At 34.9% G+C, this 72,089-nt stretch overlaps 4 protein-coding genes across 4 annotated transcripts; 1 reads left to right on the top strand and 3 right to left on the bottom strand.

The window, feature by feature from the left end:
* Positions 1-27,238: 27,238 nt before the first annotated feature.
* LOC132623189 (uncharacterized) lies at positions 27,239-28,934 on the bottom strand. The gene is made up of 2 exons (XM_060337915.1): positions 28,724-28,934; positions 27,239-27,983 (listed from the first exon to the last, which is right to left on the bottom strand). Exons 1-2 carry the CDS (start codon positions 28,889-28,891, stop codon positions 27,450-27,452), a joined length of 702 nt encoding a protein of 233 aa, XP_060193898.1. The 5' UTR covers positions 28,892-28,934; the 3' UTR covers positions 27,239-27,449.
* Positions 28,935-29,244: 310 nt separating this feature from the next.
* LOC132624557 (uncharacterized) lies at positions 29,245-35,684 on the bottom strand. Its single transcript, XM_060339319.1, has 2 exons — positions 35,517-35,684; positions 29,245-29,935 (listed from the first exon to the last, which is right to left on the bottom strand). Exons 1-2 carry the CDS (start codon positions 35,682-35,684, stop codon positions 29,381-29,383), a joined length of 723 nt encoding a protein of 240 aa, XP_060195302.1. The 3' UTR covers positions 29,245-29,380.
* A 2,104-nt stretch (positions 35,685-37,788) lies between these two features.
* LOC132623385 (trans-resveratrol di-O-methyltransferase-like) lies at positions 37,789-39,955 on the top strand. Its single transcript, XM_060338132.1, has 2 exons — positions 37,789-38,778; positions 39,647-39,955. The coding sequence occupies exons 1-2, from the start codon at positions 38,023-38,025 to the stop codon at positions 39,953-39,955; spliced, it is 1,065 nt and encodes a 354-aa protein (XP_060194115.1). The 5' UTR covers positions 37,789-38,022.
* Positions 39,956-69,382: 29,427 nt separating this feature from the next.
* On the bottom strand, positions 69,383-71,574 carry LOC132623744 (trans-resveratrol di-O-methyltransferase-like). Its single transcript, XM_060338546.1, has 2 exons — positions 70,348-71,574; positions 69,383-69,921 (listed from the first exon to the last, which is right to left on the bottom strand). The coding sequence occupies exons 1-2, from the start codon at positions 71,110-71,112 to the stop codon at positions 69,613-69,615; spliced, it is 1,074 nt and encodes a 357-aa protein (XP_060194529.1). The 5' UTR covers positions 71,113-71,574; the 3' UTR covers positions 69,383-69,612.
* Between the last annotated feature and the right edge of the window lie 515 nt (positions 71,575-72,089).

The raw sequence follows: 72,089 nt of genomic DNA, 5'->3' as shown, positions 1-72,089 counted from the left end.
TCATGAGGCCGGATGGCTAACTGACCTGGGCTTAATAGCCTCGATGTAAAGTGAGTTGAAAATTCTTAATCCAGCCTCACCCATCCAGGAACTAGCCTCATGGGTCAAGCCTATTTTGATGGCCCCACATTCCGATGTGGGCGTTGTCTAAGATGTCTTGTGCATCATTCTTCAGAAGCTTGTCAATCTAAAAGCATGGCAATTCCTCTTTAACCCATCCTCGTCACATCACCCCCTCCCCCCTCCAACCTTTATGTACTTAGTGTCCTCATTATGTTTGCTCCACCATTACACTGAGGGGAGTGTCAACTCGGATATCATACTTGTCACGATATAAGCTCATGACATATATATATTATCTGCTTTGACCAAACATCCCTCACAAATTTCTCTCTTGAGCGTTGCCACACCATTGAAACCAAAACCATACATACTATGTGAACTTGTTTTAATACCTTATACAACTCTTTACTTTTGAAAGGGCTCATCACTTTTAGTTTTTGGACCAAGCTGACTCAGCTGGCAGGTACAATGGTTCAAGGTGAACGATCTAACAATGAATTACATTAATATTAGAATCTAAACATACGCCGACCTATGCAAAAAAAAAATATATATATATAAAGGAAGAAATCATCATGGTAGGCAAAAGCTGATCTCCTTTTACCATAGATAAATTATGAAAAAGAATGCAAGGGTAGGGCTCACGTGTGCCATTTTGGAAATCAACCAAATGAAATGGCAAATGCTGGTGCCATCATTTTGTTACACTAATCATTTTCTAGCGTAAATCTTATCTTAATCTTATCATTATGTTGCCCTTGACCAATTTTTTGATAATGCTGTTTAACTTTGTCGCTTGTGGTAATGGTCTATTTAAGTGTTTTCTCTTTTCGAATTCACTTGTTTTCTCTAACTTTAGTAGAAGTTGATGAGTTTTACTATGAAAATGCAAATCATTACTTATGCACCATCTAAATTGCTTGTTAAATAATCCAAATATACTTAGGCCCCGTTTGGACATGGTTTGAAACCAGGGTTTGAAACCATGTTTAGACATACAATTTAGATATTTTAAGTTGTATTTTCTCTTATAGACATAAAAACCTCACAAATTGTGAAAACTATCAAAACATTCTCAATTCTTATACAATCTTACCAAATGAGCAAATCATAGTTTATAACAAAATTAGTACACTACAAGAAGACTTTTCTAAAAAATGCAACATCAATTAATCAAACTTTACTTCAATAAAATCGAAAATTTAACATAAATAGTAATGTAACTACTATTTAATATAATCTTCCCACATAAATTAAAGGTTGGTAGACATAAATAAAGGTTGATGGAAGTTAATGAGATTGGTAAATGATTGATGAGGGTAATTGTTAAAAATATTTACCAAATTATGAACCTTTTTTTTTACAAAATATTAACTTATGAATTAAATTTTGTGTTTAAAAAAGTTGAAACCATACTTTTTGGATGATTTGGGTTCAAACCATGATTTCAAATCGGATTTCAAACCATAATTGAAAATTGATGATCAAACCATGGTTTGAAAATTGATGGCCAAACACCTACTTAGTACTTTAATAAAACGAGTAAAGGTGCACCCTGTTTCAAGAAAGTGTACTTTGTTAAATGAAGCCAAGGGAAATAGAAAGAAATTATGGGGTCTTATAGAAAAGAACAGTTCTTCTTTTATTGCTACTTTCAAGAGTTTCAACGTGCTCATCAGTCATCACACACAAAAATCCTCCTATTCCTCCACAAGCGTAAATCTAAGTACCTAAAGCCTAAAAGTAAATGATGTTTTACTTTTTTTTTTTCTCATTTGGTGTCGGTATCTACTTTGAAGTTGACTCTCGACTAATTTGAATTTGTACCTGTAAGGACTCGTGAAAAGGAGAGAGTTCCTATAAAATATTCATTAATCTAAGGTTTAACTTGAAATCTCTAATTAATATAAATTGATCCTTCCCACCACATTGATGCTTTACTTTAACTTTAGTTAACTGCAAATGAATTGTAATGGTTTACTACTTATCTAAGCCAAAGAAAGAAACAGAGGGGAAAAAGACTAAGCAAGAAATATACGTACTTCTATGTATTTTTTATAATAGATTTCCTCCCAGAAAAAAATAAAAAGTATGGTTTTTCTCCATTATTTAAAAATTCTGGTGACTCTGGTCGCCACAAATTAAAAGAAGCTGCGATACAATGGTGTGTCCTTATTGAAAAACAGTAAAGATGTCCGTACTGCCCATTTCTCAAAGACTCATCTAAATTAAGAAACTACATAGGAATGACTAATATATTAAATTAACTACTTTTAATTTTAAACTCTGATATGACATATTTCTATGTCAAATTACTACTTTATCTTTTAAAAATTATACTACTGGGGTGCGCAAATATTAGATTATGTCCGTTCTAACGTTCTTTCCTCTTTTTAGATGAATAAAAACATTAGCTGTAAAAGAAATTTTGAGAGATCAAATGAAACATTATAAAGATCAAAGATAAAGCCTAATATCTTTTTTGAGTCAATCAAGCTAGCTAATTTCCTTAACTTGCTTCAAAGGGTATATAGACCGGAGGAGTTTTGACTTTAATGATTAGATTTGGTCCATAGATTTGCTATCTGGGAAATAGCCATTCACAAAACCTTATCCTAAAAAGGTCGGATTATAATAATTGTAATCATTATATTGCACTAACCTTTTCAGGCATGATATTTTGAGTCCGGAGCCTAAAGGACACTAAAATACATAAAATAAATCAAAAGGAGTGCTCCATTTCACAATATACCAAAAGGGGTATAACGTGGAGGGGCCAACGTTATATCCCCAAAAAATTTCCTGTTAGACAAAAAAAATAATAATTTGAAAGTATAACGTGGACTGATCCACATTATACAATCTTCCTATATGCAAAAGGAAACATCATTCCAATAGAAGTCATATATATTGTATAATGTGGACTGATCCACGTTATATATATATTATCCCTCAACATTTTACAAAAATAGTTTGTAAGATGTTGGCCAGATTTAAATCATATCCGGCTGTTTTTTTAATTAAAAAATTTTCATAAATTTCGGGCGGAAATATTCATAAAGTCTGTGCCAAAGGGAAAAAGTGGTCGTGTGGAAAGTGGAGAAACTACCATATGTCATGTTCACATGCCATTAAATTTTGGGATATCCGCGGAATTCAACCAAAGATCTATGTTAGCAAGTACTACGGTTGTAGGTATTACAAACAAACATACAGTGGAAATTTTTCACCGTTGGGTGACGAGACATATTGGCCACCTTCTCCCTTCAGTTTAATTGTAAACACTGAATACGAGCGAACTTCAAGAACGCGGAGTACAACTAGAAGGAGGAATTAAATGGATATAGCTCCTGCTCGCATGGCTAGGAAGTGTAGTACGTGCAAGCAAACAAGTCATAACAAGAATCGCTGCCTCGACAAAAATCAGTAGTTGTTGTTGCTTATTGGTTCTTTTGTTTTTTTTTAAGTTGCACGATTGTTGTTTCCTTATGTAATCTTCCAAGAATATATAATATGTCTTGTGCCGTTTAATAACGTATGTAATTAAACATTTACTACTCAATTAATATGTGACGTTTATTATCATACCATTGATGATCACTCGGAAATTTTGGTGGCAAAAGTTGTAAGTTGTAGCTACTTTTAACTAATTTCAACTCTCCAATATAAATTAAAGAAGCAAACTCAATTGATGACATTATCTATTCAATTATCATGGATATGACTAATAACGCTTTTGTTTAATTGGTTGTACAACACTTAAGATAAACAATCGAAAAATTACTTTTGTTTTAGCCCAGTAAGGATTGTCGTCATTGATTCCCCATAAATAAGTCTCGTTGGAAAGTCTACTTTGTAATTATTTTGTCGCTCGTTGTTGTCTATTCCTTTATTTTTCTCAATTAATTAATCGAAAAATCTGAAATGTACTAACTCATCTAATTTTTGCCATTGTAACAAGAAACAGAAATAGAAAAAGACATGGTTGCAGGTTGTTTGTTAAGTTATTAATGTAAGTCCCCTCAAATATATTAACGGCAACGTCAACCATCTATGATATATGTGTCTGAATTCCTTATTAGCAAATATTATTGTTACGTTTATTTGGATGTAAAAAAACAAATAGTGGAGAAAAATCGAATTTAACATTTGACAAGAGTTTGGTACTTCATTATGTTCACTTTGAATTAATCATCTTCCTCTTCACTTGAGTCTCCTAGATTTTAGCAGACACTAAAAAGAATGCCAACACGTGTCTAGAATTGATTGACTTATTTTGTTTCATTAAACAATACAATCAATTGTTGTCAATTGTAGCAACCATGATTACCACTCCCTCCCGTTCAAAATGAGAGCCCCGTTAGGCTCTTTCACACCCCTTAACAAAGATTAACTTCTAGAAAAAATAAGTATTTTAATTAAATTATTCTTAATTAAAAAGATTTTTATTTATTTATTTCTTTGAGTAAGTATGGGTAAATCTGAAAAAATAAAATTAATTCCTTCTTAATTAGGTAAGTGGACAATTATTTTGAATCAAAATAAAAAAGCTAAGTAAACACTTATTTTGAAATGTATAGAATAATACTCCCTCCGGTTCAAAAAGAGTGTTCACTTAGTCATTTGCACACTCCTTAAGAAAAGAAGAAAATAAGTAATTTGACTAAACTATTCCTAATTAAGTATGTATTGGGATTTGATCAATTAACACTTAATAAGGACAAATATGAAAAAATAAAGTTAATTTTTTTTGAATTTATGAGTAAACACTCTTTTTGAATCAAGAAAAAAGAAGCTAAGTGGACATTTTTCTTTTTGAATATGAGGGAATATCTACTAGTAAAACAAACGAATCTAATACTACAAATATTAAATTACTAGGTAATTACCAAACATTTTGAACATTTGTAAAGGAGAAAGAAAAGAACAAAACAGCGGCTATGAAGATTGAAGATGCTCCCCAAGAAACGGGTGAGGATAAAAATAAAATAAAGTGATGACTGCCAAAAGATATATGGTCTTAAAAGCAAATTTAATAGCGCAGTGGTTATTACTTTGGTCTGCAACAACTGCGTCAGCTGGTTTCTGTCCTGTTGTGTAGGTAGAAGATAAAAGGCGTTTACTGACAGAAACCCCTCGACTTTTTCGCGGGGTTGCTTTTACTGTATGCACAGTCACTCCCTCTCTCTTTGTGTCTGTTAATTTGTCTCTCACTTCTCATAAAAAATATCAGCCTTTTGCTTAGTACTTTAGTCATATCATTGAAGGTTGTACACGTTCTTTCACGTAATGTTGTTGTAGTGGTACTGTTTTAATTACCAGTAGGCAGAGCAAAGGGTCCTAATCCAGGAGCCACACAAAGCTTAACAGGTCATCCCCCCCTTTGTCTCCTTTCTCACCCTTCACGTGTTCCCTCATCTTTTTCTAATTTAATTTTAAAGGTGAGGAAAGCTAATTATTGAATCTTTGTGAAAAAACATTTAAGTTCATACATTCAATTCATTGCTTGTTAACCTAAAGTTTGTTTATTGGGTCAATTAATCAGACTATTTAGGGTGATTCACAAACGACGTAATTAGGTCAAATTATACTATTCCTTCGACAATATATATAAATATAATGAGACTGACGTAATAAGAACACCAAGACACATAATCGGATTAAAACACTACAAGAAAGTATAGAAATGATAACAACTTTTTTGGCAACAAAAATAATATAGTTGGCAAAATTTAATATTTGGCAACAACTTAATTTTATTGTTGGCATATATGATTGATGAATCTTTTAAAAATAATTTTTTTTTTGTCAAACAATTTAATTTTATTGTCATAGTATTGATTGTTGTTGCGAAAAGTATTTTTGACAACAACAAAAAAGTTGTTGCATGTCGTTACCATAACAGCCGTTGGGAAAAGTTTATGCAACAACAAAAAAAATGTTATTGGTAAAAGTACTTTTTTTAATAATAGTCTATCTATGACAACAAAAATATTTTTGTTGGCAAATGTCTTCTTTCTTGTAGTGAAATAATTAAGAAAGCAAGAGATAAATAGATTCTTAGTAGTAATCCTGGTTCAGATAAAGTAAATCTCTAAAGATCAGTGATCAACAACAAATTCGCCAGAAAATAAGAGTAAATTCATGCGTAATCAAGTGGATAGCTAATGGTAACTACTTTCGTAATCCTCGCATGTTTCAGTCATTACACGGCTAAGATCATGGACGGTCAAGTGAGATTAAATTGTATCCTGAACCTTTGAGTGATTCTTCATTCAAGCATTCTGAACCTCTCCGGATGAATCCTCATGGGCTCCAGCTGTCCGGTGTGAGTAAGGTGAGTCTGTGTCTCTGTGAGTTGATTCTCACATGGTCTAACGAGTTCTTGGTTCACCTACATTGACTGATTCAACAATTAACTGCAGTCCTCTCAATATTTGCCATGTATCCGGCCAAATAGTCTTCGCTTCCGTTTATTTCTACCAATACACGTACAATATTTTATTTAAACGTTATTAAGTTAAATTGTTTAACTAATTGCGGGACCCTTTAATCATATATTTTTTCAACAAATTAGACTCTTCCATCGTCTATGAAATCACATCGATACTTCTTATCAAATTCAGTATCTTCAACTCAAACGTAAAACTAGTTACTTTAAAAAATAATTTCAATATAAATAAATATTCATCAGCACTTAATATTTGTGAGCTATTTTTAATCAGCTAATTCAACCACAATCCAGCCTCATTATTTGAACAAAAGGACAAGAGAAGCAGAAACAATGGATAGGAATTGGGGAAGGACTTTATATTATTTTGAAGGGCAAAGAGAAATAATAAAATTAAGAAAAAAGTGGTGAAATATTGCAACTCTTATCCTGAGGCGTTAGGATCAACGTGGCAATAGCTGATTGGTGTATAATGGGACCGTAATACGGTTTGCCAAAAGGAACTAAATCGGTTCTTGTCTGAGCCAGTAGTGTGTGTGAGCTACTCAGTTACATCGCTGCTCTAAAGTTGGGTAAAAGTCGCGGCTGTGAAAAAATTTACTCCAATCCTACTTTATATTCTATTAGTAGTAATAATTTACTCTAATTATATGATGAAATGATTTGAGAATTTATATTACTTCTTTATAAGTTAGTGATAACGATGCGGGGAGAAGGATTGCTTATATGGTAAGTATCTCTTACCTCTAATCTGATAGTTGAAGGTTCGAATCACCAAGAGAGAAAAAAGCGAACCTTATGGAAGGAAGGGTAAAAAATAGTTGATAAAGATGCATATGAAAATACGGATCCGGCTCCCCTGCTACCCTAAATAAGCCACACGTGTCCTTTTAATTGTTCAAAGGACCAGATTCATTTTGCTAACCCAGATATTAACTATGGTTACATATATCTCTAACTTCCGTGTTTCCTTGTCATCGCAAGTAAAACCTTTTCCTTAGCTATGCAATCTCTTCGAAAAGTAGAACAACAAGACGATGCAGACTGCTCACACAATATCACTCCTTTTCTTAATTACCATTTTCACAAAAAAAGAAAATACAGTTCATCTCAAATCTCTCTATAAGAAGAGGAGAACAAATCTAAAAGATGCACTTGTGTTTAAAACATTTTAAAAATCTTAGCAAGGAGAGTGTATTCAACTACTCTAAAGCTTAGTTTTGGCAGAAATGGAGATTCGACAGAGCTTTGTTGTCTTCTTCGGTACAAAAAATTCAACTTGGAGTTTCTTAGAACAATAAAAGCCAAATAGAGGACCCAGAAAAGGCATGAAAATTGAAAAGAAGAAAAAAAATGGTTGATGCACTTGGATGCAGAATTTGGGGTTTCTCATGAAATACATAATTTTTTTCTTGGGTTTTCTTTTTCTCTTATTGTATTCATAATTATATTCTTCAATTGAGACTACTCACTCTGATTCAACATTTTTCCTTTGAGATTCTCCCTATTTGTTCCAATTATTTGATTTACACAAGTAAATATTGCATCTACCTGCTCTGTTTTCTGGATAAATTTGGGAGCTTGGTATGTGTATCTTGGTAGCAGCTAAAGGTAAACGAAGAGAGGAGAGAGAATTATTGGTAACTCTAGTTAATACTCTGTATTAGCTATTGAGTTAGCAAAATGAATCTGGTCCATTAAACAATTATAAGGACACGTGTAACTTATTTAGGGTAGCACCGCAGCAATTGGACGGATCCTGAAAATACATGTCATTTGACTCATTCCCTCTCAATTTTATGATACAACTGGTGAATTAACCCGCCCTTCGACCTTAAATTTGTAAATAATTTGTTTAATTATCTGAATACTAAAATGGAGTATAATTTTCGCAACCTTAAGTTGTCATTAATTTGTCTTTCAAAAGTTTTTTTTTTTTTTTAAAAAAAGCTTTTAATTTTAGTCTGTATGTATCTTGAATTTGAAAAATTATAGCCACTAAATTACATGTCCATTCACATTTCAAGTGAAACAAAATTACAAAGACCACAGAACTTCAAGACTAATCCATTGTAACGTAAAGCCAATAGTATTGATCCCTTCACAATCTGCCTCAAAATTACCAATCAATTCCGCTAAATAGTATTCTCCAACCATAACTTGATATGATAAATAGTTAACAAACGATCACAACAAATTTTCAGTTAAACTTTAACATAAACCCATATACTAAAAGTAAGAAAATTTTACTCAAAGAAATTACTATCTCAATCTTTTCTCTTTATAATTTTTCGTTTTACTATATGCTTTTGGTCTTTATAATTGCGCATATTGAGAATTGTGTTTGGTTGACAATTATATTGTTAGGTGTAAAAATAAAGATAAATCTTTTAAAATGATCAAAAAACAGTTTAATATTTTGTGAATGATCGCCTGAATAACCTTCCACGAATGCAATATAATTTTATTGATCGCGAAAGTAATTATCAAGTAGAGCACCGACCGAAAAATATAAGAAGATGAAATACTTAAATAGAGGCGTAAGTGTGAAATTTCAATTATTGCGGAAGATTTCAATCTTCCTCAACAAAAGAAATATAAGATTTAAATTGAAATATAAAATCAAGAAATAATTACATATAGTTCTTGTTTGCTAAAAAAATAGTATTAGAGAGTCTAAATTAGTAGAGCAATTAGATAAAGCTAATGCAAGATTCTTTTTTTTTTTTGGGTTTCTCAAGTTGAAATAGCTTTGGAACAAAATACACGTCAAGCTTCCTCCACTCTAAATCAATATTTTTATCTTCAAGATTTCTCCAAGACAATATTTTTCTTCAAATCTTTACACCATAAGGTGACTCTCCTATTTTAAAAATTATAACTTAAAACACTTCTTTTCAGCAAAAGTTCATCCTTTTATCTACAACAAACAGGAAATATAAGTAAATTTATTTACATCAACGAAATTATGCGGCTTCTTTCCAATTTCTCAATAAATGCCAAGCAAATCATCATTTCTGGTTAAGAAGTTACGTTTTGACTCTATTGCAAATTATTTCAGTTTCAAAATAGTTGTCAAAATTATATTGTATCAATTTTAAATAGATCTAATCATATTCCTGAACGAATCTAATAAAAAAGTTGTGCATTGTAAAAGAAATAAAACAAATTAATAGGAATGGAGAAAAGTTTATGAATTTTAGAAAGTGCATATAATTACTTCCGAAGTAATGCAACCAAAGTTGAGAGAGATATCATCGAGTATACCAGACTCTCGATGCAGATGACATGGCACGAGTCATCAAAACTTAGTAAATACGTACGGAGTAAGAAATTGTGTGACAAAAAAGTATCTTTTCAATTCAAACATTGACAAACCTTTGCCCCTAAAGAAATTGGTACATGTAAGATCAACCAAGATAAAAATCTACTAACACATAAAACTCACTAAACAAATTGTTACAATGCAAAGTAAAAAACAAAAAAATACAGTGAACCTCATGCTGGAGAATTTCTAACTATTGGAGCTAAAATAGATGAATCATACTCCATATTGAATAGCTTGGCAGTATGAGGCATAGGTTAGTTCTTGTCTTTTTATCTCCTATATATCTTTGGCACAATCATACCCATTAATATAAAATTAATTAAAGGGAAGGGAGAAAACCTTAACGTTTTTGTCTTTTTGATAACCTACCCTCAGCACATTACTACACAATAATAAAATTAATTCGAGGGAGGAGAACAACCACAATGTTTAGGGAATCTAAAAGAGACCTCTAAGATTTTTACTATAAACGTCTTTTCTTTAATGCAAATATAGGTATCAAGATGTAAGATATTTATAATACCAAAAACTAAAAGCAAGCATATTGTGATGAAAATTAAATTTCAAACTTATAAAGAAAAAACATTATACATATAAAATTAAACAGAAAACAAATTCAAATAACCTTCAAGAGATTAGATAATCTCATGTGATTACCTTTGTGAAGCTAACGTCTAAATGATTGGCATAAAGAGAAAACACTAAATGCAGAAATGCTTACAAGAATGTTGGAAAACTGATCAGTCTTGATCTTTATTTATAGTCTGGATATTTGGATTAATAAACCACTCATTTACATGTTTTTTAAAGCACCCATAATGCTTACAAGAAAGTTGAAAAACCGATATTGCTTTGGTCTTTATTTGTAGTATGGATATTATATAGCCTATCTTCAAAACTTAATAACTTTTCATCTCCGTAACTTCTCCATAACTTCTTATTTCTTAATATATGAGTTTATTACAATTTAAAGCTTCTGCCGTTTCATTCCACCATAAGCATGTTGTAATGGATATTGAAATAGTGCTCTAAAACAGAAGCAAAAAAAATAGTGCTCTAAATGTGGCTAATTGTTGGATTATTTAATTTTATTAGACCTAATAAGCACATTTCACATAATTAATTAGATAATAAAATTACAACCTTTAATTAGTGATCCCATCAATTGGATAAAATTAGTTACTAATTAAGAAAGTTAAAGGAGTGTCTTTTGAGCTTTTTTTTGACATGGCACATAAATGGAAAAAATAGAAAAAAAAGGAAAAAAAAGGAGAAAAAAGATAAATAGCATTCTAGGCCATAGAGAGGTGTCACATCACCTTGTCTATGCCTAGCTTTATATTATATATAGATTCCATAATAGTTTGTGGCAGAAAGAATGACACATTGATATGTTTAGGAAGAATTTTAATTTAATTTTTTTTAGGAAAATACATTAAAACTCCCCACGTATAGCCAGATTAATTATGACGCATCCAACCTTTGCGGGCGACCTATTATCTCCAGTCTTAATTTTTCAGTATTTTAGTAGCATTTTTGACTGACGTGGCAAAAAAAATATATGGCGAGTGAAAATGAGATATTTTAATAACAATTAATTTTTAAAAAATATTTTATCCTCTCACCCACCCTCACCCTCCCTCTCTTTCACATTTCAATTGTTAAATGCAATTTATTTTTCTCTTTCTTCTTCTTTCTCCTCAACCGCCGCCGCCGCCACACCGCAGCAACAGCAGCAACACCGCAGCAGCAGCAGCAACCACTGCCGCCGTCGCTGCCGCCACACCGCCACCGCCGCCGCCGCCACACCGCAGCAGTAGTGGTAAATATAATTAATAATTATAATTAATAAAATAAAAATCAAATGAAAAAAAAAAGTGGCAGTGACGTGGCAGCAGCGTGGCAGTGACGTGGCGGAGAGTGTGCAACTGGGCTTCAATTTTTTTTTTGCCACGTCAGTCAAAAAAGGTCACTAAAATACTGAAAAATTAAGACTGGGGGGTAATAGGTCGCCCGCAAAGGTTGGATGCGTCATAATTAATCTGGCTATACGTTGGGGGGTTTTAATGTATTTTCCCTTTTTTTTTATTGTATAGTCAATGAGAAGCTTCTGTAATCTTACCAATGTTATATGATATATTTAGTCATAATAATAACAAGAGTCTTTTTTTTTTTCTTTATAGAATTTTATATCGGGTCAAATTAGAGCACATAAATTGGACCAGATGGAGTAATACATTTCAAATGTTATGATAAGTCATTATCACATATTGTGATGATTTATTAAGTAGCGCTTTGAACAATATTAGATTGAAGTTGTCAGGAAGAGTAAATTTGTTTGGACATAAATTCTATTTGAAAAAGATTAAGCTTTTTGAATGAAAAACTTCTCCACTTAAATATTCCTCAAACAGGTTTCTTTTTAATATTTCACTGGTATTTTAAATACTACTCCACTAAAGTTCCGTATCTGCAAATACTAATCGATAAACCATTGTATGCAAATACTGAAATTAGATATATGTGTTTCAATTTCATTTGATATATCTAAAACTTAAACAACATATTCCTCTGAATGGTCTATATCTAAGTGATGTTGCGGCCAGTAAACACATTTTCTTTGTAATCTCAAGATTATTTTCGTTTAGGTTTGAGGAAAGAAAAATTGGAAAAATCAAAATCTGCAAGCTTCGTTAGCTTCATATTATCATATAGACAGACATCGCCTAACAAAGTGACTAATGCTTATTTGCTATTAGCCTGCTACATATTAAGAGCTTGACTCAAGCAAAAAACAAAGAATCCTAAATATGATAATTTAACGCAGTTAAGAGCTTAACGTAAGGCCGATGCATTATTTCTCATTTATATGTCCAATTTTTAAAAATAAAATTTTAATGAAAAATAAAAATAACTACTCTAAAAATTACTAGTTACGCTTATGTACTTTATAGACTTTTTGCCGATAGTCCATTGGTGTACATGATAATCTTATTAAATGAATAACTATTGGAAAGTTGAATATTCAGAGTTTGTACAAAAATAATAAATACTAAAGAACATATGTTTGCACATTAACTTTTACTCCATCTCTTAACCATGATTAATTTTTACATATTTTCACTTCATTTCAAACTTTAATCAACTAAAAAGCACCTAAACAAGCACTACATATATTAATCGGCCAAAATCCTTACCATTTGCCACATTAAATTTCTATAGTTAGGCAGCACCCATGAATAAGTAATAAATACAATTTGGTGCCCCTACTAAGGTAGTAGCAGTTTCGAAACGTAGGATACTCATTTAAGTGTTTGTTTTATGAGTAACATCTACTATAATTGAACTAAGGTAGTTCTAAAAAGTAGCATACTGAATTAAGTGTTTGTTTACTTTTATGAGTATTATTATTTATGTAAACTCATAGTAGTACTTCATATTTAGGAGGGTTAAATAGCATAGGTGGTAGGACCATTTAAACTTTCCTAGATTGATCCACATACTGCATAATTGTGGCGCAATCACTAATTACTCCCTCTGTCGCATAATAAGTGTCATCTTAGTAAAAAATAAGCATATGAAGAAACTAATAATGCAATGCAAAATTTACCAAATTACCCCTATATTACTTTTTCTTCTTGATTAGAGCATGCACAAGTAGTAGACCTTTTGACATTGAGAATCCAACAATACCAAGTTACTATGTGACTTTTCCAATCATCATTTAGATGTTACTTTAACTTATCAATTTTTGTCTCAGGGTAGAAATGGAAAAAGTTAGCCAATTTATGTCTTGGTTTCCTAAGGTGACACTTATTATGGGATAATTTTTTTTGCTAAAGTGACACTTATTATGAGACGAAGGGAGTAATATCTAATTTTCCTCTATTTTGTTAAGTGTTACATTCTACCTTAAGATATACCTTCACTAGAAGAAAATTAGAAACAAAAAAAAAATCTCAAGAAAAGAAAAGAATATTATAACAGGAAAACTTCTTTTGATCTAAACTCACAATTCACAAACAAGAAAGCTATAAAATAAAATACTAAAAATCACTAGTTATACCACGTAAGCTCAACTCATGTCATCAATGTTAGCGTTTGCTTAAAAAATCATAAAACTTGTTCCTGATTTGTTTTTCACGAGTTTTACATAAAGTGTTTCCGACCAAACTCCAAGGAATATTTTATTTAAATTTTAGAAACAATTTGTTTTTAAAAAAACTATCCACTTCCGAAGAAATTGAAAAAAGTATGCAAAAGCTTTTACTACAGCTGTTGGAACAAAGGCCCGACTTTATAGGGACAATGGAACGGTAAATAGTACAAACATTATCTTTGCTTCGAATATTTTAAAGTTCTAAGGATACAGGCTTTTCAAGCATCAATCAACACAGGTGATGGAACAACCATCAGAAGTGCAGCTATAAATAGAAAACAATATATAAAAAGAAGAATATTTACGTATTCTTTAATATTTACGTATTCTTTAATAACTTCAAAATGGAAGCCTCAATATATCCAATGTGCACATATTTGTGGAGAACTGTTGGATTATCCATAGGAGTCATGTTGTAATTTACTTTTGTGAGTTGTGAATGTAACTAAGAGTGGTAAAAAGCCCAGATTTCAAAAGTAGTTTGCCTGAGTCTAAGCCTTTAGGGCCAGCTTTTAAAGAAAAATAGGCCTAGCCTGTCAAATTTGAATGTAGGTTTGGAGGGTGGGGGTTAAGGGGGGTTTTATAGTACACATTACATTTGTTGTGAACCATTTTAAGCAGGGGCCACCACAAGAAACCTAGAGATAATTAATGGATCTTCCTATGTCTATACTTAGATTGGTATTTGGTAAAAGAAGTTAATATTGATGATAATGAGACGCAATGTTTGGAAGCTCTATAGGTTGAGATAGTTAACAAAGAGTAGGAGATGTCTAAAATTGAACAATGACCGCAAGAATTTGTTCTCGTACAATTGAGTTTGAATGCAATTTGACCGGTCTCCTTGTTAATGTGAACATTGATTGAAGATTCTTCTTTGCAATAACTACACCTATGACCTATGACCAAACTCATTTTATATTGGGTTGTTTGCAGCTGCTACGAGCTATCCTAGACTTTTATAGGCCTTTTTTAGCCGTCGGAAAAAAAAAATTCATTTTGATTTTTGATTTTTGATTTTTAATTTTTATTTAGACGATACCAACGTCTTATTAATTGGTGGTGTCTGGTTCTTCTACGACAGATCACTCTTTAATTTGGTTTGCCAAGAGGTAGTTATTATGGGCCTTCCAAAATATATAATTTTCTGTTAAATAAATATAAGAAGTTAATGAAATAAGTACTCCTTTCTCGCTAGCTAGTCGTCACGAACTTAGACTGATGGGCAAAATTGCGAGTTCGGAACTTTCTTAACCCATTTTTTTTTTTAAAACTAAACTAACCTGTTAAAAAAATAAAATCAAAGTACGCTTCACGCACAGATTCTGTGCGTAAAGCCTCTTTCCCCCCCCCCCCCCCCGACCCAACCTTTATTCTTTAGAAATCAAACTCAAAATTAAGTTTTTTTCCGTACTTTGACCGAAGATTAGTCACGTTTCAAAACATCGGAATATAAATATTTTATATAGAACTTAATATTTTTTTAGTGTACAATAATATTGGCTCATTACATCAAGTATACATATACATTTGAATCGTCGTTTTAGGGGTTGTAAAGTGCTCCGAAGTACGTTTGAAAACTTGTTATATTTAGGTTTAAGTGTCATATTTTATAGGGTTTTGATTAATCTCTTTTGTTTTACTTCCAAAGCTATGAAAGTACATTTTTGGTTCAAGAAAGATAAAAAAGAAAAAATTACTCTGCCTTGTATTAGGTTTTTCTTTTTCTTTTATGTCTTTTTTATTTTGTTATTGCATTGTGTAATCCGCACCTTTTGAATGTGCAAAAATAAATATAATATTTAAAAATAATTAATCCAACACGAGAGGTTCATAATAATTGAAAAATATTTCATTCCATTAGCAACAAAATACATCATCAAATTACAATAGACTTAAAAAAAAAATCAAGTTCTAGACACTCTTCTACTTCCAGATGTGCTGCCACCACGAGAGTTTTGCCCACATGAATGCTTATCATGCCCAAATTGCTTACATGTCGAGCACTTGCGAGAGTAAGTCTTTTCTCTAACATCCATTTGATTGTGATAACGGGTTAGCTTATTTTTTCCCCAATTTACGGATATTCTTCTTGTTTGCAACCATAGAAAACGGCGCAGCTGGCCAATAAGCTTGATTATCAAGGGGATGGAAGTGGACGGAATATACTCTAAGGTATTTTACGACCTTATATTCCTCCGCCACATAATCAGTTACATTTCTGGTCATTCTCTCAAAGCACTTGACTGCATGAGAACATGGCATGTGGTACGTTTGCCACTTATTACAAGTGCATGATTTTGTACGCTCAGTAACGATATGTTTGTTTCCTCTTTTACCTTCGTAATAACCGGTTCTAACTTTATACACTCGTTGAACGACGTCATACTCGATCATTTGGTGACCCTATGCCTTTCTTCTATGGTGCTCCATCTTTTTGTAGGGCTTTGGCATCCATGTTCCGTCCTCTGCTAATATGGCTCTGGCCTGCCTTGTCCTATCCGCAAATCACTCCAAGACCTTCTTGAAAGTTAATCTTACCATTGCCGTGACAGGTAGTCCTCGAGTAGATTTGAGGAGTCCATTGAAAGACTTCGAGCTGTTCATTGTGAGCATGCCCCATCTCCTTTCTCGATCAGCATAAAGCGTCCAATTTTCAACTTTTAATTTCATCAACCAAACATATGCCTCTTCACTCACTTCCCTTAGTAGCTCCATTTTTGCAGCCCATTTTCTTTGTTGATGCTGCATCGCAGCCCCCCCACATCAATTTATTCACAGTGCCATTTCCAAACTTTGTTTGCAAATTAGCCTTTAAGTGCCCTAAACAATATCGATGGTAAGCATGTGTAGGCTGCCACCCTTCCAGAGTACGCATATTGTGCAATATGCCTTTATGACGATCCGATAGGACACATATGCCCTGACGACCCTTAATAACATGGGTTTTTAGATGAGTCAAGAATATCCCCCATGTCTCGTTGCTCTCGTTGGCGGCAATTGTGAAAGCAAGAGGGAATATTGACCCATTGGCATCCATACCAACTGCAATTAGGAGCTTAATGTCATATCTGCCATATACATGCGTCCTATCTATCGATATCACATTCCGACAATGAGCAAAACCATCAATACTTGGTTTGAATGCCCAAAAGACGAAGTCAAAAATTCTTCCCTCTAAAAGCCGCCACTGTTGTAGAGTAGCCATATACCACGGCAACGCCCAAAAAGAGGATTCCCAAGTTTCAAAGATCATCTCAAAAGCACGTCTCCGCCCGAGAAATCCCTTTCTCTTGCTTACGATTTTACCATATTTGGAGTGGACCATGCTAATACAAGTTTTGATGGGCATCCTGCATAAGTTTAAACAAACAACATTTAGCAATGATATTTTAATTGCTATAAGATATATAATGTACTAGGTCAGATAAGTTACCTTGGAGTTTCCTCAATGTCTTTAAGTAACACATGAGCAATCACGTTTATATCTAAATTAAAATGATCTGCTCGACTTTGTCCCGTATCACAAGTGTACTTTGGGTGGAATTTTGTGATTTCCCACAGACCATCAGGCTTAACAATTCCCTGAAGCAACCACCGACAGCCTTGAGTCTTTCGCTTACAAACCAGCCTCCATACTGATTTGTTTGAGTCATCAACATTAAACTCCCTCATATCCTTTATACAATACATTCAGACAGCCCGTTACAACTCCTTTTTTGATGTAAACATCATTCCCTTTGCAAGGACGCATTAATCAGTTATGAGATTTCTTGGTTCAATCCACGTTTTTTGGAGACTTTGATCATCATCTCTTGTGAAGACAAATGCATCCTCACGACCTTGTAGACTGTCAAGATATGTAATATAGTCAGAAGGCCACTGCATTGGGCTGTCAGGAATTGGGTTTTCCGCCATCAAAGGTGGTACGTGGTGGTGAGTTGGTTTTGAGGACTAAAATGCGTATCTTCTTCATCCCCTTCACTATATTTATCATCGGTTACCTCTGCATTATTAGCTGGTTCATCGCCATCACTCTCTGATGTATCCACATAACTTGGACAATCAGCGCCATCTAAGAAAGGCCTCCTCCTAGACGATAAAAAACATATGTTAAATTCCAAATACACACACACACACACACACACACACACACACACACACACATATATATATATATATATATATATATATATATATATATATATTATTTAACATCAAGGTGATGAACCTACACATATTAAGAATGAGCATGGTGTGGAGAATGATCAACTCCACCAAACTGAGAGGACTGCCTTTCATCCACAGTTGGTACCACTGGCGAGCTTTGATAATAATCAACTGCACCGAACTGAAAATTATTATAATAATCAGCTCCACTGAACTGAGAGTTTTGATAATAATGAGCTGCTCCACTAAATTGAGATGATTGCCCAATATTACTTGTATCAGGTCTATAACCCTTCCAAGGATTTAAAAATAGTTATTTACCAATACATACAATAAACACGTGCTACTACACAAACTAATAATATAAGAATGCATATTTACCAAGTTTGATTAAATTGTTAGGTAAGATTTTCCAGCGGCACCTCGCCACTCAAAATGTCCCCATAAGAACTAATATCTCCATACGTGTTAACTTGACTGGCTGTTCGTGCGGGACCTCTCGGGGTATCTTGTCAACATACATCTCAAGAACATTAAGGGCGACTAAATGTTTTAATTCTTCTGGCGCATTCAAATAATCCCTCAAAGAATCATCATCATTGATATAATGCCTATCATAAAGCACTATACCATGGGAAACTGATTGTGGATATCTGCTTGTTATAGAGATTTCATACTCAGCTGGACTAACATTCATTTTTTCATATATGTAAGTGAATAGTGATTCATAAGACATTTCAAGTGGACATTTAACATGAACGTTTGGTCTTTTATTGTAACGAATTGTACTATTGTCATCAAGGATAATACCATCCCAATGTAGTGAAACCTTAACTGGTGGAATATCTTGAGCCATTTTTTGTAGGAAGTTTGATTTTTTTTTTTGAATGACTTAAGAGAGTTTTTTTTTTTGAATGACTTAAGAAACTTAAACTTATGAAATGGATGAGTTTTTACCTCGTCCAACATTCTTCTTAAATAGATTCATATTGACCCCTCTTGCGCATTGAAATATTGCGCAATAGTCTCTAAACGGTCAAAAAATGCAGCATTATATTGTCAAATAGGTCCTTTATGTGTCATAAAAAAGATGAAATTGGCATGCATGATGTGTTGTCAAATCATGTTATATTGCGTATTGAAATGTTGCGTAATATGAATTAAATTCAAATAAATGGTAAAAAAATACAGCATTGTATTGTCAAATCGGTCCTTTATGTGTCATAAAAATTGACATGCATGATGTGTTGTCAAATCATGTTATATTGCGCATTGAAATGCTGCGTAATATGAATTAAATTCAAATAAATGGTCAAAAAATGCAGTATTGTATTGTCAAATTGAACCTTTATGTGTCATAAAAAAGCTGAAATTGGCATGCATGATGTGTTGTCAAATCATGTTATATTGCGCATTTAAATGTTGCGTAATATGAATTAAATTCAAATAAACGGTCAAAAAATGCAGCATTGTATTATCAAATCGGTCCTTTATGTGTCATAAAAAAGCTGAAATTGGCATGCATGATGTGTTGTTAAATCAAGCATGGGTGTCATAAAAAAGCTGTAATTTTCAACCATGATGTGTTGTCAAATCATGTTATATTGCTCATTGAAATGTTATGCAATATGAATTAAATTCAAATAAAACGGTATAAAAATGCAGTACTATATATAACATGATTGACAAACAGCTAATATTCACTTTAAAACGAGTTATCATGACATTCTACACCCAATTTGGTAATCTTGGTTCTATTACGTATTTTACCCCAGCAAACATATTTGAAGCAATGGGCAGGACATGAGAACTAGATGATGATGATTTTCATTACTCAAGTAACCCTAACAAAAGATTCAGTTGAGAATACAATAAAATAATGAGAGAGGAGTGGAATTAGCGTGTTAGGGAGGCTGAAGCACTGGAGCAAAAGTTAGCTTCATTAGGGCTTAAACGCCCAAAAAAATGTGCTATTTCAATGCCTCGTGGAACTCCACAAGAGTTTAATTTTGCTCTTAATCGTTTTCACGAAGAGAACAATCGGATGCAAATACGTTACCATAGGGTAGAATATGGTATACATGGTAACACAAGAATTAGATCCAAGTGGGATTCGGACTGTGAAATGTCCGATGAAGATTAATATTTTTCTTATAATAAGGTAAGTAGGTAGGGTCATAAAGACACCCCCCCCAAGGGTACTTGGGGGTTTGTAACTATATAAGTAACCCTTTTTTTGTTATTAGACTACAACGTATTCAATGTCGAGTTGTAGAAACTCAACTTGGTCTTTACTCCTTCCAAAAGAACCAGATAACAGTGATGATGAGAGTTCAAATCATAACAGTTTTTCGAGTGATACCAGTGATTTCAAACTAGACGAACGAAATCCCCACCTTCTTATAGAGCGTAATTGTTATATCCCATATTTTGCATATTCGGAAAATTTTTAAATAATTGTGACTAGTAAGAGATGGGGCAATATTTTGGTGTCATTCAATATGTATGTTGTTCATGAAAAATATTGACACGGAAATATCGAGGAAGGCTAAGGGCAAAATTGGGATATCGGAAATTAGTTTCGTGAATTACAAATGTGACCCATAAGTAATTGGGCTAAAAAAAAAATGAAAACAAAGGCCCAACATTTGGAGGGTGGCCGGCCATAAGGTGAATGGCCCAAGCCCATTTAATTAATTCATGTGACAAATTAATAAAAGATGACTTATAAGTCATCCTCAACCCATAGAAAATTCAAGTAACTTGGAAGAACAAAAGACCACCCCAACTTTCGGTCAAGGAGGGAGAAAAAAAGAAGATCGTAAATCTTGTCCAAAAAAATTGTTTCTTCTAGTATTCTTACTAAGTTGAAGGCCCTCTTCAACGTGGTATAGTTGTTGAAACAAGAAAACCGCTCTTTGTCGCAAAATCATAACCTTAGCTAAGTTGGGAAGTTGAGAAAAAAGGTAAGATTTAATTCTCTTTTATGTGTTATGGATGGTTTGTTTATGTTGTAGTATGTAGGAATGGAAAGAATTCATGAAAATATGGAGTTGTGCATGGTGGCCGTGTGTATAGGTGTGTGGCTGTGTGCATGTGTGTGTGTAGGAGTAATGAACCAATTATTTTATCTAGCAATTTGGTTTTTGTTGACATGTATTCCAGGATGGAAATGAGAGTTTAACAATTTAAATGCATGTTGGACTTGTTGCGGACTGATTTGGAAGCTAATGTAAGACTAGTGTCGTTTCTTGTTTTTGCGGAAATAACATTGTTAACGTGTGAATTGTTAGCGCAGTTCATGAATGTGGAAGATAAAAATATGTTGTGAATATTTATGTCGAAGGTTGGAAGTTTCGGGTGAATTATGGTTTCGGTGGAATTTTTGTATATTTGGTAGAATGATATGAAATGCTCTTGAATTGTATTTGAATGATGTTGAGTTAGTAAATAAATATGAAAACGTTGGTATTGGTTTGAAAATGTGAAGTTGGAGTAGAAGTTGTTGCGTTATGTAGAAAGGGATACTATTTATGTCAGAATGTGTTTTGTATTGATTGTTGATGTTGTTGGTATTGTTGTTGGTGTTGTTATTGATGTTTTGGCCGAGTTAAATTCTCGGGGATGTTGAATTTATAGGGGAAGTGCTGCCGAAATTTCTGTAGACAAATATAGATTTAAGATTGAATTTCTAAAAGCTTATAATTTATATTTGGTAATTGTGACCAAATGTAGATTTTGGAGTAAACGGGATTTGAATTTGGAGTAGCGTAAGGAGCGGAAAAGGAATGTAAAGCTTTACCTTTCCTTCTTTTGGCATGTCTTAGACATAATAGGTTTGGATACGAGCCTCGGGGACAACTCTATTTCTAAAAATCCGAGGTTGAATTTGACCCTTTTTCATTAAATAGAATTGAACTAAGTACTTCATGCTTTGTTGAAACAATTGCGTAAGCATCTACAACTTGCCCCAATGGAACCGGATTTACTAAAACTTTCATAAGTGACTCCATAAAGCTTAATGTACGTAATTTGTGTCCGCCACCTCGGTTGACCCGAGGTGGGCCCACTATTTCCGAACCCGCTCCTATTGCATTATTGACTTGTTTTCGAGCAATAATTAAAGGAAACTTTTAACTACTCCCTCAACTACTAAACGATAAGTGTTTTGACTATTCCTTTGAGTCTTATGACATATTTTGAAGTGTAAAACGATCCCAGAAAGATTATTTTGACATAACCCATTGTGACATCCGCAAGACATACACTATGATTATCGTTCGATTTCTTTATTATGATTTATCATTTGAGTTGTTCTATCGGGTCCCTTAAATGTTGTATATGATATCTTTCGCACGGTATTCAAAGGAAACTTTTGATCATTGTTCCGTTTATTAAACGATAAGTGTTGTAACTATTCCAATGAGTGTTATAACGTATTTGGGTATGTAAACGATTCTAAAGGCTTTATTCTGATACCATCCATCATGCCATCCAAAGGTATATATATACTTTATGACTATCGTCCGATTCCTTCGAACTGATCTGTCGTTTAGATTTGCTTTGAAATGTTCGTAAATGCTCTGTGGTAAAAATGTCCGTAACTTTCACATATTAACTCCGATCGACTCGGAATATGTATATGATCTTCAAATGTTGGTAAGTGTTCGTATCTCTCGAGTCTGGATATATGTGTGTACATGGTTTCTCACTGCTCTGTTCGTGCAAGCCTCAGTATGTTATTCACTGCGCCCGGGCCAGGTTCTGTTATGTTATCGTGCATCTTCCTCTGCATTGTTCACCGCGTCCCTCCCCCCTGCGGGCCGGGTTCTGTTATATATATGTTTATGATGATACGGGGCGGTGGACAGGATGGCATATGATATGTGATTCACCGCGTCCCGCAGCAGAGGGCCGAGTTCTGTTACATGCATACATGACATATGACTTACCGCGTCGCTTAGTAAAGGGTCGGGATCTGTTATCTGCATACTTCTGACATGCATTGATAGTTCTGTTCACCGCGTCCCTTACTAAAGGGCCGGGATCTGTTACATGTACATATGATATCTGTCTTTGACATCTGACGATTCTGTCCACCGCGTCCCTTACTAAGGGCCGGGATCTGCTATATGATTCTATCCACCGCTTCCCTCACGGAAGGGTCGGGATCTGTTATACACACACATACGACATACAATTCTGATATGCACGATTTGTGTTTGGAAAGTAAGCTCTCTGACATTCTGTATCCTCTGTACTTCTTCTGACCTATGATATTGATATATATGATCTGTGTCTGGAAAACAAGTAATCTGTCGTCTGGATTCGTACTTCTTCTGACATACGACTTCAGCTCAGATGATCTGTATTTGCGAAATAATTAATCTGATATTCCTAGCCTGCACTTTTTTTTGACATATGACATCTGTATACGTGATTAGTGATCGGGAAATAATGCTTTGACAATTCGGATAATGTATTTACTTTTTGTACTGTTGATCCGGTATATTCTGTTTCCTGTATTCCCTGCTTTACATACTCGGTACATATTCCGTACTGACCCCCTTTCTCCGGGGGCTGCGCTTCATGCCACGCAGGTACAGACGCTTATTGTGGTGATCCGCCAGCCTAGGTACACAGTCTGCTGTTTGGAGTGCTCCTTTGATCCGGAGCCCATCTTTTTGGTACAGACCCTTCAGTTGTATATATCTTTGTGTTTATGATTATTCTGGGGTACGGCGGGGCCCTGTCCCGTCATATGATTCTGTTGTCTGTATTAGAGGCCTGTAGACATGTATGTGGGTCATGGGTCGTGCTTGTTCGGAGATGTTTATTTGGTTTGTGTCTGGTTTTTCCTTACATTACGTTAACATGATCGACTTATGTGTTATGGTAAGTAACGGTTTAGTTGATATGTTTATGATTTTGTATGCACGAGATTCATAATATGTAAACGTAAGTGAAATCTGATTAGTAAGTATGTACGAGTGTCCATGTCGGGCACTAGTCGCGGCCTACGGAGTTGGGTCGTGACAGTAATGATGATTTTCGCAGTGTGAAATATTTAGATCCGCGAGAATATTATTGCGGTTTACGCCGAGAATGGTCACATCGGATTGCCGAATCAGAACGTCTTGTTCGTGACTTGAAAATCTCAACGCTCGAATCCCAATAAGGTACTCAATAACCATGCCTCGAGTAGGTCCAGAAACTTGCGAGCTTGCCGTACAAAGGATTAGAAAAGAAAACAACAAAATGCTGGCAAGACTTTGTAGATTTTACATGCTAAAGTTGGCCGAAGAACAAGCATTATCAACTGGTAGTAAACTAACATCTCCTGAAAAAAGATGTGTATTAAGAGACCGCCAATATCGTTCTGAGGACGATATTGAGGACTTCTATTCTGATGACGATTAGGGTCTATTTAGGCTCACTGTCTTAGATTATGGGTCATATAAGTTTCGGACTAAGGCTGTTAATTTGTATTTTTATTTTATGATGAAGTCATCAATTTGAATTAGTTTGACGTGTTTTTAATTTGCTTTTATTGCTAAAGTCTATTATTAATTGACAATTTAACAAAGAAACACAAATAAATTAGTACATAAAGGGTGCGGATTACATTATAGGGGAAAAGGTACAACTAGTAAAAAACATATTCCATAGAAATATTAAACTTAATAAACAAAATACATATAAATAATGAACAACAACAAGATAGCACAAATAATCTTCTACAATTTAAGTTTTTCTTTCAAAGCTATTTTCTCGTGTTGAGCGTCTCTAAGTTTAGCTTACAACAAAATTCATTTTTTTCCAGAACCGGTGAACAAGACCTCCAAAAGTTTAATTTTTCTTCAGCTTCCACAAGCTTAAATTGCGAGTCCAATTTAGCGGTATCTCTAGAGATACGTGAAGTCTCGGTATCTCTATCAAAAAGTAGGTTTTTAAATTTCGCTGCCACCATTTTATCCACGTGAATGCTATCTTCCCATCGAAAGTGTTTGCAACTGCCATATCCTATAAACATTACAAGAAAATCAGTTTTTTAAAGTAAAATATGTGAATAACGTGAAAAAAGAATCACTAAAAAAATGTAAAAACACTTACTTCGGGCACTTTATAACGCAAAAAACGGTGACCCGGATTATTTTGGGTCTTTGATGTTTTTAGTTTACAGTAATAACCGCATTCACAAATATCGGGTTGTATAGCAAACTTTGAGGTTTCAAAACTTTGAGACATGTTTTTGAGAGTGCAAAAGTGTGTTGAAAGGGTGAAAATGGAGAAAATGAAAGAGAAGAGTATGCTGGAAATGGGAGGGGTTTTTGTTAGGGGATTTCACGCACAGATTGGACGAATGTACACTTTGGCCCTTTCACGCACAGATTCTGTGCGTGAAGCCTTTTTTTTTTTTTTTTTTTTTAACGGGTTAGTTTGGTTTCAAATTTTTTTTTGGGTTACAAAAGTGCCGGGCTCCAAAATTGCAGCACTTTGTTGTAGGCCGTTAAATTCAAAGTTATCCCGTTCGGCATAACCTGTGAACAAGATAATATGTTCCCATTCATTAAGACTTGTTAACAATTTATACCAAAGTTATGATCCCCTACATAACTTGTTATGTGAAAGTGTAATTATCCAATATTCCACCCCGCATAACTTGTGAGAAATCATGACCCACGAGATTGTTTTAGCAAAAATCCTTTAAGCAAGGACAAAATTTAAACAACGATCTTAAACGATTGTATTTGTGCAAATCGCCAATTAAATCAGAGATTTTTTCATGGGCTAGTTGCCCAATTTATTAGCTTTTTTTTTTTGGGTGGATTACCCTTCTTTTGGGGTGATCTTTAATTTTTGGCCTTCGCTTAAAAAGGTAGCCGAAAATATCTCGAGGTTCTGGGTTCGAACCCCACTCAATAAGTTTTTTTTTTTTTTTTGCAAAACAAGACTTTTGCCAAAAGTCTACCTTATGCGACAGACTTTGCCATAAGACATAACTAGAAGTCTGCCTTAAGGCAAGCATAACTAAAAGTTTGCCTTACAAGGCAAAGTCTGCTGTCTCGGGCATAGGTTCTATGTTATTATTTTTGACTTTACTGGGTTTCGAACCCAGAACCTCGGGATATTTTCGGCCACCTTTTTAAGCGAAGGACAAAAATTAAAGACTTAATATATGCGTAAAGAGTATAGGCGTTTGGGTCCAAGAGATGATAAAGGGTCCAATTTCCATTTTTTTGTGGGAATTTCCTTCAAACGCGCTGGTCTTTAATTTTACCCCTCAAATTGCTGGTCTTTAAGTTTTTTCCTTCTCCTAAAAAGTGACTGAAAATACCCCGAGGTTCTGGGTTGAATCCCGGTTCAGTAAAAAAAAATAAAAAATCACAAGACAAGGTTTTGCGAAAGTTAGTTAAGCTGCAGTTCCAAGTTACCTTATAAGGCATAACTTCTATAATTCTAAGTTATGCCTAAGGCAAAATTTATGCCAGACAAGGGGTAACTTCTATATAGAAACTACGTCTTACAAATATTTTCTTTACTCTGCCGGAATTCTACGGAAGTTAGGCCCTAAGACCTAACTTTTGCCCGAATAGACCTAATTTGCTAACAAAATTCTGCTTGCAATTTTTTTTTAATACTCTGCTGTAGTTCGAACCCAGAATCTTAGGGGTATTTTCGACCACTTAAAGTGCCGAAGGGCAAAAATTAAAGACCAACAATCTGAGGGGAAAAAATTAAAGACCAGCCCCTAAATAAGGACATTTATCCAAATGGCCCTCCAATTTCCTGCTTTTTTAGGCCACCATTTAAATTTTATCCATATTTTAAAAGTTATGCAGATATAGCCCTTAGAAAATTAAGCTTCTAGACAATGTTAGACTCGGGTCTAATATTTGCTCATATATTACTTAATCGTACAAACAAAACATTAGACTCCTGTCTAACATTTGCAATTATGTATAAAGTTTAGAGCGTGGTCTAATTTTTTTTGGTAAGATTTTCAGTTTGCTAAAATTGGATCTCTAGACCATGATTTAGAAGATCCGTAAAGAGAAATAAAAAAAAAAGACCATTTATTAAATGATTATTCCTAAAAAGTGACAACCGACCCAAATTTCAGATCAAACGATATATCAAAATAGAAGATTATAAGACACCCTCCCTCATGATACCAATGAAGGACATAAGCTGAGGGTGAATATTCATGAGCTATTTTCCCAAACTAAATGAAACTTTTGCTCATATTGCTGATATTACTTTAAAATTCAAATTTTTTACAAGTTGACCTGACAAGTAACAGCCTTTCCTCTATGTTTGCAGGAAGAATGTTGTAGCAATGGACTCTTGTTGGTGTCAAGATAATTAAGAAGAAAAACCATCCCAATTGAAGCAACAAACATGGGAATTGGACCAAAAAACCATAACAACAAAGTGATAGCAAAATAAAGAGCTCTAAGCCCAATAGACCAAAAATCACTTCCCCTTATCACAGCCAGTTCCACATAGCTTGAAGGTACTTCACTATTTGGTATACTGATTAGGTAATTTGCATGGATGAAACATCTTGATGATTGAACAAAACATGAAAATGCCACCAAGAAAAAAACAAGAAGGCTTATGTACTTAATAGACATCGTGGCTGGGCTTGTATCACCATATATCAATTCGCTCATAAAAATAGTTGAACTATTTGCCATCCATGCTCCAATTAGAGAGCTCATAGTTAAACAGACAGTTGCCAAGAATGTTGCTCCTGAATTATTTGATGATAGAACATCTAAGGCTGTCTGAACATCCCGATTTTCGGTCTGAAAAAAAAAGAAAGAAAAAAAATCACAGATCTTAGTATGTTTGGCGTGAAAGTTATTTCGGCGTGAAAGTTATTTCATCGGGAAATGTTTTCTGGAAAATGATTTTGAAAAATATTTTTTCTGGAAAATGTATCCCGGTGAAAAATATTTTTCAGAAAAGAATATGTTGAAGATAATATTAGCAAATCGTGGTATTTTGATGAAAATTTTGAGTAACAAAGATTAACATTAATAATGTGTAAGTATTAATTGGAGCAAGTGATATGAAGCTAATTAGAAGCAAAATTTGATGTAAAAAAATGACTTGCGCCAGCAAGTGAGAAAAATAATTTTCCCTGAAAATGACTTGCGCCAGCAAGTGAGAAAAATAATTTTCCCCTGAAAATTTTAAGTGACCAAACAAGTAAATGATTTCTTCATTCCATTTGGCCAGGTTCCAAAATTTGAAATAATGTCTGGAGATTATTTGAAATAATTGTTTGTTTATCGAATAGATTCGTGATTTCAACTTCAAACTTGAAATAGATAGAAGCTTGAAAAAACAGGTTTTAGGAGTTTTCAAGTTTTTTCAAGTTTCACGCACAAAACTTACTTATGCGTTTTCATGTCCAAACACAACTTCAACTTCAAATGCTATATTTTTTAAATCTCAACCAAATCATGTCCACACGCATGCCAAACATGTACCTCCAAAATTTTTTGATAGGCTAATAGAAGGAGATTTAATTAGTACCTACCTGCATGATTTTTTGAACCCAAGCTATTTTGTCATTGTTCTCAAAGCCAAAGACTGTGGTATGTGGATTCTTGATGTATCTTTGTAGAAGAAAGAAATGGTAAGCAAACATTATGAGCAATCCACTAGGCACCAAGTAAATATCAAGTTGCTCTTTCTGGAATACCATTTTTCTGTTAAATATTTGTTCGTAGATTTGAAAGACTGGAAGAAGAAAGAATATATGGTTCTTGGTACATGAAATTGGTAAAATTGTTGTTGCTTCAAAGGAACATCACAGTTTGCTATTTGTTTAACTAAAGCAAACCTCTGACTTAACGTATTGCAAAGGAAACTTGTCAATATAAACCTCTTGCTTAAGCTATTATCTACATTAATGGACTTGTTAACTAGATAATCTTACAAGGAACATTCATATAATTATCTACACTGACCAATAATAATAATAATAAAATTTACACAATTGGAATTCTTGATGTGGTGGCTGTGATTGTAAGTAAAATTATTTACCAATTGAATTACAAGGAAATGCCAAAAGTAGTTGTTGGCATTTTCTGTTTTTGTACAAATTTATCAAATAAGTTCCTTATGTTCCAAAGTTCATTTACAATTATTAATATTACATCAAGATTGTGTACTAGCCAGGGTGAAATTTGGCCTAAAGCAGAGTTGTCCTGCTTTTACTTCCCTCAACTCTCTTGTAAAACTGCTTTCTTTCTCTAGACAATCGATGATCATGCAATTGCTTCGTGTTTTTGTCAAGGTAATGAAGGAGGAAAACCATGCCTATTGAGGTTACAAACATAGGAATTGGACCAAAAAACCATAGGAGCAAAGTGGTTGCGAAATAAAGTGCTCTAAGCCCAAGTGACCAAAACTCACCTCCTCTTATCACTGCCAATTCAACATAACTAATTGGTATATCAGTATCTGGTGTGGTTATTAAGTAATTTGCATGAATGAAGCATCTGGATGATTGCAAAAAGCATGCAAAAGCCACTAAGAAGAAGATTAACAGGCTTATGAACTTGATTGACATTGTTTCTCGCCTTGTGTCACCATAGATTAGTTGACTACTGAAAATACTGTTATTAGACATCCATGCTCCAATGAGAGAGCTCAATGTCAATGAAACTGATGCCAAGAATGTTGCTCCATTGTTATTGGATCCTAAAACATTTAGAGCTGTATCTATACTCTTGCTATCTTTAGCCTGCATGATTCAGCAGAAATTATTAGGAAGTTCCTTTTTATTATTTTCCTATGTGAAAATGAGGAAAATTGAGCATATACACTCGGGCTATACATACAATATATGCGAATATATGCATACATACAGTGGTGGAGACACCCTTTAGTAAGAGGTGTCATCTGATACCGCTTCGCAAAAAAACAATTTGTTCAATGTTTAGTGTTAATTGTCACGACCCAACCCCGTAGGCCGTGCCTATTAACTGTAATCATTTATAACTAGCAGGTCATGAACTTATTTGTATAAAAAGGTAGGGTGTTTTTTTAAAGCTGTCAAAATTTATACATTAACTGTAATCATTTATACATACTCATAACGCGATTTCAAATCCTTTTGGTTACCATGTCACCTCGAGATACTTAAGACAACCATATATATAACGATATTCCTACTAACTCGATTAACTTTCCTTGAACCTTCTTAACTCATTCTTTCTTGTTTTAGTACAAGTAGCACAGATTATTATGGAGTGTAACATTCTTCCCCCCTTAGGAACATTCGTCCTCGAATGTTACATTAGTGTTGTATAAGCATACTTGACCTTTTACCCTTCCTAGTAAATCTTATGCTTCACTACCTCACAGACTGTCTTACCAATACATTCACATCCGTCACAATTCATTTTCCTTTGTACTCTCATATTAATCATACTACTACTTCTTTTACTATAAAATCGTCATAATTTATCCCTGCTTATCAATTCAGTCGGTACCTTACTATAACACTTTATCAAGATTTGCCGGTCTTTTCTAAATCATCTCTTAGTATCATAAACCCTTTCCAAATTCTTCTGTTTACCATATCGATATCGACTTCCTAATTACTATTACCATCTATTCAGCAGTCAACTTATATCTCGAGGTCAGTCGTATTGGCAACTTAGTCAAATCCTATCCTTACTATTGACACAACCTTTCAAAACATATTACAAACCTATATCTAATTCTCTTTTTTCAATTTTTGGGAAAATTTGGGCAGAGTTTTCTCTATACTTCTTACTATCCCAAAACCTGCACGCAGAAAATACCAACAATGCCTCACAGGGCCAACATTTATACGTACATATATCATATCGTATCATAGCCACACAGGGCTCCCAAATATCAACAATAATATGAAAATGATGAACATACCTCGTATGCCCAACTCAAACTGCACCTGTTAGTTTCTCTTTCAATTTTCAACTTTACATTTCAATCGTACTTCCATACCTTACTCGACATATACCGTTCGTACCTTTGCTTACCTGCGTACTTTGGAACTTCCAATATCATCAATCACTTTCTTCCGTTGATGCTGTTCTACTGCTGAAATCAATGGTTAGTATAAGGAATTTCATTTCCTATGATTGGGCTCTATCGCACGATCTAAGATATGAAAGAAAGGTAACATCCTAAATGTCCTATAGCCTCCTGTTTATAGACGTGGTGCACAACACATCGATAAACAAGACTCTACTAGACACGGTCTGTAGACACTCCGAGGAAGGACCGCTCTGATACCATTTTTGTCACGACCCAACCCCGTAGGCCGTGACTAGTGCCCGAATTGGACACTCATATTGCCTATTAACTGTAATCATTTATAACTAGCAGGTCATGAACTTATTTGTATAAAAAGGTAGGGTGTTTTTTTAAAGCTGTCAAAATTTTGTATGTCGTAGGCACCTGTCTCCTGAGGAGTTACAATTTTTAAACAACAACATATATATTCCTACGCAAGCCGACAAGGCTGCTACGATATGCAACATACAAAACATACATATATATGCAAGCCGACAAGGCTGCCATTACGAATGGGTACACCCCAAACATAAGTCATAGTCATACAACGCATCAACAATTACATACAGACCCACACAAATGTCCACAGACCTCTAAGAGTAACGACAATATCATATGACGGGACAGGGCCCCGCCGTACCCCGAGTAAAACACTTATATATACCATAAATGGAAGTTATACCACAGGCTAGGCTCCGGAACAAAGGAGCAGTCCAAAATAGCTGAATAGATACCCTAAACTGACGGATCTCCAAAACGAGCGTCTGTACCTGCGGGCATGAACGCAGCCCCCCTGAAGAAAGGGGGTCAGTACGGAATATGTACTAAGCATGTAAAGCATGAAATGTAGTAATAGACTCATAAGGAGACAAAGTATGTAGGACCCAATGCAACAATCAGAAATTCATAAAACTTGCCTTTGGACATATTTCATCTGTATCATTCTCATATCAATATCATTATAGAGTTTTGTAATCAAAGCTGCATAATCAGTATGTATATAACATATATATAACGTGTCCCGACCCTTTAATGAGGGACTCGGTAATTAAAATCATAGCATCATAAACATAAATATAGACGTGTCCCGGCCCTTTAATAAGGGACTCGGTAATAGGGAATATGCCCTCCTGGCCACCATCTCCATATCATCATGTCATCATATCATCACATCATCATATCATCATATCATATATATATATATATATATATAACGTGTCCCGACCCTCTAATGAGGGACTCGGTGATTAATATAGTAAATATGTGCACGAGAACGTGTCCTGGCCCGGGACTCAGTGAAGGATATAGCGGTAAGCACGAGCAGAATAATAAGCAACCACATATATGCAATTCATCTTTTGAGACTCAATAGATAAGCAACTAACTAGCTCTAAAGTATTGGGATAATAATCATATTCAATTCTTTTCAATTCTCATTATAAGCCATAGCAAGGAACGTTTCAGCTTTCATGTACATGTATCAATTTCCATGATGTAGTTTTTAAAAGTCAAGTATGCTTCTGTTCATGCCATTCTTTTAAGAGTAGGAACTTCTATACATCATTCATTAGTCAATCATGTAGTAGGCTTGTGACAATAGCATTAAGGAAATATAGAATCATAAGTCATGCATGGAACTAGAGAGTAGAATTTACCCCAAGGTTCATATCGTTTCATACTTACGTCTAGGACATGCCAAAAGAAAGAAGGAATAGACTTTACATACCTTTAGCGTTTAGTCGTAGTATAACTTGTACTTGCTGCCCAAAAACACTTATCCTATATCAAGATATCAAGAGCTACAATTAGTCTACAAGGGAATTCAATACGTATTTTGACGCTCACAATCCCTTTCTAACATTTAAACGACGTTTCGTTCGCATTCAAACCAACTAGCGCTACAAGCTAACATTGCTAATCGTTCTTTCATATATTAATCCAAACTTGTTTAAACATGACTTAGGGAACTTGGGCAGTCCATAAATCATTCAAAACTGTCCCATACACACGGCTAAACAACACACATAACATTTCCATTCTCACTTAGCAATTTTCCAGTTTTAACTTACAACAACAACAACACGTTTAATGACATTACTTTCATGATTCTTGGAACTGTTTTAGCATCATTTCCATTCTTACAACAGCCCACAAATCATTCCAATTTCGACCTGAATCATTGCACTTCACTTTCACTAAACGTTCACAACAAGAATCAACACTCAACACATACAAATTCACTTCTAGCACTAAAACAGTCCACTGTTTTGGACTGCTTGTATGCTTCAACATAATTCGTTTCTTTAACACCTCAATTCACATATTCAACATGCATACAATACACCACAATGTCCATAACATCAACAATCAAAACTTGGCGTAAAACAGTCCATAATCTCCCCTAAAACAGTCCCCTTACACGGCTTCAACACCATTCCAACAACTTCATGATTTTCATCCATTTATCCATATTAAAACACATTCAATCCACTTCCAATACATGTACAAGAAGATTAAACATGATTCCATTAAAGACTACAACACACGGCTCATTTAAATTTCTAAGAAAAATAGTCCAATACCAACTTGCAACATCATAAACCAACTTCTAAAATCTTTGTTCATTTACGTATGTTGACACATATTCAATTCATCAACAATACAAGCAAAATGAAATCAACCATGACTTCACCACTACTCACGGCTCACCCCCTACTTCAACTACAACAACAGTCCAACAACCTTCATGAACTATACATTCAAATCATCATGCAACACAAGAACAATAAATATTCTTACCTTACAACTTGTTCTTCACTTTGGCCGAATCTTCAACCCTATTGAGGTGCTACATCTCCTTGTTTCTTTTCCACAACTACTACACGTTCTTGTACACTAGATGAGGAGTAAAATTGGTGAAGAAACTGATTTTTTTTTATCAACTTTCAGAACCAAGTTCTGGCCGTGAGCTTCAAGGGCATGGATGGCATGTTTATGGTTTCTCCTTCACTTGAAACTTAATGGTGAATGTGTAGAACACTTTAGGGATTTAATGGTGAGAAGGAAATGGATGAGCTGGCCGTTTTTGGTGGTGGAACAGCCATGGAAACTGTGGCTTTCTCTTTCTAGGGCTTGAGATGAGAGCTTCTCTCTCTTGCTCAATTTGTGGGATTGGGAAATGAATTGTGCATGCAACTTTGGTCAACAAAGTTGGACATTTTGCTGCCCAAGGGGGTCTTACACGTCCCCCAACTCAAGCATGGGCAAAAATCAGATTTTTGTTATGTGCTAGTGGACCCCACACGGCCACTAGTGCAAAATTTGTGAATATTTAAGTCTTAATCCCTACTTAATAATCCAACTTGCATCGTCCATATCTCCTTATCCCGATATCATTTTGACGAGCGGTTTATTGCGTTGCAAACTAGACTCGATGAACTTCATTTTAGGCTTTTGAAACATCTTAAAACTCCTCATATACTAGGAGATATGCCTCTTGCAATACAGGCTAAAATCGGGTCCGAGATTTTACTGAAATTGTTCCGATTCATTTCGTTTAACTTCTTATCCTCTTCCAACCTCATGTAACCTCTTATACATACATATACACACTTATATACATCAATAAAAATCCATATACACGTCTCGAAAGGTTCGGAGAATCACAATAACCTTAAACATAACTAGAGAACTCACAAAGCTTCGACGAAACTCCAATCGCAAAAGTATATTCATATCTTTTGTCCATCTTCTATATCATTACTAATAATCTCAAATACTTTAAAAGGTCACTCACATCACCTCATATACATACTCATAACGCGATTTCAAATCCTTTTGGTTACCATGTCACCTCGAGATACTTAAGACAACCATATATATAACGATATTCCTACTAACTCGATTAACTTTCCTTGAACCTTCTTAACTCATTCTTTCTTGTTTTAATACAAGTAGCACAGATTATTATGGAGTGTAACATTAATAATATTTTTCAATATTTTTCTTAAAGCCAATATGTTAGAATATATACAAAGTGTAGACTTTGCTTGAAAATAATAAATCGATACTGGCTACACAAATTATCAAAAAAATCATAAATAACTTGTCAGCTTATAAGTAAAAAATAGCTATTGGCACGGAGTTTAAATCCACCAGTGAAGCTCCAAGACAATTCGTTTGTGGATTTTGAAACTACAGGAAAGTAGCTGTTTTTCAAAGATAGGGCACAAAAATGAACGCTATTTCTAAGATATTACCTGCATAATTCTTTCGACCCAAGCTCTTTTATCATTGTTTTCAAAGCCCATGATAGTGGTATGAGGAATGGTGAGGTATCTATAGAGCAGATAGAGATGGTAAATGAACAAGATGGACAGTCCACTTGGGACCAACAACAAGTCAAGGTACTCTTTTTGGAAAGCCATTCTGTTTCTTCTCTTCTCTGAGAGGCCAGAGTAGTGAAGAGCAAGAGTTCTAAAATTTCAATCACAATTTGTATTATTATCTTTTAAAAGGAATTAAATGACATCATTTATTTTTTAAAATGTAAGTGGTGCCTACTTTACCTACATGTGTAGCAAAACTAACTTGTATCAATAGTCCGACTAACTTAACAGATTGTGCAGAATTTTGATTAAGAAACCTATAGCTAGTTGTTATGTTTTGGTGTCCATGTGATTATTTCTTCAAATTCATGGCTCTCGTCATCAGCTTAACATAGGAATGACTTCGAATACGATATTTGTGCAAACTAATTAATTGAACCTTTTTAAATCCTTGTGCAGAATTAATAGAATCTAACTCATATACACTTACAACATAAAGAATTCTCATTTTATCAATACATTTTAACTTCTTGTACCAGGTTACTGATCCGGCTTATTATTGTTGCTGTTATCTTTTCGTAACTTACAATATATTTTAACTTCTTGTACAAGGTTACTACCCTTATTTTCCAGGTTACTGATCCGGCTTATTATCGTTGGTGTTATCTTTCGTAACTTAATGGTGTGAAGATTCTTTTACACGGTTAGTGTATAAGAATTAAATTCAATTATATTACAGGTATTTCAAAACGGCAAAATACCAATAGATCTTGGTGCCTGTTGGATATAGAGATGGCAATACTTTATTGTTTTTTCCACTTTGGGTAGTTCAAAAGTGGATTTTTTTTAATTTTTTTTTTTGAAAAAAATTTCCTTGTGCAAGTTTAACTATAGTTTGTGCGGTAGACATTCGACTCTTGATCGTAAAGTATGGTTGTATGAGGACCAGGCTGTCAGGGATCAACTTGTTAAGTAGCTGTTTCTTCAATTTACTGCAATGCTATATATGAATGTTGCCACACGATATACACTGTATGGATAGGCACAGTTACAGTATCAGTGCAAACTAAGGAATTTGATTTGTCATTAAATTGATTCTAAAGTTGAAAAAACAATAATATTACCACTTTAATAGCCAAAAGGCACCAAGGTCTACTGGTATTTTGCCGTTCTGAAAGACCTGTATATTTAATTGAATGCATTTTTATGCACTATATTGTACTAAAAGAACTTTCACATTATTAAATCAGATCAGCAACATGGAAAATAAGGCTAGACACCTATGACGAGAAGTTAAAATATTAATGATATGAAGATTCTTTATATTGTAAGTGCATATAAGTTAGTAAATACTATTATTTAATCTGTACAAGGGTCAAACTCTAAAGGATTAGTTTGCACAACTATCGTATTGAAAGTCTATTATTACTATATATGTTCAGCTGATGACGGTAGCCATGAACTTGAAGAAATAATTACATGCAGACGAAAACATAACAACCAGCTATTATAGAATTCTTGTCAAAATCCTGCGCAATTCTGTTAAGATAGTTGAGATATCCATACGAGTTATTTTTTTTATGTATGTAAAGTAGGCACCCTACAACAACGACAACATATCCAGAGAAATTCCACAAAGTGTGGGGTCTAGGGAAGGTAGAGGGATGAAGATCTTACCCCTACCTTGGTAGGTTGAGAGGTTGTTTCTGGTAGACCCTCGGCACAAGGACAAACAATTCAACACAGTACGAAAAAAGAAATAATGGACGTAAAGTAGGCACCCCTTAAATAAAAACATAAAAGATGCCAATTAATTCCTTTTGAGCGAGCTAGAATAATACACAAATTATGATTGAAACCTTGGAACTCTTTTCTTCAACTCTGGTTTCTCAAAGAAGAGAAGAAACAGAACGGCTTTCCAAAAAGATTTGTTGTTGGTCCTAAGTGGGCTCTCCATCATATTCATCTGCCATCTCTATGTGCTCTATAGATACCTCACTATTCCTCATACCACTATCATGGCTTTGAAAACAACGACAAGAGATGGATAGATAAAAATTAGAGAAAATGGTCAAATTTGTACGCAAACTATCCAAAATGTAGCAATTTTGTCTTCTGCAAAGCTTTTGGTCTAATATTGATCTGCCGTTTGGAGTAAATCTCATTTTTGTCCTCGACCCTAAAATAACTCCACTGTGAGAGATAAATATACATCTTCTATTCTGTAGAATTTGAACACGTGGAATCTACTAATTTCAAGCTAAAATCAACGTTAATGGCAGAGGCAAATGCGAGACCAAAAGTTAATTTGGACCTTTTCCCTAAAAGAGTGAGCTGTCACAATTCTAAGCATTCCATCGCAAGCCTAATGCCATACATAAAGATAGCTCATCACAATTACCTATTATCAGCAACAGGTTGAAAACTTGGTGAGCTAATGGAAACAGATAATAATGTTGAAACAGCCAGTGAACTCTTCAAAGCACAGGCTCATATTTACAAACATGCATTCGGTTATGCAAATTCCATGGCACTGAAGTGTGCCATTCAGTTAGGTGTACCATATATTATACATAATCACAAAAAACCAATTACTCTTCCTGAGCTAGTTTCAGCACTCAAACTCCCCTCATCGAAATTAATTGCCTTTCATCGACTAATGCGCCTGCTGGTGCACTCTCAATTCTTTGCTACAAATGAATTAGGATATGTTTTGACAACTTCTTCAAGGCTGCTTCTGAAGAGTGGAATCCCAAACTTGTCACCTTGCATTCGAGTAATGGTTGATCCGCTCGTTATCACTCCTTGGCAATTATTGGGAGAATGGTTTCACAGTAACAATGAAAAAGCCACAGCATTTGAGACAGCACATGGGGTGTCTATGTGGGAGTTTTGTGCACAAAATCCAAGATTCGACAGAATTTTCAATGAAGGAATGGCTAGCGAATCCCAAATGATGAGATTAGCTGTGAAGGACTGCAGGGAAGTTTTTGAGGGATTGAAATCATTGGTTGATGTTGGAGGGGGCACTGGGATTATAGCTAAGACAATCTTGGAGGCATTTCCTCATTTGAAATGCACTGTCCTTGATCTTCCACATGTTATTGCTAACATGCCACAAAGTGAGAATTTAAGCTATGTAGGAGGGGATATGTTTCAGTCTATTCCCACTGCTGATGCCATTTTGTTTAAGGTAAGAAGATGCTAGTTTTTGCTTACAAATTGACTTGTATGATATTTGATCTCTAAGTCCGTATAGAGAAATTTTGTTCGTGGGGTCAGGGGCAGACCCACATAGAATATGTTGGTGCTCGCGCACCCATTGAACCCGTCTTGAAATGTATATATTTATATATAAAACTATGAAAAATAGATATATAGAATCGATAAGCACCCATTGCACAAATGTCTGATGGGTGCTTTGGTTTGAAAGTGGAATGTGAAATTGCATTTCACGTGAGGAGGGGTTCGACCCCTCCACTAAGATTGTTTTGGAAACTTGCTGGTTCTTATTTTTATGTCTCATTGCTTTGTTTCTTAATTTCTTTTAATGCATATTCATCTGTTTTATTTTTATCAGTTGATTTTTTCTTTCACTACTTACTTTTTTTTTTTTCCTTTCTAATTTGTCAACTTCATTGTGGCAAAATCCCAAGAAAAAGAAGAAGAGAAAAATTATCATTTCCTAACCTGAATAGAGTAATTTTTCTTTATTTTGGTTTGCTTTTCTGGACGATCGTCATTTGCCATTAAAGGCAAGCACCTAGGACCGTGAAATCCTGGATCTGCCATTGCGTGGGGTGGGGGTCACTTGTGGAAAGCCATCAAGGAAGCATAGGATTTTAATCTCATTACGTGGTCGTCCAAACATCCCTTTGTAACTTCCTGTAAGTTTCAATTATTAAATAGTTTAGTTTTCTTGCTAGAAGTAGAAGGAAGAAAATAGGCAATTAGAATCCCCATTCTTCTGATTTCTTCTTGTCTGCTTTCTTGCTCATGTCGAGCCTAATAAAACAGTTAAGAAATTATCCTATGTCTGAGAAAATATGAGTTTTTTGCAGCACGTTATGCACGATTGGAGTGATGAGGATTGTGTGAAGATGCTAAAGAGAAGCCGAGAAGCTATCAAGGATAGAGACAATGGAAGGAAAGGGAAGGTCCTTATCATTGACATGGTATTGGATAGAAATGAAGAAGAGCTAGAGATGACTGAAGTGAAGCTCATTTTTGATGTAATGATGATGGTGCTTCTGACTGGGAGGGAAAGAACCGAGAAAGAATGGGAAAAACTATTCCTTGAGGCTGGCTTCATGAGATACAAGATTACTCCTGTCTTTGGCATAAGGTCCCTCATTGAAGTTTTCCCCTAAATTATTACGTAAGAATCATCATATCATATCATATCATATATAATATTAAAAGTGGGAAGCTTCTATCTTTAAAGTTGGATTAACATTTTGCCCTGCAGTAAACCAAAATGTAATAATATCCCAAAAATGTTGATGGATATTTATATCCTTTTAAAATATAATAACCAGTTAATATTATTAATAATAGAGATAATGATAAAAAACACACCTCAAGTATCACCTTTTTTTAAGTTTCCTACCTGAACTATCACCAATTAGTTTGCAAAATACACCTCAACTATCACTTGTTCACTTACCTCAACTATCACTTGTTCACTTTTCCTACCTGAACTATCACTAACTAGTTGACAAAACACACCTCAACTATCAATTTTCAGTGTGTTTTGCAAACTAGTTGGTGATAGTTCAGGTATGAAAAGTGGACAACTGATAGTTGAGGTGTGTTTTGCAAACTAATTGGTGATAGTTTAGGTAGGAAACTCTTACACTTGAAAGTTCAGGTAAGAAACTCAAAAAAAAGTAATACTTGAGGTGTGTTTTTGACCCATAATAATAATAATAATAATAATAATAATAATAATAATAATAATAATAATAAAAAAAAAAAAAGCGGGAAGCTCCTATCTTCAAAGTTGGATTACCATTTTGCTCCTGCAGTAAACCAAAATGTAATAATATCCCAAAATTGTTGATGGATATTTATATCATTTTAAAATATAATAACCAGTTAATAATAATAATAATAATAATATTAATTAATATAACAGTAAATGCATTTACACCAAATAACTCATCTTAATATTCCCCGTAGTCTTCCACTTTCCAGTCATTATTACTCTTCCGTTACCTTTCTCATTAGAAAGATAATACTCCCTCCGAATAAAACAGAGTGTCCACTTAGCCTTTTTTCTTGGATAAAAAAGAGTGTTCACTTATCAAATTAAAAAAGAATTAATCTTATTTTCTCAGATTTGCCCATATTAAGTGCTATGTGATTAAATCCCAATACCTATTTAATTAGGAGCAATTTAGTCAAATTTCCTATTTTTTCTAAGAGTTAGTATTTTCTTAAGAGGTATGCAAATGACTAAGTGAACATTCTTTTTTATCCGGAGGGAGTAACCTCTTAAGTATTTACCAAAAAGTTTGCCTTGAAATTTATAACAGTTTAATATGCCATATTTATGTGAGTCTATTCATTTTCAGTTACATTTTCAAAATCCCATACTTTTTGTTGCCTGTACATTGAGTAGTCTTTCTTACTCATAAAAGGCGAGGAATTCAAAAAGTTGCACTCAACGATTTATTAATTAGCATAGATCAAATTCATCCAGGCGATGGCCAATTGCATATGAAAAGTCATTCCTCACTTCTATAAATATAAAAACTTATGATTCAAAGAGGTGCTCCAAAGTTTAGATGAAAAGCCAGAGGAATAAAAAGAGAAAGAGTAAGTTGAGTGCAGGCGAAGAGCATAAGGAGAACGACTCTTCATTATTGAGTACAAAATCTTAGCCACCGAGTGTAATTGTGTGTATATGTTTTGCAATGACAAGCCTCAAGAAATCTTGATATAGTTGAGTTGCAAACAATTATATAGCTATGTTGAAATAAACATAGATAGGCTGAAATAAACAATTATATAATGTTGTAGCTAGGATTCAACGTGTAAAATATCTACATATTTGTACGTTGCTCATGTACTTTTTGTTTGCTCTCAGTTTTTTCTTTTTTTGCTTATGCACATCATTCAGACGCCCATAGAATTGTTTAAATGGGCACTTTTCTTTTTTCTTAGCTAAATTTCTTACTGGTCCAATAAAGTTATATAGTACACACCATTAATGGGTTAGCTTTTATTCTCTCCAATATTTTATATTGAAATCTATGTCAAGAGTCTTGCTTTATTTTCTTTCTTAACTATGAGGTAGAACTTTGTTCACCTTCCTCGGATCGATGATACAAGAGCAAAAACAAAAAGACTTCTCTTCAAATCATTGCTTTATTTAAACTTATAATCGTCAGTCACTATATGTCCTTTTATAATATAAAGCGTGATTTAAAAAAAAATCTTTTCATATTATTTTTCATCTGAGTTTTGTTAAATTCTGTAATTCTTTTCTTTGGTTCTTCTCAACTACTTATCATACACGGTAATTGAATAGTAAGTAACGAATTAATTATCAAGTCTAGACAAACATTTGGCATATCAAAAAGTAAAAGGCGGACTACAGTTTGGGATACGTTGTTCATAATGTTTTTAAATATTTCTTGATTTGTTATTGTATAAAGTGAATTTCTTTTTGTATGATTTTTTTTGCTATGATGAAGTCCTTCATTTAATCGTGTATTTCAAGTTTTTCTTGGTGAAATAGTGCTTTCTTTGTTAATTTTTTCTGTGGTACGTTTTGCAAGAAGTTTTGTTTGCTACAAATCTTTAATGTATTTATTCAATTATTCCGGCCTATTTTGATTTTGGTTGAACGTACACTTAAACTTTCTTTCTCTGATCAGTAAGAAAAGAAAGTCCTCAACTGGTTAATAAGAACCCAAAATAGTTAATTAATTTAGTTATTACGAGCTATATTAAAATTTGACCTTTTATATTATGTGTGGACCAAGGATATATATATATATTATCACTAAAGACTCTGGTTGAGTGGTAAGTACTTATTAATATATTTTGAGTTTAAGCCTTAATGGAGTACTAGGTAATTTGTCTGCGCTTTGCGCGGTGATGATTCACCTCATTAAACTTACTAATGATCTTTTAATATACAAATATTAGAAATAACAAAAATCACATTGTTAAAAATTTTTAGTCTTTAAATCCAAATATATTAGATTTCCAATTTTAATCCACTTTTATGGATACCTAATATAATGGTGGAAATTATAGCTTTTTCCTCGTTTTCTACTTTTTAAGATGTTTTTCTTTCTTACTCTCTTTTTAAATGTCAAATCTCCTTTTTCTTTCTTCCTCTTTTAAAAGCAATAAAGTAGGTAACAAAAGAAACTCATGGGTGATCACAACAATTGCTAGCGGCAATCTGCTGCACTTTAGTGAAACTTATTTCCCAAGCATAATTATTAAGAGATAGGATATTTCTGTAGTTAATAACAGTGACATTTTTGTAATTGTGCAGTAGAATTAGTTAGTCGGTTATAAGTCTTGTTAGCTGGTTAGTTAGTGGTAGTTAGTGGATATTTAGTTGATAGCTGTACAAGTACTGTCATCTCTTTTGTATAAGTGTCTTATGTACAGATCATTTTCATTGATACATATAAACTTTTGCTCTCAAACTCAGAGCTTTCTCACACTTCCATGGCTGTTGTTCCCTATTAGTTTAATCTCCATTATCATTGATTAACTATAGGAATTTTATCATGGTATCAGAGCGGGAGAAATAGAGTAGAATCGAGTTGTTACAGTTCATCAATTTTTTATTTTTGTTCTAGCACAATTTTCGATTTCTCTTAATTCATTTTTCGATCGGTTAGGGTTTCAATTTTGAGCATCATCAATGGCGATTGGAGATGAGAGCAATGCAGTGGGAAACACAAGTACGAACACAACAATCGATCTTCATCATCCCCTATACCTTCAATCATGCGACACACCAGGTAGCTCACTGATTTCTTTTTAGCTAACTGGAACTGAAAATTATGCATTGTGGAGTAGATGGATGAGGATTGCATTGTTAGGAAAGAGCAAGTTAGGTTTTGTTGATGGTAAACACACCAAAGACAAGTTTGATCCCTCGTTACACGATCTATGGGACAAGGTGAATGCCATTGTTCTTTCATGGATAATGAACTCAGTCACAAAGGAATTAATTAGTTTTGTTGCCTATGCTACGGATGCGAGCAAGGTTTGGGCAGAATTAAAAGAACGATTCGATAAGGAGAATGGATCTAGAGTATTTCACCTTCATAGGGAAATAGCAACATTAACACAAGGAACTAGTTCAGTTGCTAGTTATTTCACTAAGTTGAAGGAATTATGGGTAGAATTTGATGCACTTATGCCTTGCCCTAGTTGTGGATGTCCTGAATCCAAAAGTTATGCTGAACATTTTGAGACCCAAAGGCTTTTCCAATTTCTGACTGGGTTGAATGAAACATACTCAAATCAGAGAAGCCAAATCATGATGATGATTCCTGTTCTTAACATAAACAAAGCATATGCTATGATAGTCTCAAAAGAAAGTCAGAGGAGTTTGACAAGAATTAGTTACTCAGGAGAAGGAACAGATGGAGTTGCTTTATTTAGCAATAGAGGAGGACAAGGTCAATATCAAGGTCAAAATGTGAGGAACAACTACAAAGGGAAAACCAGTCAGATGTACTGTGACTTCTGCAAATGGAGAGGTCACACTAGGGAAACATGTAGGAAGTTTCTTGCATATATATCAGACAACAAGAACAAGAAGAAGAACACAGATTTTAACAACAATCAACAGGCTGGTGCCAACATGACATCACAAGATGAATACAACCAGCCAGTCAAATAATGCTGCTCAACAACAGGCACATAAGCAACCTGCATCACCACATCAGTATGACCATTGCCAAAGGAAAATACAAGGAGGAGCCTTAATGTTTACACCAGAACAGTATGATCAGATACTCAAAATGATCCACAAAGAACTTCCAGTGGAACATGACAAGCAAGGAGCAGGTATGACTCAAATCTTTATGGAAACTAAAAGTGAAGCTCTTAAGAACTGGATAATTGACTCTGGGGCTACAGACCATATGGTATGTAGTAAGAACCTACTTGATGCAATTAGGCAAATTACAAGACAAAATATAAAGAGAGTTTATTTGCCTGATGGACATGCATTAGATATTGCTTGTGTTGGAAGTTGCAAGGTGAATAATGATGATACTATTCATGATGTCCTGTGTGTGCCATGTTTTAAGCATAATATGTTATCTGTGTCTAAGCTAACCAGAGATTTGAAATGTGCTGTCACATTCTTTCCTGATCTCTGTGTTCTGCAGGACCTTCACAATGGAATGGTGAAGGGGATTGGTAAGCATAATGATGGTCTATACAACATTCAATTGCCCCTAAGTAATAATGTCAATAATACAATTGTTGCTGCTAATAAAACTGTTGCTGCTGCTTCACTTCATTCAAATTTCACCAAGCTAGAAGATATAGAAGTTTGGCATAGGAGAATGGGACATGCTCCTGATAGAGTACTAAAGATGATTCCAACCTTGAAATACAAGAAGGAAGATACCAACATAAAGGACTGTACTGTATGTCCCTTGGCTAGGCAAACAAGATTGCCCTTCCCTACTAGTACTACTGAATGTAATAAGCCTTTTGAGATATTGCTTGCTGATGTTTGGGGACCCTATAGAGTATCAAGTCATGATGGATGTAGATTTTTTCTCACTTTGGTAGATGACTATAGTAGAATGACTTGGGTCTACTTGCTGAGATTGAAAAGTGATGTAATAGTTGTATTGAGACAGTTCTTGACATTAATAAAGACTCAGTTTGATGCTCATGTCAAAATTTTCAGAAGTGACAATGGTACTGAGTTTTTTAACTCTGCTTGCAATGAATTGTTTCAGTCTAAAGGTATCTTACACCAAAGCTCATGTGTCCACACACCCCAACAGAATGGGGTGGTGGAAAGAAAACATAGACACATCTTAGAGATTGCTAGAGCTCTCAGAATGCAGGGCTTTCTACCACTTAGATTTTGGTCTGAATGTGTGAAAAGTGCAGTGTACATCTTGAACAGGTTGCCACTTGCAGTCTTAGGTGGAAAATCCCCTTTTGAGCTGCTACATGGAAGAGCACCTTCCTTGGTGCACATTAGAACCATTGGGTGCCTCTGCTATGCTACTTGTGTACATGTTGGTGACAAGTTTTCTCCCAAGGCTGTAGCCTCAGTACTGATGGGATATTCATCTTTGCAGAAGGGTTATAGATTATATTGCTTACTCACTACCAAATTTTTTGTTAGCAGGGATGTTCAATTTAAAGAAACCATTTTTCCTTTCCAACTACTCAAGGAAAAAATGTTTCAATTATTCCCAAATGGTGTTCTCACATCCACCATGGATGATGATGCTCATCCTGCTGCTATAGTGGACAATGTCTCTCCTGATTATGATGCTGCAGATACCTCAGTATCAGTTCCCCTTGATACTCCATCTGAACCACCCACACAAGATCCTGTTGATCCTAATTTTCCAGATGTACCACTTGCACCAGTTCCAGCCTCTACAGACCCTAGAGGATCTAGTAGGACAAGATCTACCCTTGGTTGGATGCAAGATTATGTTTGTGGCAGAAGGACTTTGCCTCAGTCTTCTAGCAACTCTTGTACATTTCCAATGAGCTCCTACTTATCTCTTGACACTGTCAGTCCCAAATATCAGTTGTTCCTATCTACCTTATCTTCCATCCAAGAACCTCAGTCTTATGAGGAGGCTGTTCAAGATCCTCAATGGGTTGACGGTATGGAACAAGAACTTCAAGTACTCACTGACAATCAGACTTGGTCCATGGTTCCCTTGCCAGTTGGAAAGGTCCCTATTGGGTGTAAATGGGTCTTCAAAGTCAAGTACAGAGCCAATGGGGAGGTTGAAAGGTACAAGGCTCGGTTGGTTGCCAAAGGTTACAACCAAAAGGAGGGGATAGATTTCAAGGAGACATTTTCTCCTGTTGTGAAGATGGTGACAGTAAGAGTGGTGTTGGCTATGGCTGCTGCAAATCAATGGTGTTTGCATCCGATGGATGTGCCAAATGCTTTTTTACAAGGGGACTTATTTGAAGAAGTGTACATGCTTCCACCTCAGGGATTTGACAGTCAGGGGGAGAATCTTGTGTGTAGACTGAACAAATCCCTTTATGGCCTCAAGCAGGCCTCAAGACAATGGAATTTGAAACTCACTGAAGCACTCATCAGCTCAGGTTTCACTCAAAGTCACTTTGACTATTCATTGTTTACAAGGAAGGTCGACCAAAAGATGGTCATTATCCTGGTATATGTGGATGACCTGCTCATAAAAGGAAATGACCATGGATTGATCATTGAGGCAAAGACAGCACTACAAGATAAGTTCAAGATGAAAGATCTGGGAGAATTGAAGTACTTCATAGGAATTGAAATTGCAAGGTCACAAAAGGGAATCTTGATGAATCAAAGGAAATTTGCACTGGAACTAATCACTGAGCTAGGATTATCTGGTTCAAAACCTGCTAATACACCCATGGAGTGCAATCTAAAACTCACAACTGTGGAGTATGACTCCTATATTGGAAACAAGACAGATATGATTCTGGATGACCCTGACCCATATCAAAGGTTGATTGGGAAATTGTTATATCTCACTATGACCAGACCAGACATCACATTTGCAGTGCATGTCCTTAGTCAGTTTATGCAGACTCCAAAGAAGTCACACCTAGATGCAACATACAGAGTAGTGAGATATGTGAAGAATGAACCTGGCTTGGGAATCCTATTGAGCTCAGAAAAGTCATCACAATTGACAGCATACTGTGATGCAGACTGGGCATCTTGCCCGAACTCGAGGAGATCCATTACTGGTTATGTGATGAAACTGGGAAATTCTTTAGTATCTTGGAAAGCAAAAAAGCAGTGTACAGTTTCAAGGAGCTCTGCAGAAGCAGAGTATAGGAGCATGGCAACAGCTGTTGCAGAAATCCTCTGGTTGACTGGTTTATGCAAGGAGTTGAATATGAACATCAAGACACCAGTTGAGTTGTGCAGTGACAGTAAATCAACTATCCAAATAGCTGCCAACCCCATATTCCATGAAAGAACAAAGCATATAGACATTGATCTGCACTTCATTAGGGAAAGGATACAGGGTGGAACAATCAAGACAACATATGTGACTACCAAGGATCAAGAAGCAGACTTGTTTACAAAGGCACTTATGAAAGCACAACATACCTATCTCTTGGACAAGCTAGGTGTGTTGAACTTGTTTGCACCACCTAGCTTGAGGGGGAGTATTAATAGATAGGATATTTCTGTAGTTAATAACAGTGGCATTTTTGTAATTGTGTAGTAGAATTAGTTAGTCGGTTATAAGTCTTGTTAGCTGGTTAGTTAGTAGTAGTTAGTGGATATTTAGTTGACAGCTGTACAAGTATTGTCATCTCTTTTGTATAAGTGTCTTATGTATAGATCATTTTCATTGATACACACATAAACTTTTGCTCAAACTCAGAGCTTTCTCACACTTCCATGGCTGCTGTTCCCTATTAGTTTAATCTCTATTATCATTGATTAACTATAGGAATTTTATAAATATTCAGCCATTTCCACATTCCGAGTAGTCAAGAGTTATCGGCTTTCATTATTACAAGCTGGGAAACATTATTTTTTATCACTCCAAGCTCCTGTAGGCCATATGTCACAATGACTAACCAGTATCTCTTGCCTTTTAGAATCTTTTGCATTCGGTGTCACCCATCATCTAGCTCATCATAAGGTTCATCACTTATAGAAGAGAGAAGCCTAGGAGTACATTTCTCGCACAATACTCTAGTGAAACAGTAGCTTTTGCACGCATGTCAAAGTGAGGCCAAATTAATGGATCATTGTAGGTATTATTAGTCAAAGTTGTCTTGTTGATGCCTCCATCCCTACAATAGATACAACTTCTAGTTCCCTTTCACCTCGACCAAGTTGATCCTTCATCATCTCGAATTCACTTTCCCGGCCAACCATCATATACTCGGGCTCTAGAGCATGTAGAGATACATAGGCAAGAGATAATTTTTGTGTTTCCGGATCTTGGATGTTGTTGTACCTGCCCCCTATTGCCATCCATGCGTCATGATGGCCAAATCAATGCATTCTACTACTTGTTCCAAGAGGACGTTTAGTTCCCACAAAGCACTGATTCATTCCTCTGCAGTTTCTGCCAAAAAACCTTTTCTTGATCTCGAGTAAACCATAACTTTTGTGTGCACGCTAGCTCTAGGAGTTCAGCTTCCAATATTGTCAATGCCTCAAGATCGTCTTTGCTTGTTATATTGCCGGGTTTCTCCATTATAGCTGTCAAGGATTCAACCTTTTCATAGAACAACTGCAAATCACATCCACTAATTTGCATTGATTGTTGTATGGTGCTCATAACTCAAGTAACAACAGCATATCTCATGCCCATCTTTCTCTCTTCCTCTCATAGGTGTTTTATGCAATAACATTTTCTGCAAGATCTGCACCCAAAGACTAAAAGAAAGGAAGGCAGGACTCCCAAATTTGATAGTTGACCAATTTCTCAATAAAAAAACAGGAAAAAGGAAAATTTCCTTTTTTCTCAAATAAACAAATAGAAAGACAAAGTTCAACTCTCTTTTCTCTCTTCAATTTGTCAAAAGGACGATTGGCGAGCACGGAAAAGGAGAGTTTTTATTTTTATTTTTATCATTATCAGATTCTGAAAGTGCCCACTAACCAAAAACTACTAAAAAATAATTCTTGATATTAAAATAAAAAATGTACATGTACAGTGCTACAACATTGACAGATATCTATTGCCTGATGTTCCAAATATATTCTGGTAAGTAAATTGTTGAATTCTATTTTGATTAAATATCAGGAAAAGGGTAATGTAGTTCATTCATCTCTGTATAATTTATTCAGCTCAATATATATGTAATAAAAGCAATATTAACTTGTATTTTCCATTTGCTTGCAAGCCCCTCAAATTCTTCACACTCTTTTAGCAAAACCTGTTTTGCAAAGAACTGATTCCTTCAATGAGGATGGATAAGAGAAGTGGTTCAAACGACTCCTTAATAATATTATTAGGGAAATGACTTGAAAGAGGATAGTGAGGGAAACACAACATTCATTTGTAACGTCCCATATATGTTTTTGTATAAATCAATTCCATTTGTACCTTAAAGTGGACTTTCTTTTTGGTGGCTATCCATTTTTGATTGGTGCGACTTCTGTAGGTCAACGGGATTTAGTTTTTCCTCTTCCATGGCAAGGTAGATTGAAGACTCTCAATCAAGGAAACACACAATAAAAAAATTTATGCAGGAAAATTGAGGAGCAACATTCGTGCCTTACAGGATAGTTACAAATATTTATTTAGCTCATAAATTGGACACGAATACACCGTAACAATTCTAAAAAGTAAATCTAAGTAAAAGAACAAATGCCTAATAGTCCTAACTGACACGGGTCTTTTTTCTCCATGATTCATATCTTAAGCGAGAAGCAAGAAGCGAGAAACAAAAGGGGGAAAAAGTGAAAGAAAAGCTTAAGAACACCCAAAGAAGGATCGTGATTTCTCTTGCTTTACACCAAAACTCTGCAAAATGCAACTATTAAACTCAAATATAATTCTCATGAAATAGTTCGAAAAAGTTAAGCTATTGACCTGGTCGAACTCAATGTGTTCAATCTCACTGGAGAACAGGAAAAACTCTTGGATTTTTGGCTCGCCTACCATAACTGGACATTACTTAAAGTAATAATCTTTCGTGCACAATAACACATATCATATTTCAAACTTTCTTTTGTTTTCTTGAGTTGACTGAAATACATATCTCATGATCTTACTCCAAAAAACAACACTATCCTCTCCATATTTTTGCAGCTTCATTGGTGGTTTTTTTGTAGCCATGAAAACAGAACAAAATAACCCAAGATATCACTTTTTCCCTTGATATTTTTTCCTTCTTAGGGTTCAAAAGGTATACATTTAAGTTATATTTTCCGTTAGTGTAAGAAATTTTACACTATCAAATCATATTTACATGTTATATCATGTAATTTATCTTATATTCAAGATTATGACTTAAAAGGACTATTCTTTCGTGCACAATAACACAGAACGTTAAACGATGATCGAAAGAAATAAGAATCAAATTCAAATGAAGTATGCACATAAACAACTGGAAAACCAAGAAGGCATATGGAAACTGCCAATACCAAATAAAACATTGTCGAATACATAAGGGAAAACAGATATAAGGTGAATTCGATACATTAATAGTACCAAATTAGACATTGCCGAATACAGAAAGGCAAAAGTGTAATACATATACTATAGATACATGAAGGAAAACACAAAAGAAAACTCGAAGTTTCATACCTTTGTGTTTTTTGTCAGAGAGAGTATACTTCTTCCTCTACTAATTTCTTCTTAGCGCGTTCGATGCGTTGAATTCCTCTTCTCTGTTAATTAATTTGTGTTGTTTCCTGAAAGTTGTTGTGATAATGGAATCATTTGACTGTATACTCTTTGAGAAGAAGGGCAAATGGTAATTGGAGAAGGAAAAGGGGAAGACCGAGGGTTTTGTTTCGACATGGCGCGACTTAATAAACGGTTATTAATGGGTTCTTCCAGGAAAACAAATGGGTAGAATTGAAAGAAAATAATTAAGATGGAAAAAAAACCCTAAAAAAACCAGAAAAAAGATAAATCTTAATGCTGGCCTTAGAGGCATACAACATCAGCAGGTCCTTTGCTTGCTTTTATATATATACTAGTGAAATTATCCGCGTTTTGCACGGTAATAAAAGTATGAGCAAACTTATATTTTAATTAGTGTTCTACAATAAAAAGTAAAGTATACAAAAATATATATTATCGCTCTAAGACATTCAATTTGGTGAAGGGTTGTACTTTTTGACAAACTTTATAATTAGTATATTATTCAGTCGTAACACTTTAATTTCAGTTACGCCTTGAATAAATATTTTCACAAAGTTGATTGTTGTTTATCAAATATTGAAATATTATTTTTTTGGACTTCAATGCATAATATCAAGCACAAAACCTTCATAATCCTATTGACATACTTGTACGGAAGTAATATGTATTTATCTTGCTTTCAAAAGATAAGGAGATTCTCACAAAATTGCTCGTTAAACTCGATCAAATCATCAAATTTGAAGTCATTTTATCCAATTTCATACATCTTGCAACACAGGTAGTAGTATTAATTGATTTATTTTCGAGGACATTCGTAGAATCTTTATTTAACAATTACTTCAGCGTCTTCCTTTTAGCGTATACAGAAATCAAAATTGAATCAATTAATTTTTTTAAGAATATCAAATGTAAAAAATAGTCAACACAAATTTTAATTCCATTACGTTGAAAATCGGAAGTAGCGTCATGATTATACTAACATTCTAGATAATTATGACTGCAAGAACAAAATAATAGAGCTCTCGCCATTCCCTACAAGAAATTAGGGTAAATAATAGTTAGAAACTTTAAGCGACTTTGACAAACTCTTCCTTAAGTCCTCTAAAAATAAATGCATAATCAAAATGATGTTGCAACATAAACCCACATATTAATGAAAATAGCTACATACTGATTTTCACAGGTTAGTACTTGATCTATGTGAAAACTAATTTCATCATGTATTTAGTATATAATTATTGATGAAAATCCAAATAAAATGAAGCAAAAATTGCATACCTTTTCCAGAATTATCTCTTTGTGCATGGCTGTTAAGAAGAGTATTCTCAAACCTGCAAACCAAAGTGCACATGTCATCACTACAAACTCTAGACAACCAGTAAAAAAGTATTATCCAAGATTACCAATAACCAATTCAGATCAATAATTTCATCAAAGTGTAGGCAGAGAGGGATGTTTGTCCCTTTTTCACGTCTATTATAGAGCCATATACACGTGCTTTAGCATAAATGTGGATAATTATGAATGGTTGTAACGGTTACAACCATTCTTCAGACTATTTTTATTTAATTTGGTATACTGTAATTTTAGTTATTATAGTCTTGTAACTGATTAAGACAATGAAAAGGCTACATGGTAGCAGTAATAAAGATGGTCTAATAGACAAATCGCCAAGTGATATAGAGAGAGTTAAATGTAGCACATTTAACATAATTAAGAAAGTTAAAAGGAGTAACTCTTTAGCTTTTTAAAATAGCAAATAAATGAAATAAAAAGGCTAAAAAAGGAGAGAAAAGATAAATAGGAATGGTGACAATAGAGAGGTGCTACATCACCTTGTTTATGCCTAGATTTATATTATATATAGATTAGGAATCACTTTTAATAAGGAGCGGCCCCAAAGTGGAACTTCACGCGCTAATCTGGATTAGTGGGACACTGAAAAAGAAAAGTCTCATACATGTTCAGTTAAATTTCCTCACATTAGCCTTTCATTATTCTCATTGAATCCATTTCTATTTAACCTGGGTGATTATTTAACAACATTCTTTTTAGAATTATAATTTTTTCTTTTAGTTTATTACAATAATTGTAAACACATTGGTACTAATTAGTATGAAATACACGTGCGTTCCGAAGAGGGAGGAGTAAAATTTTGACACTTCTATTTTTAAAAGGCAGCATTTCAGTACTAAGGAAAGAGAAAATTTAAATTGACACTTTTAAAAGGCAACGTTTGTGAATGAGGACGCAACTGTTATGTGATGATATATTAAATTAGTACATTTTTTTCCTAATTTATTTATTATACAATTTAAATATGAGATAAAGGTAAAAAATTGAGAATAAAGATAAATCGATTTTCTGGCTTTAGAGATATGCCACATCACCTCTCCTAAGCCCAGCTTTATAATGATATATAGATTATCACTAAAGACTATGGTTGAGTGGTAAGTACTTATTCATATATTTTGAGTTTAAGCTTTAATGGAGTATTAGGAATCACTTTTACTAAGGAGCGGCCCCAAAGTGGAACTTCACGCTCGAATCCGGATTAGTGGGACACTGAAAAAGAAAAGTCTCATGCATGTTCAGTTAAATTTCCTCATATTAGCCTTTCATTATTCTCATTGAATCCATTTCTATTTAACCTGGGTGATTATTTAACAACATTCCTTTTAGAATTATAATTTTTTCTTTTAGTTTATTACAATAATTGTAAAACATTGGTACTAATTAGTATGAAATACACGTGCGTTCCGAAATCTAGTTAAAATAAATTGATGAATCACATGCATTTGTTAACAACCGGATGAAATTATAGAGGTGGATAGATAAAAATAAGAGAAAATGGTCAAATTTGTATGTGTGCTATCCGAAATATAGCAATTTTGTTTTCCGCAAGACTTTTGGTCTAATTTTGCTCCGCCGTTTGGAAAAAATCTCATTTTTGTCCTAGGCCTTAACATAAACTCCAATTCGAGAGATAAAATATACGGAAAAGTGCCAAAATTACCCCTGAACTTTGAGAAATAGATCATTCATACCCTTCGTTATACTATAGGGTCAATTATACCCTTACCATTATACTATAGGGCCAATTATACCCTTATGTTAAACGACCTGCCAAGTGGCATCATCCTAGATGCCCAACCCATTTTTTACCCACCAACTTAACCCAACCCGACACGGATATAATTTTGTCACCCAACCCTTTTCTTTTCTCTTTCTTACTCTCTTCTTCTTTCTCGATGCCCAACTCCTCCATGTCCACTATCTCCGATCCCTCACCCCCAGCTCCTCCATGTCATTCTCCTTTTTTTTTTTTTTGGTGTGTAAATGAAGGTGAATAAATTGTTTGAAGGGTGTTTTTCTTTAAGTTAAATTGGACAGTGAACTGTGTGAAGCAAAGAAGAGAAAAAGAAAAAATTGGCACTACATCTTTTCCCAAATAATTATGTTTTGGAACTTCACATGGTGATGTTGTTAACACAGATTTGCTTCTCTATTGAAATCAAAACATAATATTGCTTCTCTCCTTTTCACCATACACAGAAAAAGGTATCATAGCTAGTTGCTCAAAAATTGCAGATTAATGTGATTTATATCAATAGTGGTCCATAATTAAATCTCAATCGAAGAGCTACTCGTACAATTTTTCAATTCCATTTTCTGAATTGAAAAACCTTACGGAAATAAATCAAACCCAGGTGGAAGATATGAATATATTAGCTTGAACTTTTTCAACCATTAAGTAAATTAGCAATTAAGGCTAATATTCTTCTAGCTCTGCAAAAAATTGGCCGTTCCTTATGGGATTGCCGTTGATGACGAGGACTGCAAATCACATTCTTCCGTTTCAAAGAAACACAAAAACTCATCAAACTATTTTCAAAGAAACAAAAAAAATAAAAAAAGAGAATGACATGGAGGAGCTGGGGGTGAGGGATCGGAGATGGTGGACATGGAGGAGTTGGGCATGAGAAAGAAGAAGAGAGTAAGAAAGAGAAAAGAAAAAGGGTTGGATGAAAAATTTATATCCGGGTCGGGTTGGGTTAAGTTGGTGGGTAAGAAAATATTTGGGGGGAAAAATGGGCTGAGCGTCTAGGATGATGCCACGTGGTAGGCCGTTTAGTATAAGGGTATAATTGGCCCTATAGTATAACGGAAAGGGTATAATTGACCCTATAGTATAACGAAGGGTATGAATGATCTATTTCTCAAAGTTTAGGGGTAATTTTGGCCCTTTTCCGTAAAATATAAATCTTTTATTTTGTAGAATTTGAACGCGTGGAATCCATTCATTTCATGCTAAAATTTCATTAAAATGTACTGTTTCAAATGGGGTGGATTCATTTCCTATAAATCAATCTCCCAAAGATTGCCATGAATTCAGTGGCGTACGCAGAATTTTTCATCAGCGGTGTCACATTTTAAAGTGAGTAATAATAGACGAAATAATATAACACCACATTAAAAAGGAACAAATACTAATAAAACACAATTCACTTACATTATTATAACTTTTCTAAAAAAATACTACTATTACTTTTTTGGATGAGTTTTTTTTTTTAAATGTATTCAAAATTACCTCATTAGAAATAATACTAAATACTTTTTTTTTTAATATTTAGAACCAAATATTCACCAAAACAACTGATTATTCATTTGATTTCGTAAATTGTCTTGATCAATTTTATTGGCGAGAAAGAAGGTGAGGGGAAAAAACATAAAAAAGAACCGCACCTACAACAGATTACTATCTACCAAAGCAGCAAGATTCTTGTTTAGTTGAAGATGTTTATTGTCGCATCAATAGATAAGTGTGAGTTTAGACTGATGGGTTTTAGTTTTGTTAACTTCCAAGAGGTCATAGGTTCGACTCTCACATGTATCATTTGGCAGAAAGATAGGTGGTGACCAAAACTTTTATATAAAAAAAAATGGTGCTATGAGGAGTCGAACTCGCGCACTCACTAGATAATCTCAGCGTCTAACCAGTTGAGCTGCGCAATACTTAGTGTTAAGTAGTGTCACTATATTATATATATCTTCCATGTTAGCTTCTGCCTTTAATTATATATACATATTTAGCAAAAATTTCCGACGAAGCAGTGTCATGTGACATCCCTCGACTTAAGGTAAATCCGCCCCTGCATGGATTCATCATAGGAAGGTCAACCATTGCTCTAACAAAAGGTGATAAAGTTGGGATTTCATTGGGTATGTTGTTGTTGTTTGTTGTAAAAGCCGCTTAGAAGAAGCTGTAAGAACATACCCTTCTTCATTTATGAGTTTTAATCAAGCTTTTTCGTAGTGGCAAGGAATCAAGAGTATACCAATAGGCGCATCGATCGATGAATGCCATTTGATTTTGCAGGAGGAAGCTTCAGCTGTGAAACTAACTCAGAGAGAGTCATTGGGTGCTTATGTTTTATGAATTATATCTAGTATGCTTAATTGAATTGCACAACCAAGAACCATGGAATTTGCAAAATTGAAGGCATGCTTGTAGATATAAAGCTTGAGCTTGGAACACTTCTGACTATTCCACCGAGTACCAATCAGGAGCTCCGCTAAGTACAATCAGGAGCATATCTTTTGTGTGTGTGTGTGTGGGGGGGGGGGGGGGGTGTTGGCAGAATAGTGACCATTTGGTTTCCCTTTGAAACTCATTCAGCCACCATCTCTTTAATCATATTAATGTGTCATTTATATTGCCCAATTCCTCTTCATACGTTAGTGCTCTTTGGATGGGAATGACGATTACTTTCTTTGTAACCTCTTTTCATTAATCACCCATATTCATCCTCTTTAGTCTTGTAACTTCCAAATAATAATTCTTCATTATGTAATCACTTTACTACCCCATTCATTTCCTATTCAATTCAAGGATGATTTTCCTAGCTATAAATAGTTAGTCATCCTTACTTTGTGGAGTAGAGATAAAATATAGAGTGCATGAAAAGTGAGTTAGTAAAAAAAAAGAGTTTTGTTTAGTTGAAGGAAGGTGTTCTTGTTTGTGGAGCTTTGGACTCAACATTTTGTTCAGAGTTTGTTGAGTTATACGACGTAGTCAGGCTGTTGTATCCTGGAGGGGACAAATCAGAAAGATTACTGTTGGACCGGTAGATTTGCTGCAGTGGGCTTGAATCTCCTTAAAGAGAGCGAGATATCCACGTCTCAGCCGGAGACATTTTTACTTTATTTTTCAATTGTTATTTTATTTTTATTGTATTATCACCAACAATTTTAAGGAGATTCAATCCCAATGCAGCAAATCTACCGGTCCAGCAGTAATCTTTCTGACTTGTCCCCTCCAGGATACAACAGTCCAAAATCCAGACCCATAAGGAGAAAACATAGTACTGTGAGATCATATTTGACAAGTGGTACCATTAATGTTGATTATGTCAAATCTTGTGATAATCTTGGAGATCCACTAACCAAGGCCTTGGCAAGAGAAAGGGTCTGGAGCACATCGAAGGGGATGGGACTGAAGCCCATAGATTCATGAGTCTTATATGAGGAAACCCAACCTGGGGACTAGAGATCCTATAACCATGTTCAATGGGAAAAACAAATCATATGATGACTTATTGAGAAAATGCACTATTTTATTTATTCCCTCCCTATGGTGTGAGTGCATTATTCTGTAACGATTTGTGGAGGTTGAGTTTATAAACTCTTAATGAAATGCTGTAGCTCGTATGAGTGGGGTGTTAAGTTACAGAAGCACCTTTGACAGATTTCACCTATGTGAGTGTGGAAGTAGGCTGCTTTCTATGAGTATTAGGAGAATTGGGCTTGTTCTCAAAAGCACTCATGAAATCGGGAAAGCACAAGGTCGTAATGTGTTGGCTGTGAAAGTTCATATTAACACCTTGATTATTATGTGTAAGCAATAATTCTTTATTTCCCTTAATCAGTCATAGTTCAAGTCTGAGACCACTACGGCTCTGGAGTAAAGATTATTGTTTTACTAAGTGGAGGTTCAATGCAGAGCACACCTTCATTATACATAATAGTCTACCTTTAGCTAGTAAACTCTCTTATTTTAATATTAAAATGAGTGGGGGATTGATGGCTATTTTAAGCATTTTAATATTAACAAAATATGTCTTCTTAAAGTGCCTCAATAAATAACCATTTCGGTTGGTGGCAGAATAGTGACCATTTGGTTTCCCTTTGAAACTCATTCAGCCACCATCTCTTTAATCATATTAATGTGTCATTTATATTTCCCAATTCCTCTTCATACGTTAGTGCTCTTTGGATGGGAATGACCATTACTTTCTTTGAAACCTCTTTTCATTAATCACCCATATTCATCCTCTTTAGTCTTGTAACTTCCAAATAATAATTCTCCATTATGTACTCACTTTACTGTCACGCCCCGAACCATGGCCTGGGCGAAACACGACACTCGGTGCCTTACTGCATGTGACCGGGCGAACCACATGACTTGCTAAATCATTATGAGGCATAACATGAGCGGAATATAACGTGAATGCATGATGAGCCTTTATAAAATGTAGTAAGTCATAATACTTAATAAAAATACTTGTTTAAACATGAGTGCGGAAATAACATGAATGAGCCAAAATGGCTATACTACTCCGAATGTCTAACATAACATAACTGACTTGTCTAGTTTATGAAACCTCTATCATGAGTCTGACTGGAAAACATACTCACTGGGACAAGGCCCCCAGCATACCTTAGATGCATAACTAATCATAAAACAGAAGTTGACTAAACCCCGAATGAGATGGGGCTCACCAATAAGCTGATACGAATGCTGTCCTACTGAGCAGATGTGTCGTCCTGTATATCAGTACCTGCATCGTGAAATGCAGGCCCCCGAGCAATAAAAGGGGACGTCAACACATTGAATGTACTGGTATGTAAAGCAACTGAAAGAAACAACATGGGACATGGAATAACATGATAAGAACTGAAACTGAAAACCTGGACATGAACATGAGCATGAGTACATATATATATATATATATATATATATATATATATATATATATATATATATATATATATAAGTAAAACATGATAAGTAGGGAGAGCATTTCATAAACCGACACATGATATCACCACGTGGATACGTAGAGTCTGGTACCTCGCCGGACCAGCAGAGCCCCTATACCTTGCCAGGGTATAAGGTGGTAACGTGCCTGATGGATCTATTCAGTGTAAAATTAAGGTATCATCCTAACTGGGCGGAGCGATCCTTGTCCTACGGTGGCTACGTAGTTTCAGGCTATCTGAGCCTTCTCGGTAATTTGTGCAACTCCCAAAAACATGAACATAATATAATTGGCTAAGAAGGCCATGATTTTCGTGAATGAACTTGTACTTGTCTTGTAATCATGATTTCACGAAATAACTTGTAAACATGGTTTTATGAAATAACTTGTAAACATGGTTTCATGAAATAAAGTGTAAGCATGGTTTCATGAAATAACTTGTAAATATGGTTTCATGAAATAACTTGTATTTAGTATGTATGTATCTTGTATCATAGCATGAAAGTAATTATCTAATACAGTTGCATGAAAACTTGTAGACATGTAGGATATTAATGAAACAATCATTCTCAGTCAAAAACATGCATGCAAGAACCCATGGAATACAAGATATGGGTTTTCATAGATTACAGACGGATTCTCAATAATCATAAAGAAATATTAAGAACTCAATGATGGAATTATAACAATTCATACATAATATAATCATGGACATGGACATAGGGTTATCATGAGCATGGTATTGAAACCCTAGTTTTAGTAGAGAATTATAATTTTATGGATTATGAGGCGTGGGGAAGAACAATGATGTTCCCACACGTAGATAGTAACTCTACATACCTTAGTCGCTCCAAAACTTGAATTAAAGACTTGAGCTTTGAAGAAGATTTCCAAAATCTTGAATTATTGAACCTTGGGACGGGTATTCTTGAAAACCCTAGTTTTGGAATGATAACTTCTTGTTTAGATTACAAGGATAGGTATTAGAATTGAGTTGAAATAATTATAGTAGGCTTACCTTGGTGTTCTTGATGATGGAGGAGGGTAGGAGGTCGTTCTAGGGCTTGAAGGAATGAAAAATAATGATTTGAACTGATATGGACGAATATATACTGTTCTGAAAAAATTAAATTTTTGGCCTAGTTAAATACTGGCCGTATTTTGAAATACGGACTACACTGCGTCTCTTCAGTAAAATGGCCATAACTCTTTGCACAGATGTCCGTTTGACCCCCATAATATACCGTTGGAAAGGTATTTCAAAGATCTACAACTTTCATGAAGGAAGTTTTCCCAAATTCCAAATAGGCGTTGAAATACGGGCCGTATTTAACCATATGACATCCAACTGCCAAATTCCAGAATGCTCAGAAACCCTTGGTAACAGTTTATGACTTGAAATACGGGCCATATACTGAAATACGGTCACTGTTCATTGGCGTAAACCACCATCTTACAACTGAAGAGGAAATTTCCAATTCCCACATTCTTTATCTGGTTTTCTAAGTCTAGGATCATGGTCAAAGCTTAGGTTAAAGGTACGGGGTGTTACAATATCTCCCCCTTGGGATCATTCGTCCTCGAATGATGGGTCATGGTTAAGAACATGGCTGGACATGGCTTGAATAGATGAACATGAAAGAAACATGACGTAAAACATCAAAGCTTGACATGGTTACGTGGGAACATGGTCATGGATCATGAGAACTGAGTACGTGATTTCCTGAAAACATGTACATGGGGAACATGAAACTGAGTAGGGCCTACATGAATGAGAATCATGAAACATTTGTCCTCGATTTATGACTAGTGGTTAAGAATCACTACTAACTCTGGAATCTACAAAATTTATGGCAGGACTTCCTTCATAATTCAGACCTTCACGACACTTCTCAAATGCCTGCCAACTAACTAAAGTACCAACACACAACTCACATAGCATCTTAATACGCATGATGAGACATTACTTGATTACTGAATCTTGAATGCATCTAACATAAATACCGAGCTGGCTTGAACACACAGATATTGGCTGAATGATTACATGATTACTATACATGGGGTTTGGAAGAAATGCGTAGGCATGAATGACATGAGTATTGGAAATAGGCACGAACATGACATGATTACCTAGGCGTGAGATGCATGACGTGGGACATAAATACACGAAGATTGGATGACATGAATACATGCGTGCTAAACTGTCATGAGATACGAATACGTGTGAAAATGGATATCGTAACATGGGATCTGAATGTCGAAACATGATTGTTACAACATGTGGGTTGAATACTAAGCGCTTGTAGGATTTAGATACTTAGAGACTTAATCACAGACGTTCGTATGTCACCATGGTAATATGAAATAGGAGTATGACTTAGGCTTTGAATGTAAGCGCAACTCGATGTGAATGCGGCAGACTTGAGTCATATAACAAGAATATGATCCTAACATAGGTGTTCACAAATCTCTAGCATAGGCATGACATGAATACGTCGAATCTGAGTAGAGTACTCCAGAGATAAGTATCATAGGGTACATGAAAATATATCTATTTGAATATAGGAATGCACCTTACTTCTGATTATCTTGTTAGCTGTTAATCATGATTATGAATACCTTAGCTCATCTTACTCATTCTCGTGAGCGAATTATAGAGGACTGAGAGAAAAGGAATTATTGGTACAATTCATATAAGATACTTTACTTTAGAGAACAGACATGACATTGTGCATTGTACATGGAGGACGTAACGTGGAACATGCGTACATGGGAACGTGATTCATATGACATGAAACGTGAATAGCATGACATGGGGCATGGGACCATGAGCAACCTGACATTTACATGAGTACATCATAGATGCATATCATGGCGTCTGGACCTGATTTCATGAGTATTGAGATAATAATAAGGCATAAGTGTGATTTGCATGGAGTACAATTGTAGGCTCACTCTTGGGTCAGAGACATAAGGCATGGATAAAACATTACCTTTAGGATTTAGATATACCGAAAGAATATGACATGGTTCAACATAGCTTACTCTTATCACCGTGAGTAGATGCCCTTGTTATAAATAAGACACATGAAAGAATGGATTATAGGCATGTATAAATCGTTCCTCGAGCATCTAAGACATGGATAGAAAGTCGCCTTGAACATAACGAGACCTAGATAATTAGCGAAAGGAAAAAGGAATCATGTCGTCATGATCGTAAAACATTAGCTAAAGGAACATAAGCACAAATTACATAGAAGCATGGGTAGGACATCCATCTTGGTTCACCTTCATTATTATCTCACAAAATCATTGTTACGATACTGCTATAAGTGGAATGCATAGCGAAATGAATTGGGGCACGAGTATGTGGTAACATGGATAACATAATCATAGGGGTCAAGATCATCATCAAATTCGAAAAGCACATAGATGCTAGAACATGGACATGAGTCTAAAAGCATGATAGATACGTGAGACCTGAATGCGGTTTTTAACTTTAGACATGAGCACACCAGAAGTGCCAGACATGAAAGGACATTCTCTTGCATAACTTACTATCGTATGAAGTCTTAACTCTTGTATCTTAAACGCGGAGTATCAATCTTTAATAGGGGCATGATATGGGTACGAAAGGCACGAGTAGAGAACATCTGGGCATTAGTAACACATAGTATATGAATTACTCTAGAATTGGAACCGTTATACCCTTAAAACCCGCTATTCGATCTGGAACTTTATCTCATAACATAATTACCTAGTACTTGATCTCAACAGCATGACAAAGATCACATTCTACGCGCCTTATCTTGGCTACATGAAAATGTGACCCTCTGACATAATCTCCTTAACACCTATCAACTTACAAAACACACAGTTTATATCGGCACCTTATCACATGATCTACCCCTTAGTTCAAAAGCTGTCGTTTAAAGCTTGTGGATCTCTTGAGTTAGCGATAAGTGGTCATCTAGTGGTTCTGCTAATTTCCTCTAACATACTAACGACTCATTTCTTCGGCTTACTTCAAGCCAGTCTTACTTACTGGGAAAACTGGATTACTTAAATGAACGGGTTTCTAATGTACATAACTGGCATACTAGCTTTGTCAGTCTTGAGGAAAACTCTTTTCTGATAACCCTTAAAGGCTCTTCTTCTGTAGCTTGCTCTCTTATTGATTAGATGGTTTTCTCCTTTCACCAATTTCTATACCTCAAATTTAACTTAAACTCTTTGGGTTCTAACACGCTTTTGGTGTATTCAGACAGTTACCCACTTAGTAGTGCTAACTTGACTAAGTAACTCAAATCGTACTTCTACTAACTCTGCTGAAAATTTCTAATTCACTGTATCTATTCAAACTTACTTACTATGCTTCTGTTAACCACTTGCTAGCATCATATTCTCTAATTCTTCTCTGAGTACTAAAGTGAAGCATAATGTTATTTCTAACTTTTCCTCCCTATCTGACTCTATTCTGGGGTTGTATACTATCCTTTCTGAACTGTGGACATGGATCACACTTAGGGAAATTTCATTTGTCTCAAACAAGGAATTGGAACAACTAACCCCAAACTCCCTATACACTTTCAAAATTATATCATACTATACACATCAGGGATAAATACTTAATCACATAACCTAAGAGGGAATTGTCATATCTTTTATCTCATAGTAATATCTGCCTCTTATAGTAACTTACTAACGTCATCTCTCTAGGTCTGATTTGAATAAGCTTAAATAATTTAAAACTAACCCTAAAAAAATTCAATATCGTCTGCTCGTGATTTTCTTATCACATCAGTCCCTTCCTAGTCATGTGCATAGATCATATGGCAAATATATATATATATATATATATATATATATCCTAGAAAAGGTTGAGAATTTCTAGTATTACAGGTGGTTGGCTCTTAGGCTATTTCCTGCTTAAAACTACCGTGGACAATTTATGATTGCTGCAGCTAATTTCATAACATGTTACTCTGTAGGGTCTTAAATCTGAACTATCATTCTTATACTATAGCTCCATGGTCAGATAATCCAAATAAACTTATTCTGTAAGGTATATAACCTATGTGTACTGCCATGCCGAAACTTATCTCTCAAATGGTACTAACACCTGATAAACACACCATGCACTATTTGGCAAGTCTTGGGTCTCGAATTTCCTTCTTGCCGCTTACACATTTGATACGTTCAGGATTCGATGGAAAAAGAATGTTACTTACTGCTCTAAGCTTCATGGCACGAGTTAGAATAATTCATGATGACTCCATCTGAAAGCAACACATCGATAACAACTAGCTTTACATCTTCCTCATTCATTGAGACTAGGCGTATTCGGTAGAATGGGAAACAACACATGAGCTCGAGTGATTTCTCAGAACACAGCTCTATTGCACGATCTAGAATTGAAAGAAGTGAGACAATCCTGAATGTTTTGGTGGTCAACTGTTTATATGTGTGGGGCCCTCACACATATAAAAGTGACCCCACTGGACACGGTTTCATAGACTCCCTAAAGACACTTGAACCTAGGCTCTGATACCAAGTTTTGTCACACCCCGAACCATGGCCTGGGCGAAACACGACACTCGGTGCCTTAATGCATGTGACCGGGTGAACCACATGACTTGCTAAATCATTATGAGGCATAACATGAGAGGAATATAACGTGAATGCATGATGAGCCTTTATAAAATGTAGTAAGTCATAATACTTAATAAAAATACTTGTTTAAACATGAGTGCAGAAATAACATGAATGAGCCAAAATGGCTATACTATTCCGAATGTCTGACATAACATAACTGACTTGTCTAGTCTATGAAACCTCTATCATGAGTCTGACTGGAAAACATACTCACTGGGACAAGGCCCCCAGCATACCTTAGATGCATAACTAATCATAAAATAGAAGTTGACTAAATCCCGAATGAGATGGGGCTCACCAATAAGCTGATACGAATGTTGTCCTACTGAGCAGATGTGTCGTCCTGTATATCAGTACCTGCATCGTGAAATGCAGGCCCCCGGACAATAAAAGGGGACGTCAACACATTGACTGTACTGGTATGTAAAGAAACTGAAAGAAACAACATGGGACATAGAATAACATGATAAGAACTGAAACTGAAAACCTGGACATGAACATGAGCATGAATACATATATATATATATATATATATATATATATATATATATAACATAAGTAAAACATGATAAGTAGGGAGAGCATTTCATAAACCGACACATGATATCACCACGTGGATACGTGGAGTCTGGTACCTCGCCGGACCAGCAGAGCCCTTATACCTTGCCAGGGTATAAGGTGGTAACGTGCCTGATGGATCCATTCAGTGTAAAATTAAGGTATTGTCCTAACTGGGCGGAGCGATCCTTGTCCTACGGTGGCTACGTAGTTTCAGGCTATCTGAGCCTTCTCGGTAATTCGTGCAACTCCCAAAAACATGAACATAATATAATTGGCTAAGAAGGCCATGATTTTCGTGAATGAACTTGTACTTGTCTTGCAATCATGATTTCACGAAATAACTTGTAAAAATGGTTTCATGAAATAACTTGTAAACATGGTTTTATGAAATAAAGTGTAAGCATGGTTTCATGAAATAAAGTGTAAGCATGGTTTCATGAAATAACTTGTAAATATGGTTTCATGAAATAACTTGTAAATATGATTTCATGAAATAACTTGTATTTAGTATGCATGTATCTTGTATCATAGCATGAAAGTAATTATATAATACAGTTTCATGAAAACTTATAGACAAGTAGGATATTCCTGAAACAATCTCTTAGTCAAAAACATGCATGCAAGAACCCATGGAATACAAGATATGGGTTTTCATAGATTACGGACGGATTCTCAATAATCATAAAGAAATATTAAGAACTCAATGATGGAATTATAACAATTCATACATAATATAATCATGGACATGGACATAGGGTTATCATGAGCATGGTATTGAAACCCTAGTTTTAGTAGAGAATCATAATTTTATGGATTATGAGGCGTGGGGAAGAACAATGATGTTCCCACACGTAGATAGTAACTCTACATACCTTAGTCGCTCCAAAACTTGAATTAAAGACTTGAGCTTTGAAGAAGATTTCCAAAATCTTGAATTCTTGAACCTTGAGACGGGTTTTCTTGAAAACCCTAGTTTTGGAATGATAACTTCTTGTTTAGATTACAAGGATAGGTATTAGAATTGAGTTGGAATAATTAGAGTAGGCTTACCTTGGTGTTCTTGATGATGTAGGAGGGTAGGAGGTCGTTCTAGGGCTTGAAGGAATGAAAAATAATGATTTGAACTGATATGGACGAATATATATTGTTCTGGAAAAATTAAATTTTTGGCCTAGTTAAATACTGGGCGTATTTCAAAATACGGGCCGTATTTTGAAATACTGGCCGTATTTTGAAATACGGACTGCACTGCGTCTCTTCAGTAAAATGGCCATAACTCTTTGTACAGATGTTCTTTTGACCCCCGTAATCTACCGTTGGAAAGGTATCTCAAAGCTCTACAACTTTCATGAAGGAAGTTTTCCCAAATTCCAAATAATTTTTGTAATTCGGGCCTTATTTTGAAATACGGTCCATACTTAACCATATGACATCCAACTGCCAAATTCCAGAATGCTCAGAAACCCTTGGTAACAGTTTACGACTTGAAATACGGGACATATACTGAAATACGGTCAATGTTCATGGGCCAAAACCACCATCTTATAACTGAAGAAGAAATTTCCAATTCCCACATTCTTTATCTGGTTTTCTAAGTCTAGGATCATGGTCAAAGCTTAGGTTAAAGGTACGTGATGTTACATTTAGTACCCCCCATTCATTTACTATTCAATTCAAGGATGATTTTCCTAGCTATAAATAGTTAGTCATCCTTACTTTGTGCAGTAGAGATAAAATATGAAGTGCATGAAAAGTGAGTTAGTGAAAAAAAGAGTTTTATTTAGTTGAAGGAAGGTGTTCTTGTTTGTGGAGCTTTGGACTCAACATCTTGTCCAGAGTTTGTTGAGTTATACGATGTGGTCGGGCTGTTGTATCCTGGAGGGGACAAGTCAGAAAGATTACTGCTGGACCGGTAGATTTGCTGCAGTGGACTTGAATCTCCTTAAAGAGAGCGAGATATCCGCGCCTCAGCCGAAGACATTTTTCTTTTATTTTTATTGTATTATCACCAACAGCCAAAAATACGCATATTAAGAAATTAATAATGCAATGTGAAGTTCACTAAATTACCCCTATATAATAAAAATAAATGACTTTTTCCTCTTGATTAGAGCATGCACAAGTAGTAATCCTTTTGACATTGGGAATCCAACAATACCAAGTTAGTATGTAGCTTTTCCAATCATCATTTAGATGTTACTTTAACTTGTCAGTTTTTGTCTAAGGGTAGAGTTGGAAAAAACTAGCCAATTTATGTCTTGATTTCCTAAGGTGACACTTATTATGGGACAATTTTTTTTGGCTAAGGTGACACTTAATATGGGACGGAGGAAGTAATGTTATATTTAATAAAAAAAAAACTTAAATATAGATGTGTGCACCCAAGCTCAACGTATCATATGATGCGATGATGATTAGATGCACCCCTGTATGTGAGTTTAAGGTGTTCAAATCTTATGTCTATCTTGATTGGTCAAATTTTTATCCTTGATCCACCTCTTTGTAATAGTGCACACATCTTCTCGAAATTCTGGATCCGCCTCTAGTACCAATTACCTCTCGCCAGCACAGATATTTGTCAACTCTATCGACATTGCTTTAGTAGATGAGAAGAAATCACCTGGTATATTTTGTCTCTACAGAGATTTTGGACCCTGATAAAGATTTAAACCCTTGTCTCCTATGATTCTCATCTGCCTTCATTGGCCACTAGGGTACCCTTGGGTGCATGTTTCTTTGATGAGTTGTACATGCGGAAAGCTAACAAGTTCTCCTCGCAGGGGTCATTTAGTTGGTGGAATACAGATTAGCAAGTGTGAGATCGTATTACACCATGTTTGGTACAGTTTTTGATTCTGAGATTAGCAATCTTAGGATTGTTTATACCACAATCGTGGTGTTAGTTTTTACGATACCCTATGTCTGATAATTGTTAGAAAAATAACGTGTATCTAAAAAGAAAGTGTGACTTCATTAATTAGGAAGAGCTCTCTTTTTCGGTTATAAGGAATCGTCCTTTTAGCAGGCTTTGTAAAGAGCTAGAGAAAGAGAATAATTGTCTTTTGAAGAGCAATTGAATAAATGCAGCATTGAATAATTGTCTTTAAAGGAGCAAATAGAAGAAAAATATTTTCTATACCTGGCATGGCTTCTTCTTTTTTGTTCTCTCTATTTTACTTTCTACTCCATCTTTGTTTTCTATATACTGATTTTCTGCTCAGTCCCTCTTCTCTTGTGGATCTCTCCTGTGATTTTTCAGTATGCTACTAGAGTGATATTAAATATGTACATTTTCACAATGTCCCCATAATATGACTGGCATATTAATTTTAGGGCAACTTACATACATAACTACCTTTTAAGAGCAATTAATCATTCATAACTATCTTTTTCATATTTGCAATTCGTATTTCAACAAAATTTCAAAATACACTGTGTACATTCAAAATACATATGATGCCAAATATATTCAGATACAAGACAAGAAGCAAAAATACATTCAGATACAAGATAAGAAGCCAAATACATATGAGATACAAGACATATGAGATACATATGACAAAATACACTCAAATACACTTATACAAAGGAGAAGAAGCTGTGAAAAATATGTAAGAAATATAATGTGGTCGGCTGGGTTCGAAGCTGCGCGGGCAGGGGCAGAGCTCACTCCTAATAACCACTTCAGCCAGGGCTGCTTGATGTATCATGTAGCTACGAAATGAAAATATAGCTACGAAATGTAATTGTTGTAAAAAGTAATTATTATCAATAATTACCTCTTAGAAGAAGCTACACCAAATTATTTTTCCTTAATTTTATCGATAAAAACTTGTTAGTTCTATCCATAAAACAAACATTTTATCCTTCCTTCTTTAGGGGACCAAGGTTTGCAATTGATCCATGTCACTGTAAGTTAGAAATCTTGAACAAAAAGAAGGTGAAAGAAGTATGGGGTAGCATAGAAGAAAACATAAAACACGTACAACAACTAGAAGTAATTATTAAATTAACAGAGTAAGAAAAAAAATAATCCACAATTCTAATCGTCCATGGACTTCTTTATGCAGAAGAACAACCTGTAATACGTCTTCTATAATAAAAACTTACATGTAATTATCTTAATATAACTTGATTGAATGAATACGTTCACACATTCAGTACTTAGAACTTAAACTCAATGAAAAAAACATACAAACTAAGGAACATATTATTTTAAGGGAAAACTTCAATGAGGGACCATATGCCAAAGACAAAAGTAATTTTGTAGCTCATGAAGCCACCATCAAGGAATAACTTTTCCCATTCTTTCTCAGTTCTCTCCCTTCCATTGAGAAGCACCATCATCAGTACATCAGAAATGAGCTTCACTTCTGTTATGTCTGCTTCTTCTTCATTTCTATTCAATACTATGTCAATGATAAGAACCTTCCCTTTACTTCCATCCTCTTTATCCCTGATAACTTCTCTGCTTCTTTTTAGCATCTTCACACAATCCTCATCACTCCAATTATGCATAACATGCTGCAATGAATTAATATCTTCTCAATCATAGGACCAAATTACCAACAAAACTGACGACATAACCAGAAGAATAGAGATTTGAATTGCCTATTTTTTCCCCTTCTTGTTTGCAAAGAGAAAGTAAAGTAGAGTAACTGAATTGAACAGACCCTTCGTAAATATCATAACCAATTGCCTATAGCCTTTGTTATAGAAAATATATGGTAGTTGAAAGACTGCAAAACAAAGTATGAACGTCCAGGAAGTTGCATAGGGATTCGCGAACACCAAGTTATGATGAGAATAAAAACGGATTCTTTGTCGTGTGTAATATGAATCAGCATTATTTCATTCCTACGAGCGATAACCCACCCAGGATTGCTATTTACAGACTTAGATATCAAATGTAAATTATGTCAAATTGAAAAGAAAAAAAAGAATTCTTACCCTAAACAAAATGGCATCAGCAGAGGGAATTGACTGAAACATGTCACCTCCCACATACTTCATATTTTCTGTCTCTGGCATGTTAGCAACAACGCGAGGGAGGTCTAACACAGTGCATTTTAAACGAGGGAACGCAGCCAAAATAGTCTTAGCAATAACACCAGTGCCACCTCCAACATCAACCAAGGAATCTACCTCTTCAAAAACTTGTTTGCAGTCCTTTACAACCAAACGCATCATTTGGGAATCACTAGCCATTCCCTCATTGAAAACTTCGTTGAATCTTTGATTTTGGTCACATAATTCCCACATGGGTGCACCATGTACTGCTTCAAATGGGTTGGTTTCATTTCCAAGAAACCAATCCCCCAAAGAGTGCCATGGATTCACCATAACAGGATCAACCATTGCTCTAACCAAAGGTGACAAATTTGGGATTTCACTCTTCAAAAGCAGCTTAGAAGAAGCTGTAAGAACATACCCTTCTTCATTTTCATCAAGCTTTTTAATAGTAGCGAAGAAGCCAGAATATATCAATAGGCGCATCAATCGATGAATTCCATTTGATTTTGTAGCAGGAAGTTTCAGCTCCGAGACCAACTCAGACAGAGTCATTGGTTGCTTATGATTATTAATTACATCTGGTATGCCTAATTGAATTGCACAACCAAGAACCATGGAATTCGCAAAACTGAAGGCATGCTTGTAGATATGAGCTTGAGCTCGGAACATTTCACTGGCTGTTGGAACATCATTGGCCTCCATTGATCAGAGTTGCCCTGCTCTTTTTCTTCTTAAATATGTAGTCTTGATATACAAAGAAAAATCAAGGAAGATTCACTTGTAGGAGAGACTGTTGGGAAAATAATAATCCCACGCAGAATAATATCCACATTAAATAGCAAGAACAAGAGAATAATCTTTTAACGAGGATAAAGTACAATACACAAGAGAAGCAATATAATACCACTATAGTGAAAAACATTACAACTTGGTAAGACTACACCACACCCAAAAAAAAATAACGAAACACCTCACTATAACATCCACTCACACACTTTATTTTCCATCACAGACTATTTTCTACAACTGTGAACTTCTCTCAAACCCTCTCTGTATTACTCTCTTTGTTGGTGTATTTGAATGCTAGAAACGGACTCCTATTTATAGGATAACTTTCCAAACTTTGGCCCAATCAAAATTATTGGGTTTCTACAACTTGCATTGCTGCGATTGCAAATTGCAAGTCAAGACTTGTGTCCAGCTTTGGTCATTTTTATTTTCTTTTATTTGATTGGGTCCCACACAGTATAGTCTTTGACACGAGTTTAGTTTCGGTAGCCATTAGCCAATTCTTTTATTTATTACATTTATAGTGGACATAACGATTCACGTGAATGATTCATCAGGTGTACTGTCTTTTTCTAGGTGTTATACCACACTTCCCAGGTAGGGGTGTTAAAAGGAAACCACAAATCCTACCAAACCATAAACCAGATCAAATCCAGAAAAAGAACCGATTAATGGTTTGGTTTGATTTGATATTAAAAAAAATGATCATAACTGGTTTAGTTTGATTTTAACTAAAAACAGTTAAATCGAAATCAAATCAACCTGACATTATATTTATACAAATTTTATAAATATTTATCATAATATAATTTGTAAGTATTTCTTATACTTTTTCACAATTCATGTTTCTTAACATAGTTCTTCAAGCTTGAACATACATTTTTTTATGG

The sequence above is a fragment of the Lycium barbarum genome, chromosome 12, assembly GCF_019175385.1.
Source record: "Lycium barbarum isolate Lr01 chromosome 12, ASM1917538v2, whole genome shotgun sequence".
In the NCBI taxonomy this organism is placed as follows: domain Eukaryota; kingdom Viridiplantae; phylum Streptophyta; class Magnoliopsida; order Solanales; family Solanaceae; genus Lycium; species Lycium barbarum.
Note: the sequence above shows the minus strand (reverse complement) of the source record. Positions and strands in the feature narration are given on the sequence as shown.

What these genes read in the sequence shown, in the direction of transcription:
- LOC132623189 (XM_060337915.1), bottom strand. Translation starts at nt 28,891, where the DNA reads ATGGTATTCCAGAAAGAGCAACTTGATATTTACTTGGTGCCTAGTGGA. An exon ending in GGGTTCAAAAAATCATGCAG is followed by an intron (nt 27,984 to 28,723) that starts GTAGGTACTAAT and finishes TTTTTTTTTCAG; the next exon opens with ACCGAAAATCGGGATGTTCA.
- LOC132624557 (XM_060339319.1), bottom strand. Translation starts at nt 35,684, where the DNA reads ATGGCTTTCCAAAAAGAGTACCTTGACTTGTTGTTGGTCCCAAGTGGA. An exon ending in GGGTCGAAAGAATTATGCAG is followed by an intron (nt 29,936 to 35,516) that starts GTAATATCTTAG and finishes TGAATCATGCAG; the next exon opens with GCTAAAGATAGCAAGAGTAT.
- LOC132623385 (XM_060338132.1), top strand. Translation starts at nt 38,023, where the DNA reads ATGGAAACAGATAATAATGTTGAAACAGCCAGTGAACTCTTCAAAGCA. An exon ending in CTGATGCCATTTTGTTTAAG is followed by an intron (nt 38,779 to 39,646) that starts GTAAGAAGATGC and finishes AGTTTTTTGCAG; the next exon opens with CACGTTATGCACGATTGGAG.
- LOC132623744 (XM_060338546.1), bottom strand. Translation starts at nt 71,112, where the DNA reads ATGGAGGCCAATGATGTTCCAACAGCCAGTGAAATGTTCCGAGCTCAA. An exon ending in CTGATGCCATTTTGTTTAGG is followed by an intron (nt 69,922 to 70,347) that starts GTAAGAATTCTT and finishes AATTCATTGCAG; the next exon opens with CATGTTATGCATAATTGGAG.